Genomic DNA, 62,849 nt, shown 5'->3' with positions numbered 1-62,849 from the left:
AAGGTCTATTTGTGGGGAAAAAAATTATATAAATTTTATTTAGGTGCAGCGTTGCATGACTGTGCAATAGCCAGTTGAAGTAGTGCCAAAAAAATGGCCTGGTCAGGAAGGGGGTAATATTTTTCGGGGGGTCAAATGGATAATCCTATAGCTATATATATATATTTTTTTTTTTTGCTACAAGAATTCCCTTTAGAAAAAAAAGGTGTTGTTTTGGGGGTTGAGGGGAATAATTGGAGGTATATTGGCGAACCCGAACCTGGGCAGGAAATCAGCTGTGTGTTATATAATCTCACCCCCCCCCCCCCCCCGTTTTCTCATTTTTCTCCTAATAAATTCTAAAGATAATAACATAGTAGCAGATTCTATAAATAACTCATCACATGAAGGTTATATTTAGTATCCTCCTTCTATATAATCAGAGGGATAGATATAGCGCAGGTCTGGATGTACCTGTAGGAGAGGTAAGTCCCTGTCCTCGGGGGAGGGTGGGATGGGAGTGCGGTGATGATCGATGTGACATGTGTACACAACCCATGACTGATCTCATTAAAGATTTATAGGAGATCTAATCGAATCTCCCCATATGGAAGAAAAATATATTTAAAAAATATTCTTCCCTAGCCCCTGCGTGGGTGTGTTTTGTTGCCTCTATTTTATACTGTTTAAAATTAATGGAAAACATTGAAATATAAAAAATATTCTTCCCCCAAATATATTGCTTTTTTGTATGTTAAAAAAAATCTGAAGAATATATATAAATATATATATATATATATATATACAGTTGCAAGAAAAAGTATGTGAACCCCTTGGGATTACGTGGAGTTTTTCATGAATTGGGCATAAAATGTGCTCTGAACATCATCTAAGTCACAACAATAGAAGAACACAGTCTGCTGAACATAATACTACACAAACATTAGATGTTGCCATGGTTTATTTGCACATAACATGTAAACATTCACAGTGCAGGGAGGAAAAAGTATGTGAGGCCCTAGCTTAATGACTTCTCCCAGAGCTAATTGGAGCCAGGAGTGAGCCAACCTTGACTCCAATCAGTGTGATGATATTGGATGTGTTGCTGACAGCTGTCCTGCCCTTAAAAAACACACACCTGTTTTGGGTTTACTGGTTTCAAGAAGCACTGTCTGATGTGAACCGTGCCTCACAGAAAAGAGCTCTCAGAAGACCTACCATCAAGAATTGTTGACTTGCATGAAGCTGGAAAGGGTTACAAAAGTATCTCCAAAAGCCTTGATGTTCATGTGTCCACGGTAAGACAGACTGTCTACAAATGGAGAAAGTTTAGCACTGTTGCTACTCTCCCTAGGCGTGGTCGTCCTGTAAAAATGACTGCAAGAGCACAGCGCAGAATGCTGCATGAGGTAAAGAAGAATCCCAGAGTGTCAGCTAAAGACCTACAGAAATCTCTGGCACATGCTAACATTTGTGTTGACACATCTACAATAAGGAAAACATTAAACAAGAATGGAGTACATGGGAGGACACCACGGAGGAAGCCATTGCTGTCCAAAAAGAATATTGCAGCACGTTTGAAGTTTGCAAAAGAGCACCTGGATGTTCCACAGCACTACTGGCAAAATATACTGTGGACAGATGACACCAAGATTGAGTTGTTTGGGAAGAACACACAACACTATGTGTGGAGAAAAAAAGGCACAGCACACCAACATCAAAACCTCATCCCCACTGTAAAACATGGCGGAGGGAGCATCATGGTTTGGGGCTGCTTTGCTGCCTCAGGGCCTGGACGGATTGTTATCATTGATGGGAAAATGAATTCCAGAGTTTATCAAGACATTTTGCAGGAAAACGTATGACCATCTGTCCGCCAACTGAAGCTCCGCAGAGGATGGGTGATGCAACAGGACAATGACCCAAAGCATACAAGTCATTCAACAAAACAATGGCTGCAACAGCACAGAATACGCCTTCTGGAGTGGCCCAGTCAGAGTCCTGACCTCAACCCGATTGAAATGCTGTGGCATGACCTTAAGAGAGCGATTCACACCAGACATCCCAAGAATATTGCTACACTGAAACAGTTTTGTGAAGAGGAGTGGTCCAAAATGACTCCAGATCGTTGTGCGGGTCTGATCTGCAACTACAGGAAACGTTTGGTTGAGGTTATTGCTGCCAAAGGAGGGTCAACCAGTTATTAAGTCCAAAGGTTCACATACTTTTTCCTCCCTGCACTGTGAATGTTTACATGTTATGTGCAATTAAACCATGGCAACATCTAATGTTTGTGTAGTATTATGTTCAGCAGACTGTGCTCTTCTATTGTTGTGACTTAGATGACGTTCAGAGCACATTTTATGCCCAATTCATGCAAAACTCCACGTAATCCCAAGGGGTTCACATACTTTTTCTTGCCACTGTATATATATATATACTGCATGTTGAAATGCGTTTTTATTACAAAATATATGAAAAATATATTTAAAAATGCATTTTAAATATACTGTATGTCTTTAAAAATAAAAATCTACATTTTTGGAATGCATTTACAAATATATGTAAAAATATATGTTAAAAAGAATTTTTTTATATGTTAAAAAAAATCTGAAGCATATATTTAAAAAAAAATACATTTTTAAAAATATATATTTTAAAAATATATTCTTCAGATTTTTTTTAACATATAAAAAAGTCATTTTAACATATATTTTTACATATATTTGTAAATGCATTCCAAAAATGTAGATTTGTATTTTTAAAGACATACGGTATATTTGAATTTTTTTTTTAAATATTTTTTATATATTTTGTAATAAAAACGCATTTCAACGTGCAGTGGACATATATATATTTATTGAAATATATTTTGAAATATATTGATTATGGACAAAATTGTAGCATTTCAAATATATGGCAATAAGAATACATTTTGGAATACGTTTATGAAGAAATTATATTTTTTCATTTTTGTTTAATCGGATATATTTTGTAACAGAAAATATTATTATTATTATCATTATTATTATCTTTATTAAAATACAGAATTTATATAGTGCCAACAGTTTGCTCAGCACTTTACAATATAACGGGAGACAATACAGCAACAATACAGTTCAATACAAGAGGGATAGGAGGGCCTGATCCTTGGAGCTTACAATCTAGGATATATTAGGAAATATTGATATTAGAAATTAGGAAATATTGGTGTTTTTTTCCAAAATTATCAGTCTTTTTTTAATTTATATGATAAAAAACACCATTAGCGATCATATACCACCAAAAGAAAGCTAGTTGTGTGAAAAACATTATATCAATTTTATCTGGGTGCAGAGTTGCATGACCGCTCAATTGCCAGTTGAAGTAGTGCCAAAAAAGTAGTGACATACAGTATATTTGAAATGTTTTTTTTTTAAATATTTTTAATATATTTTGTACTAAAAACGCATTTCAACATGCAGTGTACATATATATATTTATTGAAATATATTTTAAAATATATTGAATACGGCCATTGTAGCATTTCAAATATATGGCAAAATATTTGGGAAGAATATTTTTTAAATACATTTCAAATATATTTTTCTTCCATGTGTGTCACATCATCTTTATTGTGTTAGTGTCAGTTCAAAAGTCATTATCAAGCTTTAGAAACCTGCGAGTTTCATGAAAACACTCCCTGGTGATCCTGACGGGAGAACTTTTTTTTATGCGCTTCCTGTTATAGGGTGACAACACTCTATCCCTGTCTGCCAATTCTGTTTTTGGGTTGTCACCCTGTCACATGGGATTCCAGCGGAGACTATAAACAGCCGTGCTGGTACTCAGGGTTCAGACATGGGATACTCTTGTGAAGCAGGGAGTCTGTACTTCTAGAATGTACCAGTTGTGTTGCCCCTCCCCCAATCCCCACCAAATGCAGATTGTGTACAGCCCCCAAACCCCCCTCCCCCACCCAGAAATGGTTCAGTGTTTTAGATTGCAGCTCCAGCCAGGAAGGCTTTGCCGGATGACACTCTCGAATCTTTCAATGGATGTAGAGGAGGAATCTCCCTAACAGGGACACAGACAGCAATAAACACCTGACAGGGGTTCCAATCCCTCTCCACTCCATCCACAACTAAAAAAAAAATATTGCCTTTTTTTATACTTAAATTTAAAAATATATAAAACGATAATTGTTGATTACACTCTATAGGAAATAGGCAGCAGACTTCCAGAACCAGCCGTTGGTTAAGCAAAGATTCCTCCAGAGTTCCCTACCTCCTGCTTTCCTACGCCAAGCCCCAGCCACGGAGTCTCACTCCTCCTGCTGCACCATGGAAAACTGATTAAGGGCTCATTAACACGAACGTACCTAAGCAGACACCCGTGTGTAGGGATGTTTTGGGCTGCATGGGATGCACAGGTTGAATCTGCAGGCAGGTAGTCGCATTCAATGCTATTTGGACACAGCCGCTGCTCCCAATTCGAAAGCCACGTGGATGCATGTCCCCAAATGCAGACCGTGTACATTTGGGGACACGCACCCGCATGGCGGTCAAATTAGGAACAGCTGCTGCGTCTCAATAGCATGGGATTGGACGGCCTGTATGAGGATGCATGGACCACCTGTGCATTCCATGCAGCCCAAAACAGCCCCACACAGGGGGGTCTTATATAGGTACTGTAATGGAACCGACCCAATCTGCGCTTGAGTACTTCCGTTAGAATACCACTTCCCGTCCGAACACCGACAACAGACACCACAGCCGACCATACAAGACTAGATGCAGGGGCGGACTGAACATTTAGAAACTCGGGCACTGTAGGGGGCCCCATGAGATGTCCCTGGTACCTTTTTCATAGTCTTTTTTGAGTTTGGGCAAGGACACAGGGGCCCCATGATCCCCTATTGCCCGGGGGCCCCATGAGTTGTCAGTCCGCCCCTGACGAGATAACACCAGTCTTGAATTAAACCGAGAAGTAGACTAGTTTATTTTAACACAGATACAAGATATATACATTCAAGGGGACAATCCCTCCTCCCTGCATAATGACACAAGGCGGGGCAATCTACATTTAGTAACAAGAGACACACCAACAGACAATCCCATCAGGAGGAAGGGCTGCTGGAGGCACCCCCCACCAAGCCAATACACATAAACACATACATCCCATAATAGTTTGTTCCCAAGCCAGACACACAATAGAACAATGGGATGCAACCACATAACATCAAACAATCAACAACCCCCCACCCCAATATTAGGACAGATCACCCTGTACCCCTAACAGGCACAGGGTGACTTACACATAAGAGAGATATCGGGAGCTGAGGCAGGGGTCTCCCCACCTCTCCAAAGTGAGCTGTGTTCCATGGGGCCCCCACCCAAAGTGACTCCTGTCACAGGTACATCCAGTGGTGTAGCCTAGATTGTAAGCTCCAAGGAGCAGGGCCCTCGAACCCCTCGTGTATTGTATTGTTACTGTACTGTCTCACGTACTGTCTCCCATTGTAATGTACAGAGCTGTTCAAACTTTTGGCGCTATATAAATACTGTATAATAATAATAATAATAGTGTTGTGTGTTAGTGGCCGGGGAAGAGCAAGCAATTCATGCCCCCTAATAAGAGAAAACGAGAGAAAGAAGAGAAAGTGAGAAGGAAAAAGAGTTGAAGAGGAAAATAGAAAGAGAGAAATATAGAAAAAGAGAGTAATAGAGGGAAAGAGAAATTAAAAAAAGAAAAGGTAAAAGATAGAGAGAGAAAAAAAAAAGAATAAGGCTGGTCATACACTATACAATTTTCTGTTCAATTTCCTTTAGATTTACCTTCAACTGTGTAGTGCAAGGGCCTGCTTAATTGGATACAATTGAAAGTGTTGTCTAGGTTTGACCTCCTATTATATGGTTTTTGGTAAATCTAAAGAAATTCTCAAATGAAAATTGTATAATGTATGGCCAGCTTAAGAGAAAGTGAAAAACAGAACAAGAGCCAGCAGTGCTGTTTGTCAGTGCCCGTGGCAAGGCAAGCAATTTGTGCCCCCTAACAAGATAAAAAGAGAGAAAGAGAAAAAGATAAAGAGAGAAAATGAAAAAAGAGAAATAGAAAAAGGGAGAGAAAATGAAAAAGATAGAAAAAGAGAAAGAGAGAAAATGAAAAACAGAGAAAGAGAAATAGAAAAAGAGAGAGAACATGAAAAAGAGAGAAAGAGTAATAGAGAAAGAGAGAAAACGGAAAAGAGAGAAAAAGAGAAAGCAAGAAAGTGAAAAAGAAAGAGAGAAAATGAAAAAAAGAGAAATAGAAAGAGAGAAAATGAAAAAGAGAAAAAGAGAAAGAGAGAAAATGAAAAAGAGAGAAATAGAAAGAGAGAAAATGAAAAAGAGAGAAAGAGTAGAGAAAAGAGAAAAACAGTTAAAGAGAAAGTGAAAAAGGAAAGAGACAGCAGTGCTTGTTTGTCAGTGCCCATGGGAAGGCAAGCAATTTGTGCTCCCTAACAAAAGAAAAAGAGAAAATGAAAAAGAGAGAAAGAATAAAAGAGAGACTAAGAGTGAGCCTGGGTTCATACAGATGTGGTGCGGAATTTGCAGCAATTTCAGTGTGAATTCCAGACACCGCATCGCAATCGCACCTCGTTCATGCAAACCGATGCGAGTGTGTATGTTAAGTTAACAACACCCCAAAATCGGTCCACAAAACGAAGTGTGATGTGCAGACTCAGATCGCATAGATGTGAATACCCATGTGATCCGATTCTAGTGCAGACACAAAAGGTCATGCACGTTTTTGGTGCGGGTGCGGTGCGATTAGAGCCACACAAAATGTGATTTGCAGAGGAATGCAGTGCGGTTCCTGTGTGAATCACATGCAATGTAAAAAAGAAAAACAGTTAAAGAGAAAGAGATAGAAGGAAAGTGAAAAAGAGAATGAGTTAGAGAAAGAGAAATAGAAACAGAAAAAGTGAAAAAGGAGAGAGAAAGCAGTGTGTCAGTGCCAGAGGAAAAGCAAGACATTTGTGCCCCTAACAAGAGAAAAAGTGTAAAAGAGAGAAAAGGAGAAAGTGTAAAAAGCAGGGGCGGACTCACCATTTGGAAACTACTGCCCGAGGGCCCGGGGTCAGTAGGGGGCCCCATGAGAAGCCCCTGGTACCTTTCATAGGCTTTTTTGAGTTTGGGCAAGGACACAGGGGCCCCAAGATCCCCTATGAGTTGTCAGTCCGCCCCTGGTAAAAAGACAAAGAGAAAGTGTAAAAGAGAAAGCAGTGCTGTGATCACACCCCGCACACCACCCAATGTTCTCCGAGGACCCGGCTGGGATCGGACTGGAGGGGGGGTCCCATGTGAGCTGTGTGCCGCCTCCCCTGCTACACATAGTCGGCTCCCCCTCCCTGCACATGGGCCGGATGGAGCACGGAGCTGCAGAGGAGCCTGAACTGGGATCGGTGGGGTCACGACTGAAAGTGCTGCGGGGAGTCCGGGTAGGGTTGCCTTTAAACCCGACACAAGTTCTGGGGCTGATTAAGGTGGTCATTAAACTCAGATGTTCCACTCTTTTTGAAATTCTGAAGAATTCGTTTTTCACCGTTATTTTGTGTGAACTCGTCATGTTTGAGTTTATCTTTAGATTTGTTTTTACTAATATTGTTTGTTGATAGCAGCGTGACACTTTTTTTTTCATTTATTTTTTTTTTTATGAGGACACACATAACACGTGATTATTCAGCACATTGGCAGCACACAATTCCTTTTGGTTTTATCATTTACACTGACTTGGCACCTCATCTGCAATAAATCAGCCCCAGAACCCGTGTCGTTCATATGTGTTCAGGTGACAACGCGAAGTCCGGGCCTGGCCCAGGGTGTAGAGGGTGGCAGCAGCAGCACAGTTATAACGGATATATGGTGCAACAGTCTGCCTGATTGGATACAAATTGATTGGAAAGTTTAGGCTGGCCCTCATACTACATAGTTTTGGTAAATCCTAAATTGATTGTACAATCAGATTGTAACCTGTATGCTGACACTAATGCCGGCCATAGATGGGTCAAAAATCGGCCCGGAAAAAAAATCAGCTGATTTTCGCACTGTTAGTGGGTTAATTTGTTGGCCATTTTTCAGGGTTATTGCACATTTTTTTTTATCATGTTGGAAAATTTGCGGACGATTTTGACGATTGGTCGATTTTCCCGGCAATGATGGGCAAATCGGTCAATCGTTTTACCGATAAAAAAAAATGCGCATGAGCCATGACCTGCAAGAAGAAGAAGAAAAAAAGAAGCAGAAGAAGAAAAAGAAGAATTCCAGTCCACTATTATATTTTATATGAAAAGTCTTGCGATTGCAACAATGTATCTATTTGTATCCGAATAAAACCATCTATATCCGAAATGGATACAAATGGATACATTGTTGCAACCGCAATACTTTTCATATAAAATAATAGCGGACTGGAATTCTTAGGAACAGAAGTAGTTATTGGGTGAAATGTTGGCCATAGATGGAACGAAAATCGGACGATTTTTTTACCTGTTGGTGATAACGTCGGCCGATCGAACTACCAATTTTTCATTTTTTTTTTAAAAAAACGCCTGGTTTTCGACCCGTCTATGGCCTACTTAATCTGACTGTACAATCTCTATAACAACGCATGTTGTTCCACGCATGTTTGTGCAACACGCATAGCTTAGCCTTATCATATATGTTACAATCTGACCGTACAATCTGTGTACAATGTAATATGAGGACACACCTAATCTATCCAATCCATTTGTACCCCTCTGGATCTAGGGGGGGTGCTGGGGTGAGCTATGCCCCCCTAGATTTTAGTTGTGCCACCCCCCCGCAAAGCCAACGCTATTTGTGTGCACAATTCTCGGAATGGGTAGAGTTTGGTGGCGGTACAGAAGCATGACTTTCAATTTTTTTAACATTTGCATTTCTTTGTTTAGGTGGGCAGTTGGGGGGGGGTGCAGTAAAGCTGTAATCAACCTCCTGCTTTTACCACCCCCTGGGCTCCTATTCTAGGTGGGCAGTTGGGGGGTGCAGTAAAGCTGTGGTCAACTGCCTGCTTTTACCACCCCCTGGGCTCCCATTCTAGGTGGGCAGTTGGGGGGGGGGTGCAGTAAAGCTATGATCAGCCACCTGCTTTTATTGTAGGTAGGCAGTTAGGGGGGTGCAGTAAAGCTGCGATCAACTGCCCGCTTTTACCACCCCCTTAGCTCCCATGTGAATGAGTCCTAAGGTCTTGTTTAGACTAGTGCTTAGGGGGATGTTACAAATGTTAAAAATTATCAGCCCCTCAACTGCTCCCCCTTATAAGCTGTAACGGCAGCAAACAGGGTTGTCTGCATGCGACGGTCGCAATACTTCACTTTATTATCCATAAATGTCCCACATTCAAATGAATGAGGATGCCCTGCATTTGCATGCGATGGTTGCAACTTCATTGTTCAGCAAAACATGGGGTTCAAACAGGTGGCAAGGAGACGTCACATCCTCTCTTTGTGCATTTTTGCCACATATATATATATTTTTTTTTTAGATTTTTTTTCTAATTTTTGTATTTTTTTTTTCTTATAGTTAAAGAGAAAATAAAAGTACAATTTATTTTGTTGCAAGAAAATATGGAACGCTTCACGAATTTGCGTGTCATCCTTGCGCAGGGGCCATGCTAATCTTCTCTGTATCGTTCCAATTTTAGTATATGTCCTGCCGAAGCGAGGACAAGGCCAGGGTGATCCTGAAGGTTATATAAGGCCATCCAGAAATAGAAATATCAGCTTATGGAGAGCCTATGATTAATTTATTGGTCTTAATAAAGATTCAGGGATCAATCTATCCAAACTAATAAAGATTGACATCACATTGGATTCTTCGTACAACACATTCTGATGTTCCATACACAGATCAATATGGAATCTTCAAAGCATCAGATACAAGCAGCACATGCAAATGAGCAAAGCAACTGCAGGGGATTTTGGGAGGAGGGAGGGGTCATCTTTAGGCTGTGTATCTGGTTACATTGTATCTTTTTACATTGTATCGGATTGCAGTGTTATGCCGGCCATAGACAGGTCAAAAATCGGCCGGAAAAAAAATCTGCCGATATTTGCACTATTAGTGGGTTAATTAGAGAAGAAGAAGAAGAAGGAACAAGAAGGAAGAAGAACACATCTAGAAGAGGAAATTTTATTCTGCTAAAGTGAATTGATCATAGGAATGGGAGACACCTGAATCCTTCCTATGAACGGGAAGTCCAGTCTGCTATTATATTTTATATGAAAAAGTCTTGCGGTTGCAACAATGTATCCAAATAAAAACATTGTAATCCAAATAATGTATTTGTATTGCTGTCACATTGTATGGTGTGCTCCCTTGTCTCTGTCTAATGTCGGCCATAGACGGGTCGAACATCGGCCGATTTTGTTAACGTTGGTGGTAACCTCGGCCGATTATTCTTCTTTTAAAAAAAATCGACCGATGTTCGACCCGTCAAACCTTTTTTTTTTTTTTTTTTTAGTCCGTGAACGTGCAAAAAAACTAAAAACCTGTAAGTGTACAAAAAACGTGCCAGTGCAAAACCAACACAAAAAAGTGCACTTAGGGGTGTGCTTTGTCCTACTCCCAAAGGGGTTGGATCTCTACCCTGATCCCCCGGGGCGCGAAGCTCCTGACAGGGACAAGGTTCCCATGTGGTCCACCTAGCCAAAAGGCCTAGCGGACCCCGTTCCTTGTGGCCAGCCGAAGCCAGCCACCAAGTACTTGGTAAGGGGGCTCTCCCAAAGAGAAAACCCCCTAGGGACAGGGGAGGAAGGAACCAAAAGGCCACACATCCTCCCCCTAGACTTCAGGGTAGGCCCAAGGACCCACACCCTACAATCTGTGAGAAGAAAAACACACACATAAGTGAAAAGTGACAAACGTGAGGAGAAAAAATTAAATAAATAAACAGTGACCATGTGCACGTTTCACACATTGGGGTCCCACACCCAAGTGTTACTAGGAGCACCCCTGAGGCGACCACTCAGGGGGCACTGGTTCGCAGACTTTCTGCCTCACTGGCCCCTGGCCAGACAAGGTAGATCCGTTCGAATCAGGAGGTACTGGGCCCCTCTGGCGTTCCTGGGGGGAATTACTCCCGGGTCCCAGCAGCCTGTGGGCACCTCGGTTTCTATTCCAGCCTGTATTAACCATGAGCACCCCCATCCTACCAGCAGGGGTACTATACAACCAATCATCCCCGCAAGCAGGAATGATGGTGGAGCACCCCTACTGGACACTGATAAGAACAGATTTTTTTTTTCCCACTCAGTCTCTGAAAGATCTTAAAACTTCCATCTTAATCTTAATTTTGTCATCATCGTGGAAAAAGAAATACACACAAACTAATCTCTTATTAAATTATTCCAGTATTTAAATTGCCAATAATATTCAGCTTCTCTCTGACCAAAAATTTTTTTAGCTCTCAAGAAATAAACATGTAAGAAACTTAAACCTAGCTTAACACAATCCTCAGCTTCTATAACTTCTTTCCTAAAAAGTAATATATTTCTCACCTTCCATAAGGCTAACTTTACGGAACACACCACAGACCACACTCTTTTAAAATCTTCATCTGGTATTCCCATCCCATAAAGGACTGTTTCATACCCCAGAAGCCTCACTGAACTTATGCCCTTAATTAATTTCCCAGCTATCTTCCAAACTTCCTGAGCGTATGCACAATTCCAAAATATGTGCAGCACGGACTTCTCACCTTGGCAGCCCTCTCTCACGCATTTAGAACTTCTTAGAAGACTTCTTCTATGCTGAAACAGTCTCGTAGGAACAACCTCTTGCACCACACTCCAGGCCACATCTTTTTGATCATTTGCTAGAAAGGGTTCTGAAACTCTCTTCCAAATTTTTTTAGTTGCAGCATAGGAAAAGTTTTTAACTGGGGTCATAACTAACTCCTCTCCTACAGTGTTTTTTAATTTTTTGAAGTTCTTTAAAATGTTGAGATCTACATTTAGTAAATTATATTGCCTGAGGGCTTTCTCTAGAATGACAAAAAACTCCGGAGGTGACCATCTATATGGTTTTCACAAGTCTTGAAGCATCCATTTATATTTCCTAATAAAGAAACCTAATTGATACCTCAAAAAGAAATTAAACCTGGAATCCTCTCCCACCAATCTGGAAACAATATAAGGCAAATATTTTAAACTTAGAAATTGTCTGAAGTCCGGGAAACTCTTGCCTCCTTTCTCTTTGGGTTTGTACAACTCCTCCCTTCTTATCCTTTCCATTTTGGATCCCCAGAAAAAATTGAAACAACTTTTAACAATCCTTTTTAGCATCAAAGGCGAGGGGAAAAAAATCATAGACATGTATAGGACCATAGGAAAAATTATTTGTTTGATCACAAGAACCTTGCCCTCCATACTTAAGGCACGCAATTTCCAGAAATCTAATTTTTTCCTAACTCTCTCCAACAAAGATTCCCAGTTCTTTATATTGCCACAATTCTGTGTGAACAAAATTCCTAAGATCTTCACTTCCGTAACTACAGGTATTTTACATCCTGATTCAATATAAAGGTCCCCGATGGTTAGAATTCCTGATTTTTCTAGGTTTAGTTTAAACCCTGCAACCTCACCAAACCATTCAATGATCCTGATTGCCTGTTTTAGGCTTCTCATATTCCTTAAAATTAATGTTACGTCGTCCATGTAGGCCACTGCTTTAATTTGACCCCCTTCACCACCAGGCACAAAGAAGCCCTCCACTACTTTATCCCTCCTAAACGCACATAAGAGAGGTTCAATAGCACAAATAAACAAAATAGGAGACAAGGGGCAGCCCTGTTTTGCTCCACTTAGTAAATTAATTTTTGAGGATAAGAACCCATTGACAGACACCTGACTGAAACAGCTTCTATAAAGGCTCACAATCTGCTTAATAAACTTATCGGGGCATCCTAATTTTTCTAAGGTTTTAAATAAAAAAACATGACCAACTTGATCATAGGCCTTTTCAAAATCAGGCGAGGCCAAAGCAATCCTCTGGCCCCTATCTTTCGTATCCCAAGTAATGTCACGCACCTAAAGTAAAGAGTCAGTAATCACTCTGCCTGGGACAGCACATGTCTGATCAATATTGATGACAGAACCAATACACAGTTTCATCCTATTTGCCAAAAGTTTAGCGTAGATTTTATAATCGCTATTCAGCAATGTATTCGGTCTCCAATTTTTAATTAGTTCCTTGACCCCTTCTTGAAAAATTAGAGCAATAACCCCGCTGTTCCAGGATTCCAGTATTGTAAAGCTTTCTGCTACCTTCCTAATCACCTCAGTAAAATCTTCCTTTATCAGGTACCAAAAGAAATGTTAAAATTCAACAGGAAATCCGTCTTTCCCTGGTGTTTTTAAACTAGAAAAGCTCTTAATGGTGTCTAGAACTTCCTCTACGCAAAAAGCCTGCTTTAAAGATCCTGCTCAACACTATTCAATGAACTCTCTAAATTTTCTAGAAAGAAATCACATAAACTGTCATCAACTTTTCAACTAGAAAATAAATCTTCATAAAATGCCTCAACTTTCTTTAACATTCCATTTATACTATCCTCCCCTTCTAACCTACTGATGACATGCTTCTTACTAACTACTTTCTTAAAGAAAAATTGAGTGCACTTTTCGTCTTCCTCTAGATCCCTCACCTTTGCATTGAAAATAATTTGCTTCCCTCTCTCATCTAAGATTTTTTTAATCTCCTGCCTGGTTTCCTCAATTTTTTCTTTCATTTGCAGGCCCTCACTTGAAAAGCGGAGCAAAACTTGCAGTCTTGCATTCAAATTCCTATGTAGCTTTCGCCTTTCCTTTGCTTCTTTACTCTTCCGGACAAAAAATTATTTAAAGAAGATCTTTCCTTTATCCCACCATTCCAGAATATCTTCAAAATCTTCTTTTCTTGATTTCCATTCTTTATATACACACTCAAACTCTGTTTTTACCTTCCCTTCTTTCAATAAGGTGTTTAGTTTCCAGTACGGTGATCTCCTCCTTGCACCTTTCCCAATCTCCAGGTCACACTGTACTATTTTATGGTCTGAAAAACAGCAGACCCTTGTCTCAAAGCTTTTAACACTAACAGTCCCAGAATGAAACAGAAAGTCTATCCTGGACTCTGCTCTTCCACTCCTCTGCTCCGCTGGACGCCCATGCGTCTTTCATGTTCACAGCACAAGTCAGGGGCGAACTGACCATTTGGAAACTCGAGCACTGCCCGAGGGCCCGGGGTCAGTAGGGGGCCCCATGAGATGCCCCTGGTACCCTTTTCATAGGCTTTTTTGAGTTTGGGCAAGGACACAGGGGCCCCATGAGTTGTCAGTCCGCCCCTGGCACGGATCATATCTTTCAAAAAAGTAGCAGAACTATCTCTTTTGCTTATCCCATCCAGAGAACAATTAAAGTCCCCACCGATGATTATAGGATCTGTTCCCAGCAAAAAAAGTTGCAAAGCCTCAAACAGCTCTTTTCTTTCCTCCTTTACATTTGATGCATAAACACAAAAAAACTTTTAGATTCCTTTTCTTAGTTTAACCATCAACAGCCTTCCTGGATATATTTCCTCCGTGTCAAGAATATCCCACTCCTCTGACGTCAAAATCGCAACCCGACACATTTATTGTCATTCCCTCCAGAAAACATTGCTTTCCCCTTCCAGAATTTTGTCAGCGAATCATAGTTTAGTCTTTTTTCTAAATTACATTCCTGTAAAAACATTAGGTCACATCTCTGGGTTTCCAGGAAATCATAAAGAGCCGCCCTTCTCCTTGGGCTTCTCAGGCTCCTTGAGTTTAACGATAGTGTTCGAATCATGTCCTTAATCTACATGGGATAGGGCTTGCTCCCCCACCCTCATCAACATCTGATGGAAACTCTGCAATTTTTAAACTGCTCTTTTCGTCCTCACTAGAGGAGATCTCTCCAAAAATATCTGACTCCACTCCTCTACTTTTCTTCTCCTTTGCCCTCACCTCCACCTCGTCTCCATCCTCAGTTCTTTCTTTAGAGCTTCTTTTTAATGATTTTGCATCTACATCCATCAAATCTTGAGCATCAGGAAGTTTTTTTGATTGAAAAGATACTTTTATTGCAGAAGCATCAAAAACAACATGTTACGTGTAATCGGGGTACATCTCACCCTGTACTGCGACGCAGCGCACCACATAGCAATACAGTTCCAAGCATACGATAAATACAGTCAGGCAAATAAATACATTCGCTCAGCGGTATGATGCCTGACGTGATGTGCACGGAGGATGAATCCCCCGGACCACCACGTCATGCATGATGCCGCTTACCCCAAAAACTGTAGCATCCTAATACAATATACATTTCCTAGTCACTATGTCATGCACTATAACGATAACTGAAAAACACGATCAACAATAGGCATCGGGTGTGTGGGGGGGGGGAAGGGGGAGGAAGGGGGAAACACAGGCCCGAAGCTTTATTGAAGGGACAAAGACACGCAAGGGGGAGTAGGGGGAAGGGGGAAATCTTCAGACGTCCTCTTCCTCCTTAAAGTCCATCAAGGAATAGTCTCTGAGCAGACTGAGGGTCAGTCTGCGGCAGTCCTCAATGGACATCCTCTCCCGCTGGAGGGTGAGGCGCTTTCTGGCGCACCATAAAGCGTCCTTAAAACAGCACAGCACCCGCCAGGCGCTGTCAATGTCCTCCAGAGAAAAGGTTCCACAGAACAGTCCATTCAGCACCCCAAAGTGAGTGATGGCTGTCTGTGGCACAAAGTCCTTGAGTTCAGGTTCCAGGGCCCCCAACAGGGCCTGAGCAAATGAGCACTCCCAGAAAACGTGGTAAGACGTTTCCTCATGGATGATGCAGAAGGGGCAGTGTCTGTATCTGCTCAGGTTCCTGGCATGCATAAATGTCCTGAGAGGCAGTCCCCCCTGGATAGCCATCCATGCCAGGTCTTTGTGCCTGTTGGTGAGGATGTTTGAAGAAACATTCCTCCAGACCACCTTGCAGGTGTCTGAAGGCAGGCCTGGAACCGACTCCAAAATGTCGCTTGCTCTGATGAGCTTGTAGATGGTCTTTGGTTTCCACAAGTCAAGCTTGACTCCCTGCAGCCCCTGCTCCCTGATGAACTTGAAGGTATCCAAGTAGTACCAAGGGGTGTCCCAGTTGTAGGGGATAGAACTGTCCCAAGTGTCCCACCCGAAGGACCTCCAGAGAGCTAACAGGAAGAAGCGAGACATTGCGTTCCCGCCAGAGTCCATAATCCTTTTGGGCAAAGTTCTGCGGATGCAGTTGCAGGCAAAGAACACCCTCAGTTGGGTGGCGATGTCGGGCACGCCCTTACCGCCCTTGAGGGGTTCCTTGAACATGACTGCCCGCTTCACTCTGTCCATCTTGGAGCCCCAGATGAAGAGAAACACCGCCCTGGTGATGGCCTTACAGGTGTTGACCCGTGGGGGCCAGGCCTGGGCGAGGTACTGCAACACAGGGAGAATCTCGCTGCGGAGTACCAGTGTCTTCCCTTCGATGGTGAGGTCTCTCAGGCTCCAAAGTCCAAATTTCTGACGCATCTTAGCCAGTCTCTCCTCCCAAGACTTCAGGGCTGCGCCCTCGGCACCAAACCAAACTCCCAGAATTTTCATGAAGTCTGTCTTGATGCCAAAGGGCATGGATGCAGAAGAAGGCAGGAACCACTTTCCAAAGAGCATGACTTCCGACTTCCCGCAGTTGACTTTTGCCCCCGAAGCTTGGCCGAAGTCCTCGCAGGTCTGGACGAGCAGGTCGATGGAGTGCTGGTTGGCACAGAACACCGTCATGCCATGACTTTGGCGAGGATCTTGTAGTCCACGTTCAGGAGAGAGATGGGACGCCAATTTTTCAAGTCACATCTCTCCCCCTTACGCTTGTACAGGATCATGATCATCCCCTCCCTCAACGAAGGAGGCATCTTGCCCTCCACCACCATCTCCTCGTACAGCTCGAGCAGGTCTGGTCCAACAGATCACGCCTCCCACCATTGCTTGGTTCCATCAATAATGATGGTTTTGGACCATACCATTTTAACTTAGGGAGAGCATTGTATCTAATTAGCATATTTGCTCTCTCCCTTTCCTTGTCTTCCTGATCTAGTACTTGGTGGTCAGCTGCTGTTGTAAGTTCAAGGAGAGTTGGGACAAGTCAGCCCCCAGAGGGGCACAGAGCGGCCATAGTGTCGGTGTATTGGAAACTGCTATAGGGAAGGGATTGGGAGGGATTCGATTAAAGGCACTACTTTAGTAACCGGTGCTGCTCAGACCAAGTCAGAACCACACCGATACGACCACTGCAATTGTGGACAATAGGGTACGACTTAGCATGCGATTTTCAAGTTGCATGGCATGCAAATCGCATGTCAGTTTGCATCCAGTGTAACTGGGGAATCGCTTCTCGGCCTTTTGGCTAAGATCAAGTGTAGTATCTGTTCTTATCAGTGTCCAGTGGGGGTGCTACTGACCATTCTGGTAAGAGGATGGTTGGTGTATAGTACCCTCACTGGTATGATGGGGGTCCGGAAGGCTAGTACCGGAGGGACAGAAACCAGGGAGCGCCATGATTCGTTCTGGGGCCTTGGGAGTAATTCCTCTGGGGAGACCGGAAAGACCCAGTACCTCCTGGTTTGAGCATGCTACCTTGGTCTGGCCTGGGGTCGGGGACGCAAAAAGTCCGCAAACTCAGTGCCCCCTGGGGAAGACGCTCTCAGGGGTGTCACTAGTAACACTTGGGTGTGGGACCCCACGGTGTGAAGATGACACATGGCCACTGTTTTTCACCTCTTTTTGCACAGCGCCCTAAGGACCAGGTCTTTTGGCTAAGTCCAGGGCAATTTTTGCTACAGGCCTCAGGGCCTGGTCTGTGCACTATTAGGCACGGTACCACTTTTTTATTTTATTCTATTTATTTAAACCACTCCCACGTTTTGTCACTTTTTGCTTTCTTATGTGTGTGTTTTTCACGGATGGAGGGTGTGGGTCCTCGGGCCTTACCTGAAGTCTAGGGGGAGGATGTGTGGCCATACGGTTCCTTCCTCCCCTGATCCCTAGGGGGTTTTCTCTTCGGGAGAACCCCCTTGCCTAGTACTGGATGTCCGGCTTCGGCTGGGCATAAGGAACGGTGGTCCACCAGGCCTTTTGGCCAGGAGGACCAAATGGGAACCTTGTCCCTGTCAGGAGCTTCGTGCCCCGGGGGATCGGGTGAACGGTCCAACCCTTTCGGGGGTAGGACAAACACACCCCTAAGTGCACGTTTTTCGTGTGTGTGTTTTTGCACTTGCACTTTTTTGCGGACACTTACGGGTTTTTACGTTATAGTTGCACGTTTGCGGACTTAAAAAAAAAAAAAAAAAAAACTGGGGAACTTAAAGCCAAGTGTGCATGAGACCTACACAAGGCGTTACTCTACTTTCTCTCCTAATAAATTCTAAAGATAATAACATAGTAGCAGATTCTATAAATAACTCATCACATGAAGGTTATATTTAGTATCCTCCTTCTATATAATCAGAGGGATGGATATAGCGCAGGTCTGGATGTACCTGTAGGAGAGGTAAGTCCGTGTCGTCGGGGGAGGGTGGGATGGGAGTGCGGTGATGATCGATGTGACATGTGATGACCTCCTCTGTACACGACCCAAGACCGATCTCATCAGTGAGTAATGCAGGTTCACACCTATGCAGTTTGAGATTGATCCGTTTCTGCAGTGTGTTTTTGCCGTGTTTTTGGATGCATTTTGCGTTTTTTTTTCTTGTTGCTAGGCAGATATAAAAAGCAAAATGCAGCAAAAACGCACTACATGCTTTTTTGCAGCATTTCCTTTGAAGTGTATAGAACCAAAAACGCAACTTTTTGCGTAAAAAAAAAATCCCCGACCCTTTCCAAAAATCTCACTGCGTGCAAAAGTGGAGATGTGAACCTGTCCTATAGGAAATCATGTTAAATGGGCTGTAGTGCGTTTCTGCAAAACGCAGCGGAAAATGCTTAGGTGTGACCCTAGGGCAGTGTTTCTCAACTCCAGTCCTCACGGACCCCCAACAGGTCATGTTTTCAGGATTTCCCTCAGATGAAACAGCTGTGGTAATTACTAAGGCAGTGAAACTGATCAAATCACCTGTGCAAAATAATGGAAATCCTGAAAACATGACCTGTTGGGGGTCCATGAGGACTGGAATTGAGAAACACTACCCTAGGGTAAGGCTTAGATCACATATATGCATTTTTCATTTGATGTTTGCTCCGGTGCATTTTTCTACATGCGTTTATAATGCTTTCTACTGTGTTTTGTGCAGCTTTTTTTTGTGAAAGTGGAATTTTTTTTGTTGCTGGGTAGAATAACAATTCAAAACGCAAAACGCGGCAAAACCATGCATTCCAACAGCTTCTCCATTGAACTCTATTGTAGCCAAAACACCCCCCCCCCCTCGTCACATCGGGTGCAATTTTGCAATTTTGCATGACAGGCGACTTGCAAATTGTAGGCCCAGTCACACCCCAGGGGCGTACTGACCATTTGGAAACTCGGGCACTGACCGGTCAGTAAGGGGCCCCATGAGATGCTCCTGGTTCCTTTTTCATAGGCTTTTTTGAGTTTGGGCAAGGACACAGGGGCCCCATGATCCCCTATTGCCCGGGGGCCCTATGAATTGTCAGTCTGCCCGTCACACCCTATTGTCCGCTGTTAGAGTGGTCATATCAGTGCAGTTCCGACTTGGTCAGAGGCGTACCGATTTCTAAAGTAGTCCATGCACTACTTTTCGTGCGATTTGCGTAGACATATGTGTCAGATATCTTGCAAATCACAAGGAAATCAGCATGTCACCCGATTTTGAAATTGTAAGTTACACAATTTCAAAATCAGCTTTGATGTCACGGGGGGGCTTAGTGTTCGGTCATACCGGTGCAATTTCAGGTGTGATTTGGGATTTAAAATTGCACCTGAAATTGCATCTGCTGCAATTTAAAATTGCGTGATTTGTGTGCAATTTCAGGTGCAATTTCTGAAGACTTTATTGCTACTTGTAAAGATTTTTAATGATTTCTTGCAATTTGCTGTGCGATTTCCATTTTATTCTCTGTATGTGAAATCACAACAAAACTGCCAAAAAAGTAATCCAAAAACTACTTTAGAAATCGCACTTCAGAAAGCCGCACATGTTAAGACACTGACATTTACATTTGTTAGATGCGACTTCAGGTGCAATTTCAATTCCCAAATAGCACCAGTATGATCAAACACTAAGCCCCTGTTCACATCAAGCCCGATTTTGAAATCGTGCGAATTACAGTGAAGTCGCACGATTTCAAAGTTGAATGACATGCCGATTTCAGGTGCGATTTGCAAGACATCTGATACAGATATCTATGCAAATCGCACCAAAGTAGTTGATGTACTACTTTTGAAATTGGGGCAGCTCTGACAAGTCAGAACCGCACAGATATGACCGCTCCAATTGCGGAAAATAGGGTGCAACTTGGTGTATGATTCATAAGTCGCATGGCATGCAAATCGCATGCTAAATCGCACCGGATGTGACTGGGGTGTAAAAGTCAAAAACAGCATTTTTGCTGCAAAAGAGTTCAGTGGAGAAGCTGCTGAAATGCATAGTAGTGTGTTTTTGCTGTGTTTTACATTTTTATTCTGTCTGGCAGTGAAAAAAAGAGCTGCACAAAATGTAAAAAGTGGTAAAAATGTGTCAAAAACGCATAAAAAATGCATGTAGAAAAACGCATATGTTAAGACAGACATTCACATTCATTAGATGTGATTTCAGGTGCAATTTCAATTCCCAAATCGCACCGGTATGACCGGGTACTTATAGGAAATCTGATCTAATCCAATCGGGGAAATCTCATATCATCTTTATCATGTTAGTGTCAATTCAAATGTCATTATCAATCTTTATAAATCGTATCTGATAGCTTTCACGTAAACACTCACTGGTGATCCTGCCATGAAAGCACTTCCTGTTATAGGGTGATGTAACGGAACCGGTACCCGACCGCACTTGGGTATATTCCGTTATACCGCAGCTTCCCCTGTCCGAACAACATCCACGGACTACACCCTTGAAATCCCTCAGGAAACAGACAGCACCCAGCTCTTCTTAATACAGGAAGCCAACAACTTTTATTGTACACAAACAACATGTTTTATACAGAGGATGGGAAAGACAACCAGGGACAGGAAACACATCATCAGCCCGCCCCATCAGTGGGAGGCTGCAGGAAACACCTCATCACCCCTCCCCATCCAACCAAGACACAGAACAATGGGATGAAGCACATGGCATAGGACATTGACCAACCCCCACACCAATACACAAACAGTAAATCCCATAATAGTTGGCTGGCCAGCAAGGCACAGCACAATGGGGGGTAGCACATGGCAAACAGACAATGGACAGCCATGTGGCCTAGACAAAGGACAACACACAAATGCACAATACTGGGACATTCACATGTACACCCTGTACCCTTAAACAGGCACAGGGTGGGTTAAACATAATGATTTGGGGAGATGATACAGAGGTCCCCCCACCCCCAAAAGTCACTCCCGTCACAGGTGGCAACTGTCTATCCCTGTCTGCCAGTTCTGTTCCTGGGTTGTCACCCTGTCACATGTGACTCCAGTGGAGACTATAACCACTTGAAAACCGCAATACGTTTATAAATGTTGCGGTTTTCAAGTGGTTTAGTCACGTGTCACACCGCTGTGATTTGTGTGTGATTTCAGGTGCGATTTCAACTCTAAAATCGCACCTGAAATCGCACGGTATGACCGGGCACTAACTTGTTAATTTTCGTTATTATTAGCTACAAAAGTACAAATTTTGCAAAAACAAAGTGGGTCCTGAAGAAGCCCCTTTTGTTGGGTGAAGCGCGTTGATCCGTATATGTACTTCGTTCTTTCTAATCAAGCTCTTTTTTTCTCATTTGGGGTCCTTATGAGGATATAATTTATATGTAATGTTGCTATGATTTTTTTAATTTATGCTTTTTTCATATATTAACTTGTTGATTATATTATTAGCTACAAAAGTACAAATGTTGCAAAAACAAAGTGGATCCTGAAGAAGCCCCTTTCTTGGTCGAAATGCGTTGCTCCATATGCACTTCATTCATTCTAATCAAGCTCTTTTTTTCTCACTTGGGTCCTTATGGGGATATAATTTATATCTAATGTTATGATTTCTTAATTTCAGTTTTTTGCGTGTATTAACTTGTTGATTATATTGTTTATTAGCTACAAAAGTACAAGTGTTGCAAAAATGAAACGGGTCCTGAAGAAGCCCCTTTCTTGGGCGAAACGTGTTGCTCTGTATGCACTTCGTTCTTTCTAATCAATCTCTTTTTTTCTCACTTGGGGTCCTTATGGGGATATAATTTATATCTAATTTTGTTATGATTTCTTAATGTATTCTTTTTGCATCTATTAACTCGTTGATTATATTGTTTATTAGCTACAAAAGTACAAATGTTGCAAAAACGTCCTGAAGAAGACCCTTTCTTGGGCAAAATACGTCGCTCCATATGCACTTCGTTCCTTCTAATCAAGCATATATATTTGTTGTTCATTTGTAGCCTGTACTATATGTTTTTATTCCAGGGTTTACAAGGATAAATCATTTTTTAAAATTTGTATTAAATAAACAAAACATTTTATATATATTTCATTTTGCTGTGTTTTTTCCAACCCAGGGGGGAGGTGAGGTTATTCATGGATATTACTGCTGTGCATATAAAGCACAGCGCTGAGCTGGTTGGTATATATATATATACACACTATTATATATATATATTTTTTAATTTTTTTTTAATTGAAACAAAAAAAAAGTACAACTTATTTTGTTGCAAGAAAATATGGAACGCTTCACGAATTTGCGTGTCATCCTTGCGCAGGGGCCATGCTAATCTTCTCTGTATCGTTCCAATTTTAGTATATGTCCTGCCGAAGCGAGGACAAGACCAGGGTGATCCTGAAGGGTATATAAGGACCTTCAGAAAGAGAAGTATCAGCTCACGGTCAGCTTGGTAACAATGTATTGTTGCTAATAAAGATGTGGGAATCAATGTATTGGCGGAGATAAAGATTCAGGAAAATGAATGTCAGATTAGCTTCTGCTTACAACATGTTCTGATGTTCCATACACGGATCAACATCGAAAATTCCATGCATCAGGTACAAGCAGCACATGCAAACGAGCCCAGCAGCGGCAGGGGATTCTGGGAGGAGGGAGGGGCAATCTCCAGGCTGTGTCTCTAGTAACATGTTACATTGTATCCAGTTACTAGTGACAGAGCTGAACAGCCCCGGGTTTGGTTTGCAGTCGACCGTTCCAACCTAACCGTGAACTTCGAACTCAATGCAAGTCTATGGGACTTGAACTTGGAAATTAAAAAGTGCCCAATCTGAAGGTTTATATGTAAGTTATTGGCCATAAAAGGGGTTCCTGGGACTGCCCAGAGGGCAAGTACCTTTTTAAAGTAGCAGTTATATTTCATTGCTTAAAGTAAAAAAAAAAAGTGGTGTGATGCCAGTCCTCTGATGGGGGGGGAACTTCTGATGTAATGGAGGATGTTTGATATAATGAGGGGACCTCTGATGTGATTGGGAGACTTTGATGTGATGGGGGGACCTCTGATGTGCTGAAGGAACCTCTGTTGTGATGGGGGAACCTCTGATGTGATGGGGGGACCTCTGATGTGATGAAGGACCTCTGATGTGATGGGAAACCTCTGAAGTGATTGGGAGACTCTAATGTGATGGGGGGACCTCTGATGTGATGGGGGACTTCTGATGTGATGGGGAACCTCTGATGTGATGGGGGAACCTCTGATGTGTTGGGGGACCTCTGATGTGATTGGGAGACTCTAATATGATGGGGGGACCTCTGATGTGATTGGGAGACTCTGATGTGATGGGGGAACCTCTGATGTGATGGGGGGACCTCTGATGTGATGGGGGAACCTCTGATGTGATGGGGGGACCACTGATGTGATGGGGGGGACCTCTGATGTGATGGGGAACCTCTGATGTGATTGGGAGACTCTGATGTGATGCAGGGACTTCTGATGTGATTTAGAGACTCTGATGTGATGGGGACCTCTGATGTGATTGGGAGACTCTAATGTGATGGGGGGACCTCTGATGTGATGGGGGACTTCTGATGTGATGGGGAACCTCTGATGTGATGGGGGAACCTCTGATGTGTTGGGGGACCTCTGATGTGATTGGGAGACTCTAATGTGATGGGGGGACCTCTGATGTGATTGGGAGACTCTGATGTGATGGGGGAACCTCTGATGTGATGGGGGGACCTCTGATGTGATGGGGGAACCTCTGATGTGATGGGGGGACCACTGATGTGATGGGGGGGACCTCTGATGTGATGGGGAACCTCTGATGTGATTGGGAGACTCTGATGTGATGCAGGGACTTCTGATGTGATTTAGAGACTCTGATGTGATGGGGACCTCTGATGTGATTGGGAGACTCTGATGAGATGGTGGTACCTCTGATGTGATGGGGGACCTCTGATGTGATTGGGGGACTTCTGATGTGATTGGAGGAACCTCTGATGTGAGGGGGGGAGTATTGATGTGATTGGGAGACTCTGATGTGATGGGAGACTCTGATGTGATGGGGGATTTATCATGTGATGGGAGACTCTGATGTGATGGGGGATCTCTGATGTGATGGGAGACTCTGATGTGAAGGAGGACCTCTGATGTGACGGGAGACTCTGATGTGAAGGGGGAGCTCTGATGTGATGGGAGACTCTGATGTGAAGGTGGGACTCTGATGTGAAGGGGGACCTCGGATGTGATGGGAGACTCTGATGTGATGGGGGATCTATGATTTGATGGGAGACTCTGATGTGATGGGAAACGTCTGATGTGATTGGGAAACTCTAATGTGATGGGGGGACCTCTGATGTGATGAGGGAACCTCTGATGTGTTCGGGGACCTCTGATGTGATTGGGAGACTCTGATGTGATGGGGGGACCTCTGATGTGATGGGGATACTCTGATGTGATGGGGGACCTCTGATGTGATGGGGGACCTCTGATGTGATGAGTGACCTCTGATGTGATGGGAGACTCTAATGTGATGGGGGATCTCTGATGTGATGGGGGACCTCTGATGTGAAGGGGAACCTCTGATGTGATGGAGGAACCTCTGATGTGATGGGGAGACCCTAATGTGATGGGGGGACCTCTGATGTGATTGGGAGACTCTGATGTGATGGGGGAACCTCTGATGTGATGGGGGGACCTTTGATGTGATTGGGAGACTCTGATGTGATGGGGGGACCTCTGATGTGATTGGGGGGACCTCTGATGTGATTGGGAGACTCTGATGTGATGGGGGGACCTCTGATGTGATGGGGGGACCTCTGATGTGATGGGGGAACCTCTGATGTGATGGGGGGACCTCCGATGTGATTTGGACACTCTGATGCGATGGGGGGACCACTGATGTGATGGGGGGGGGACCTCTGATGTGATGGGGAACCTCTGATGTGATTGGGAGACTCTGATGTGATGGGGGACCTCTGATGTGATTGGGAGACTCTGATGAGATGGTGGTACCTCTGATGTGATGGAGGACCTCTGATGTGATTGGGGGACTTCTGATGTGATTGGAGGAACCTCTGATGTGAGGGGGGAGTTTTGATGTGATTGGGAGACTCTGATGTGAAGGGGGACCTCTGATGTTATGGGGGAGTTTTGATGTGATTGGGAGACTCTGATGTGATGGGAGACTCTGATGTGATGGGGGATCTCTGATGTGATGGGAGACTCTGATGTGAAGGAGGACCTCTGATGTGACGGGAGACTCTGATGTGAAGGGGGAACTCTGATGTGAAGGTGGGACTCTGATGTGAAGGTGGACCTCGGATGTGATGGGAGACTCTGATGTGATGGGGGATCTATGATTTGATGGGAGACTCTGATGTGAAGGGGGAGCTCTGATTTGATGGGAGACTCTGATGTGAAGGTGGGACTCTGATGTGAAGGGGGACCTCGGATGTGATGGGAAACGTCTGATGTGATTGGGAGACTCTAATGTGATGGGGAACCTCTGATGTGATGGGGAACCTCTGATGTGATGGGGGACCTCTGATGTGATGGGGGGGACCTCTGATGTGATGGGGGGGACCCTAATGTGATTGGGGGGACCTCTGATGTGATTGGGAGACTCTGATGTGATGGGGGGACCTCTGATGTGATTGGGAGAATCTGATGTGATGGGGGGACCACTGATGTGATTGGGAGAATCTGATGTGATGGGGGGACCACTGATGTGATTGGGAGACTCTAATGTGATGGGGAACCTCTGATGTGATGGGGAACCTCTGATGTGATGGGGGACCTCTGATGTGATGGGGGGGACCTCTGATGTGATGGGGGGGACCCTAATGTGATTGGGGGGACCTCTGATGTGATTGGGAGACTCTGATGTGATGGGGGGACCTCTGATGTGATTGGGAGAATCTGATGTGATGGGGGGACCTCTGATGTGATTGGGAGAATCTGATGTGATGGGGGGACCTCTGATGTGATTGGGAGAATCTGATGTGATGCAGGGACCTCTGTTGTGATTGGGAGACTCTGATGTGATGGGGGACCTCTGATGTGATTGGGAGACTCTGATGTGATGGGGGACCTCTGATGTGATTGGGAGACTCTGAGGTGGTGGGGGACCTCTGATGTGATTGGGAGACTCTGACGTGATGGGGAACCTCTGATGTGATTGGGAGACTCTGATGAGATGGTGGTACCTCTGATGTGATGGGGGACCTCTGATGTGATTGGGGGACTTCTGATGTGATTGGAGGAACCTCTGATGTGAAGGGGGGGGGATTTTGATGTGATTGAGAGACTCTGATGTGAAGGGGGACCTCCGATGTTATGGGGGAGTTTTGATGTGATGGGGGGAGTTTTGATGTGATTAGGAGACTCTGATGTGATGGGGGAGTTTTGATGTGATGGGGGGAGTTTTGATGTGATTAGGAGACTCTGATGTGATGGGAGACTCTGATGTGATGGGGGATCTCTGATGTGATGGGAGACTCTGATGTGAAGGGGGACCTCTGATGTGATGGGAGACTCTGATGTGAAGGGGGAGCTCTGATGTGAAGGTGGGACTCTGATGTTATAGGGAGACTCTGATGTGATGGGGGGGGACTCTGATGGTATAGGGAGACTCTGATGTGATGGGGGACCTCTGATGTGAAGGGGGACCTCTGATGTGATGGGAGACTCTGATGTGATGGGAGACTCTGATGTGATGTGATACCTCTGATGTAATGGAGGAACCTCTAATGTGATGGGAGACTCTGATGTGATGGGGGACCTCTGATGTGATGGGAGACTCTGATGTGATGGGAGACTCTGATGTGATGTGATACCTCTGATGTGATTGGGAGACTCTGATGTGATGGGGGGACCTCTGATATGATGGGGAACCTCTGATCTGATGGGGGACCTCTGATGTGATGAGTGACCTCTGATGTGATGGGAGACTCTAATGTGATGGGGGATCTCTGATGTGATGGGGGACCTCTGATGTGATGGGGGGGACCCCTGATGTGATTGGGAGACTCTGATGTGATAGGGGAACCTCTGATGTGATGGGGGGACCTCTGATGTGATGGGGAGACCCTAATGTGATTGGGGGGACCTCTGATGTGATTGGGAGACTCTGATGTGATGGGGGAACCTCTGATGTGATGGGGGGACCTCTGATGTGATGGGGGGACCTCTGATGTGATTGGGAGACCACTGATGTGATTGGGGGGGACCTCTGATGTGATTGGGAGACTCTGATGTGATGAGGGACCTCTGATGTGATTGGGAGACTATGATGTGATGGGGGACCTCTGATGTGATTGGGAGACTCTGAGGTGGTGGGGGACATCTGATGTGATTGGGAGACTCTGACGTGATGGGGAACCTCTGATGTGATTGGGATACTCTGATGTGATGGGGGACCTCTGATGTGATTGGGAGACTCTGACGTGATGGGGAACCTCTGATGTGATTGGGAGACTCTGATGAGATGGTGGTACCTCTGATGTGATGGGGGAACTCTGATGTGATTGGGGGACTTCTGATGTGATTGGAGGAACCTCTGATGTGAAGGGGGGGGGGATTTTGATGTGATTGAGAGACTCTGATGTGAAGGGGGACCTCCGATGTTATGGGGGAGTTTTGATGTGATGGGGGGAGTTTTGATGTGATTAGTAGACTCTGATGTGATGGGAGACTCTGATGTGATGGGGGATCTCTGATGTGATGGGAGACTCTGATGTGAAGGGGGACCTCTGATGTGATGGGAGACTCTGATGTGAAGGGGGAGCTCTGATGTGAAGGTGGGACTCTGATGTTATAGGGAGACTCTGATGTGATGGGGGGGGGACTCTGATGGTATAGGGAGACTCTGATGTGATGGGGGACCTCTGATGTGAAGGGGGACCTCTGATGTGATGGGAGACTCTGATGTGATGTGATACCTCTGATGTAATGGAGGAACCTCTAATGTGATGGGAGACTCTGATGTGATGGGGGACCTCTGATGTGATGGGAGACTCTGATGTGATGTGATACCTCTGATGTGATTGGGAGACTCTGATGTGATGGGGGGACCTCTGATGTGATGGGGAACCTCTGATGTGATGGGGGACCTCTGATGTGATGAGTGACCTCTGATGTGATGGGAGACTCTAATGTGATGGGGGATCTCTGATGTGATGGGGGACCTCTGATGTGATGGGGAGACCCTAATGTGATTGGGGGGACCCTAATGTGATTGGGGGGACCTCTGATGTGATTGGGAGACTCTGATGTGATGGGGGAACCTCTGATGTGGTGGGGGGACCTCTGATGTGATGGGGAGACCCTAATGTGATTGGGGGGACCTCTGATGTGATGGGGGAACCTCTGATGTGATGGGGGGACCTTTGCTGTGATTGGGAGAATCTGATGTGATGCAGGGACCTCTGTTGTGATTGGGAGACTCTGATGTGATGAGGGACCTCTGATGTGATTGGGAGACTATGATGTGATGGGGGACCTCTGATGTGATTGGGAGACTCTGAGGTGGTGGGGGACCTCTGATGTGATTGGGAGACTCTGACGTGATGGGGAACCTCTGATGTGATTGGGATACTCTGATGTGATGGGGGACCTCTGATGTGATGAGTGACCTCTGATGTGATGGGAGACTCTAATGTGATGGGGGATCTCTGATGTGATGGGGGATCTCTGATGTGATGGAGGAACCTCTGATGTGATGGAGGAACCTCTGATGTAATGGGGGGACCTCTGATGTGATGAGGGAACCTCTGATGTGATGGGGGGACCTTTGATGTGATTGGGAGACTCTGATGTGATGGGGGGACCTCTGATGTGATTGGGGGGGGACCTCTGATGTGATTGGGAGAATCTGATGTGATGCAGGGACCTCTGATGTGATTGAGAGACTCTGATGTGATGCAGGTACCTCTGTTGTGATTGGAAGACTCTGATGTGATGGGGGACCTCTGATGTGATTGGGGGGGGACCTCTGATGTGATTGGGAGAATCTGATGTGATGCAGGGACCTCTGATGTGATTGAGAGACTCTGATGTGATGCAGGGACCTCTGTTGTGATTGGAAGACTCTGATGTGATGGGGGACCTCTGATGTGATTGGGAGAATCTGATGTGATGCAGGGACCTCTGATGTGATTGGGAGACTCTGATGTGATGCAGGGACCTCTGTTGTGATTGGGAGACTCTAATGTGATGGGGGACCTCTGATGTGATTGGGAGACTCTGACGTGATGGGGAACCTCTGATGTGATTGGGAGACTCTGATGAGATGGTGGTACCTCTGATGTGATGGGGGAACCTATGATGTGATGGGGGACCTCTGATGTGATTGGGAGACTCTGAGGTGGTGGGGGACCTCTGATGTGATTGGGAGACTCTGACGTGATGGGGAACCTCTGATGTGATTTGGACACTCTGATGCGATGGGGGGACCACTGATGTGATGGGGGGGGGACCTCTGATGTGATGGGGAACCTCTGATGTGATTGGGAGACTCTGATGTGATGGGGGACCTCTGATGTGATTGGGAGACTCTGATGAGATGGTGGTACCTCTGATGTGATTGGGGGACTTCTGATGTGATTGGAGGAACCTCTGATGTGAGGGGGGAGTTTTGATGTGATTGGGAGACTCTGATGTGAAGGGGGACCTCTGATGTTATGGGGGAGTTTTGATGTGATGGGGGGAGTTTTGATGTGATTGGGAGACTCTGATGTGATGGGAGACTCTAATGTGATGGGGGATCTCTGATGTGATGGGAGACTCTGATGTGAAGGAGGACCTCTGATGTGACGGGAGACTCTGATGTGAAGGGGGAGCTCTGATTTGATGGGAGACTCTGATGTGATGGGGGAGCTCTGATTTGATGGGAGACTCTGATGTGAAGGGGGAGCTCTGATTTGATGGGAGACTCTGATGTGAAGGTGGGACTCTGATGTGAAGGGGGACCTCGGATGTGATGGGAAACGTCTGATGTGATTGGGAGACTCTAATGTGATGGGGAACCTCTGATGTGTTCGGGGACCTCTGATGTGATGGGAGACTCTAATGTGATGGGGGACCTCTGATGTGATGGGGAACCTCTGATGTGATAAGTGACCTCTGATGTGATGGGAGACTCTAATGTGATGGGGGACCTCTGATGTGATGGGGAACCTCTGATGTGATGGGGAGACCCTAATGTGATTGGGGGGACCTCTGATGTGATTGGGAGACTCTGATGTGATGGGGGGACCTCTGATGTGATTGGGAGAATCTGATGTGATGGGGGGACCACTGATGTGATTGGGAGAATCTGATGTGATGCAGGGACCTCTGATGTGATTGGGAGACTCTGATGTGGTGCAGGGACCTCTGTTGTGATTGGGAGACTCTGATGTGATGGGGGACCTCTGATGTGATTGGGAGACTCTGATGTGATGGGGGACCTCTGATGTGATTGGGAGACTCTGAGGTGGTGGGGGACCTCTGATGTGATTGGGAGACTCTGACGTGATGGGGAACCTCTGATGTGATTGGGAGACTCTGATGAGATGGGGGACCTCTGATGTGATTGGGGGACTTCTGATGTGATTGGAGGAACCTCTGATGTGAAGGGGGGGGGGGATTTTTATGTGATTGAGAGACTCTGATGTGAAGGGGGAGCTCCGATGTTATGGGGGAGTTTTGATGTGATGGGGGAAGTTTTGATGTGATTAGGAGACTCTGATGTGATGGGGGAGTTTTGATGTGATTGGGAGACTCTGATGTGATGGGAGTCTCTGGTGTGAAGGGGGACCTCGGATGTGATGGGAGACTCTGATGTGATGGGAGACTCTGATGTGAAGGGGGACCTCTGATGTGACGGGAGACTCTGATGTGAAGGTGGGACTCTGATGTTATAGGGAGACTCTGATGTTATAGGGAGACTCTGATGTGATTGGGAGACTCTGATGTGATGGGGGGGGACTCTGATGGTATAGGGAGACTCTGATGTGATGGGGGACCTCTGATGTGAAGGGGGACCTCTGATGTGATGGGAGACTCTGATGTGATGGGAGACTCTGATGTGATGTGATACCTCTGATGTAATGGAGGAACCTCTAATGTGATGGGAGACTCTGATGTGAAGGGGGACCTCTGATGTGATGGGAGACTCTGATGTGATGGGAGACTCTGATGTGATGTGATACCTCTGATGTAATGGAGGAACCTCTAATGTGATGGGAGACTCTGATGTGATGGGGGACCTCTGATGTGATGGGAGACTCTGATGTGATGGGAGACTCTGATGTGATACTTCTGATGTGATTGGGAGACTCTGATGTGATGGGGGGACCTCTGATGTGATGGGGAACCTCTGATGTGATGGGAGACTCTGATGTGATGTGATACCTCTGATGTGATTGGGAGACTCTAATGTGATGGGGGATCTCTGATGTGATGGGGGACCTCTGATGTGATGGGGGACCTCTGATGTGATGGGGAGACCCTAATGTGATTGGGGGGACCTCTGATGTGATTGGGAGACTCTGATGTGATGGGGGAACCTCTGATGTGATGGGGAGACTCTGATGTGATGGGGGAACCTCTGATGTGATGGGGGGACCTCTGATGTGATTGGGAGACTCTGATGTGATGGGGGGGGACCTCTGATGTGATTGGGAGAATCTGATGTGATGCAGGGACCTCTGTTGTGATTGGGAGACTCTGATGTGATGAGGGACCTCTGATGTGATTGGGAGACTATGATGTGATGGGGGACCTCTGATGTGATTGGGAGACTCTGACGTGATGGGGAACCTCTGATGTGATTGGGATACTCTGATGTGATGGGGGACCTCTGATGTGATTGGGGGACTTCTGATGTGATTGGAGGAACCTCTGATGTGAAGGGGGGGGGGATTTTGATATGATTGGGAGACTCTGATGTGAAGGGGGACCTCCGATGGTATGGGGGAGTTTTGATGTGATGGGGGAGTTTAGATGTGATTGGGAGACTCTGATGTGAAGGGGGACCTCGGATGTGATGGGAGACTCTGATGTGATGGGGGATCTATGATGTGATTTTAGACTCTGATGTGATGGGGGATCTCTGATGTGATGGGTGACTCTGATGTGAAGGGGGACCTCTGATGTGATGGGAGACTCTGATGTGAAGGGGGAGCTCTGATGTGATGGGAGACTTTGATGTGAAGGTGGGACTCTGATGTGATGGGAGATTCTGATGTGAAGGGGGACCTCTGATGTGAAGGTGGGACTCTGATGTTATAGGGAGACTCTGATGTGATTGGGAGACTCTAATGTGATGGGGGGAGGACTCTGATGGTATAGGGAGACTCTGATGTGATGGGGGACCTCTGATGTGAAGGGGGACCTCTGATGTGATGGGAGACTCTGATGTGATGGGAGACTCTGATGTGATGGGAGACGCTGATTTGATGGGAGACTCTGATGTGATGTGATACCTCTGATGTAATGGAGGAACCTCTGATGTGATGGGAGACTCTGATGTGATAGGGGACCTCTGATGTATTGGGAGACTCTGATGTGATGTGGGGACCTCTGATGTGTTGGGGGACCTCTGATGTGATGGGGGACTCTGATGAGATGGTGGTACCTCTGATGTGATGGGGGACCTCTGATGTGATTGGGGGACTTCTGATGTGATTGGAGGAACCTCTGATGTGAAGGGGGACCTCCGATGTTATGGGGGAGTTTTGATGTGATGGGGGGAGTTTTGATGTGATTAGGAGACTCTGATGTGATGGGAGACTCTGATGTGATGGGGGATCTCTGATGTGATGGGAGACTCTGATGTGAAGGGGGACCTCTGATGTGATGGGAGACTCTGATGTGAAGGGGGAGCTCTGATGTGAAGGTGGGACTCTGATGTGATTGGGGGATTGGAGTTTTGATGTGATTGGGAGACTCTGATGTGATGGGGGATCTATGATGTGATGTTAGACTCTGATGTGATGGGTGACTCTGATGTGATGGGTGACTCTGATGTGAAGGGGGACCTCTGATGTGACGGGAGACTCTGATGTGAAGGGGGAGCTCTGATGTGATGGGAGACTTTGATGTGAAGGTGGGACTCTGATGTGATGGGAGATTCTGATGTGAAGGGGGACCTCTGATGTGAAGGTGGGACTCTGATGTTATAGGGACACTCTGATGTGATTGGGAGACTCTAATGTGATGGGGGGAGTACTCTGATGGTATAGGGAGACTCTGATGTGATGGGGGACCTCTGATGTGAAGGGGGACCTCTGATGTGATGGGAGACTCTGATGTGATGGGAGACTCTGATGTGATGGGAGACTCTGATGTGATGGGAGACTCTGATTTGATGGGAGACTCTGATGTGATGTGATACCTCTGATGTAATGGAGGAACCTCTGATGTGATGGGAGACTCTGATGTGATAGGGGACCTCTGATGTATTGGGAGACTCTGATGTGATGTGGGGACCTCTGATGTGATGGGGGACCTCTGATGTGATGGGGGACCTCTGATGTGATTGGGAGACTCTGATGTGATGGGGGACTCTGATGTGATTGGGGGATTGGAGTTTTGATGTGATTGGGAGACTCTGATGTGAAGGGGGACCTCTGATGTTATGGGGGAGTTTTGATGTGATGGGGGGAGTTTTGATGTGATTGGGAGACTCTGATGTGATGGGAGATCTCTGATGTGATGGGAGACTCTGATGTGAAGGGGGACCTCGAATGTGATGGGAGACTCTGATGTGAAGGGGGATACTCTGATGTGAAGGGGGAGCTCTGATGTGATGGGAGACTCTGATGTGAAGGTGGGACTCTGATGTGTTGGGAGATTCTGATGTGAAGGGGGACCTCTGATGTGATTGGGAAACTCTGATGTGATGGGGGACTCTGATGTGATGGGGGGACTCTGATGTGAAGGGGGACCTCTGATGTGAAGCTGGGACTCTGATGTGATTGGGAAACTCTGATGTGATGGGGGACTCTGATGTTATAGGGAGACTCTCATTTGATGGGGGACCTCTGATGTGAAGGGTGACCTCTGATGTGATGGGAGACTCTGATGTGATGTGGGGACCTCTGATGTGATGGGGGACCTCTGATGTGATGGGGGACCTCTGATGTGATGGGGGACCTCTGATGTGATTGGGAGACTCTGATGTGATGGGGGACTCTGATGTGATTGGGGGATTGGAGTTTTGATGTGATTGGGAGACTCTGATGTGAAGGGGGACCTCTGATGTTATGGGGGAGTTTTGATGTGATGGGGGGAGTTTTGATGTGATTGGGAGACTCTGATGTGATGGGAGATCTCTGATGTGATGGGAGACTCTGATGTGAAGGGGGACCTCGAATGTGATGGGAGACTCTGATGTGAAGGGGGATACTCTGATGTGAAGGGGGAGCTCTGATGTGATGGGAGACTCTGATGTGAAGGTGGGACTCTGATGTGTTGGGAGATTCTGATGTGAAGGGGGACCTCTGATGTGAAGGTGGGACTCTGATGTGATTGGGAAACTCTGATGTGATGGGGGACTCTGATGTGATGGGGGGACTCTGATGTGAAGGGGGACCTCTGATGTGAAGGTGGGACTCTGATGTGATTGGGAAACTCTGATGTGATGGGGGACTCTGATGTGAAGGGTGACCTCTGATGTGATGGGAGACTCTGATGTGATAGGGGACCTCTGATGTGATGGGAGACTCTGATGTGATAGGGGACCTCTGATGTGATGGGAGACTCTGATGTGATAGGGGTCCTCTGATGTGATAGGAGACTCTGATGTGATGGGGGACTCTGATGTTATAGGGAGACTCTCATTTGATGGGGGACCTCTGATGTGAAGGGGGACCTCTGATGTGAAGGGGGACCTCTGATGTGATGGGAGACTCTGATGTGATAGGGGACCTCTGATGTGATGGGAGACTCTGATGTGATGGGAGACTCTGATGTGATGTGGGGACCTCTGATGTGATGGGAGACTATGAGGTGGTGGGGGACCTCTGATGTGATTGGGAGACTCTGATGTGAAGGGGGAGCTCTGATGTGATGGGAGACTCTGATGTGAAGGGGGACCTCGGATGTGATGGGAGACTCTGATGTGATGGGGGATCTATGATTTGATGGGAGATTCTGATGTGATGGGAAACGTCTGATGTGATTGGGAGACTCTAATGTGATGGGGGTACCTCTGATGTGATGGGGAACCTCTGATGTGATGGGAGAACCTCTGATGTGTTTGGGGACCTCTGATGTGATTGGGAGACTCTGATGTGATGGGGGGACCTCTGATGTGATGTGGAACCTCTGATGTGATGTGGAACCTCTGATGTGATGAGTGACCTCTGATGTGATTGGGAGACTCTGATGTGATGGGGGAACCTCTGATGTGATGGGGGGACCCTTGATGTGATGGGGGAACCTCTGATGTGATTGGGGGACCTCTGATGTGATTGGGAGACTCTGATGTGATGCAGGGACCCCTGTTGTGATTGGGAGACTCTGATGTGATGGGGGACCTCTGATGTGATTGGGAGACTCTGATGTGATGCAGAGACCTCTGTTGTGATTGGGAGACTCTGATGTGATGTGGGGACCTCTGATGTGATGGGGGACCTCTGATGTGATTGGGAGACTCTGATGTGATGGGGGACCTCTGATGTGATGGGGGACCTCTGATGTGATTGGGAGACTCTGATGTGATGGGGGACCTCTGATGTGATTGGGAATCTATGATGTGATGGGAGACTCTGATGTGATTGGGGGATTGGAGTTTTGATGTGATTGGGAGACTCTGATGTGATGGGAGACTCTGATGTGATGGGGGATCTATGATGTGATGGGAGACTCTGATGTGATGGGGGATCTCTGATGTGATGGGAGACTCTGATGTGAAGGGGGACCTCGAATGTGATGGGAGACTCTGATGTGAAGGGGGATACTCTGATGTGAAGGGGGAGCTCTGATGTGATGGGAGACTCTGATGTGAAGGGGGACCTCTGATGTGAAGGTGGGACTCTGATGTGATTGGGAAACTCTGATGTGATGGGGGACTCTGATGTGATGGGGGGACTCTGATGTTATAGGGAGACTCTCATTTGATGGGGGACCTCTGATGTGAAGGGTGACCTCTGATGTGATGGGAGACTCTGATGTGATAGGGGACCTCTGATGTGATGGGAGACTCTGATGTGATAGGGGACCTCTGATGTGATGGGAGACTCTGATGTGATAGGGGTCCTCTGATGTGATAGGAGACTCTGATGTGATGGGGGACTCTGATGTTATAGGGAGACTCTCATTTGATGGGGGACCTCTGATGTGAAGGGGGACCTCTAATGTGAAGGGGGACCTCTGATGTGATGGGAGACTCTGATGTGATAGGGGACCTCTGATGTGATGGGAGACTCTGATGTGATGGGAGACTCTGATGTGATGTGGGGACCTCTGATGTGATGGGAGACTATGAGGTGGTGGGGGACCTCTGATGTGATTGGGAGACTCTGATGTGAAGGGGGACCTCGGATGTGATGGGAGACTCTGATGTGATGGGGGATCTATGATTTGATGGGAGACTCTGATGTGATGGGAAACGTCTGATGTGATTGGGAGACTCTAATGTGATGGGGGTACCTCTGATGTGATGGGGAACCTCTGATGTGATGGGAGAACCTCTGATGTGTTTGGGGACCTCTGATGTGATTGGGAGACTCTGATGTGATGGGGGGACCTCTGATGTGATGTGGAACCTCTGATGTGATGTGGAACCTCTGATGTGATGGGGGACCTCTGATGTGATGGGGGGACCCTTGATGTGATGGGGGAACCTCTGATGTGATTGGGAGACTCTGATGTGATTGGGAGACTCTGATGTGATGGGGGACCTCTGATGTGATTGGGAGACTCTGATGTGATGCAGAGACCTCTGTTGTGATTGGGAGACTCTGATGTGATGGGGGACCTCTGATGTGATTGGGAGACTCTGACGTGATGGGGAACCTCTGATGTGATTGGGAGACTCTGATGAGATGGTGGTACCTCTGATGTGATGGGGGACCTCTGATGTGATTGGGGGACTTCTGATGTGATTGGAGGAACCTCTGATGTGAAGGGGGGGGGGATTTTGATGTGATTGAGAGACTCTGATGTGAAGGGGGACCTCCGATGTTATGGGGGAGTTTTGATGTGATTAGGAGACTCTGATGTGATGAGGGAGTTTTGATGTGATTGGGAGACTCTGATGTGATGGGAGACTCTGATGTGAAGGGGGACCTTGGATGTGATGGGAGACTCTGATGTGATGGGGGATCTCTGATGTGATGGGAGACTCTGATGTGAAGGGGGACCTCTGATGTGACGGGAGACTCTGATGTGAAGGGGGAGCTCTGATGTGAAGGTGGGACTCTGATGTTATAGGGAGACTCTGATGTGATTAAGAGACTCTGATGTGATGGGGGGGGACTCTGATGGTATAGGGAGACTCTGATTTGATGGGGGACCTCTGATGTGAAGGGGGACCTCTGATGTGATGGGAGACTCTGATGTGATGGGAGACTCTGATGTGATACCTCTGATGTAATGGAGGAACCTCTAATGTGATGGGAGACTCTGATGTGATGGGGGACCTCTGATGTGATGGGAGACTCTGATGTGATGGGAGTCTCTGATGTGATGTGATACCTCTGATGTGATTGGGAGACTCTGATGTGATGGGGGGACCTCTGATGTGATGGGGAACCTCTGATGTGATGGGAGGCTCTGATGTGATGTGATACCTCTGATGTGATTGGGAGACTCTAATGTGATGGGGGATCTCTGATGTGATGGGGGACCTCTGATGTGATGGGGGACCTCTGATGTGATGGGGAGACCCTAATGTGATTGGGGGGACCTCTGATGTGATTGGGAGACTCTGATGTGATGGGGGAACCTCTGATGTGATGGGGGGGACCTCTGATGTGATGGGGAGACCCTAATGTGATTGGGGGGACCTCTGATGGGATTGGGAGACTCTGATGTGATGGGGGAACCTCTGATGTGATGGGGGGACCTCTGATGTGATTGGGAGACTCTGATGTGATGGGGGGACCACTGATGTGATTGGGGGGGACCTCTGATGTGATTGGGAGAATCTGATGTGATGCAGGGACCTCTGTTGTGATTGGGAGACTCTGATGTGATGAGGGACCTCTGATGGGATTGGGAGACTATGATGTGATGGGGGACCTCTGATGTGATTGGGAGACTCTGACGTGATGGGGAACCTCTGATGTGATTGGGATACTCTGATGTGATGGGGGACCTCTGATGTGATTGGGGGACTTCTGATGTGATTGGAGGAACCTCTGATGTGAAGGGGAGGGGGATTTTGATATGATTGGGAGACTCTGATGTGAAGGGGGACCTCCAATGTTATGGGGGAGTTTTGATGTGATGGGGGAGTTTAGATGTGATTGGGAGACTCTGATGTGAAGGGGGACCTCGGATGTGATGGGAGACTCTGATGTGATGGGGGATCTATGATGTGATGTTAGACTCTGATGTGATGGGGGATCTCTGATGTGATGGGTGACTCTGATGTGAAGGGGGACCTCTGATGTGACGGGAGACTCTGATGTGAAGGGGGAGCTCTGATGTGATGGGAGACTTTGATGTGAAGGTGGGACTCTGATGTGATGGGAGATTCTGATGTGAAGGGGGACATCTGATGTGAAGGTGGGACTCTGATGTTATAGGGAGACTCTGATGTGATTGGGAGACTCTAATGTGATGGGGGGAGGACTCTGATGGTATAGGGAGACTCTGATGTGATGGGGGACCTCTGATGTGAAGGGGGACCTCTGATGTGATGGGAGACTCTGATGTGATGGGAGACTCTGATGTGATGGGAGACTCTGATTTGATGGGAGACTCTGATGTGATGTGATACCTGTGATGTAATGGAGGAACCTCTTAGGTGTTGGGAGACTCTGATGTGATAGGGGACCTCTGATGTATTGGGAGACTCTGATGTGATGTGGGGACCTCTGATGTGATGGGGGACCTCTGATGTGATTGGGAGACTCTGATGTGATGGGGGACCTCTGATGTGATGGGAGACTCTGATGAGATGGGGAATCTATGATGTGATGGGAGACTCTGATGTGATTGGGGGATTGGAGTTTTGATGTGATTGGGAGACTCTGATGTGATGGGGGATCTATGATGTGATGTTAGACTCTGATGTGATGGGGATCTCTGATGTGATGGGTGAATCTGATGTGAAGGGGGACCTCTGATGTGACGGGAGACTCTGATGTGAAGGGGGAGCTCTGATGTGAAGGTGGGACTCTCATGTTATAGGGAGACTCTGATGTGATTGGGAGACTCTAATGTGATGGGGGGAGGACTCTGATGGTATAGGGAGACTCTGATGTGATGGGGGACCTCTGATGTGAAGGGGGACCTCTGATGTGATGGGAGACTCTGATGTGATGGGAGACTCTGATGTGATGGGAGACTCTGATTTGATGGGAGACTCTGATGTGATGTGATACCTCTGATGTAATGGAGGAACCTCTGATGTGATGGGGGACCTCTGATGTGATGGGGGACCTCTGATGTGATTGGGAGACTCTGATGTGATGGGGGACCTCTGATGTGATGGGAGACTCTGATGAGATGGGGAATCTATGATGTGATGGGAGACTCTGATGTGATTGGGGGATTGGAGTTTTGATGTGATTGGGAGACTCTGATGTGATGGGAGACTCTGATGTGATGGGGGATCTATGATGTGATGGGAGACTCTGATGTGATGGGGGATCTCTGATGTGATGGGAGACTCTGATGTGAAGGGGGACCTCGAATGTGATGGGAGACTCTGATGTGAAGGGGGATACTCTGATGTGAAGGGGGAGCTCTGATGTGATGGGAGACTCTGATGTGAAGGTGGGACTCTGATGTGTTGGGAGATTCTGATGTGAAGGGGGACCTCTGATGTGAAGGTGGGTCTCTGATGTGATTGGGAAACTCTGATGTGATGGGGGACTCTGATGTGATGGGGGGACTCTGATGTGATGGGGGACCTCTGATGTGATGGAGGAACCTCTGATGTGATGGGGAGACCCTAATGTGATTGGGGGGACCTCTGATGTGATTGGGAGACTCTGATGTGATGGGGGAACCTCTGATGTGATGGGGGGGACCTCTGATGTGATGGGGAGACCCTAATGTGATTGGGGGGACCTCTGATGGGATTGGGAGACTCTGATGTGATGGGGGAACCTCTGATGTGATGGGGGGACCTCTGATGTGATTGGGAGACTCTGATGTGATGGGGGGACCACTGATGTGATTGGGGGGGACCTCTGATGTGATTGGGAGAATCTGATGTGATGCAGGGACCTCTGTTGTGATTGGGAGACTCTGATGTGATGGGGGACCTCTGATGTGATTGGGAGACTCTGACGTGATGGGGAACCTCTGATGTGATTGGGATACTCTGATGTGATGGGGGACCTCTGATGTGATTTGGGGACTTCTGATGTGATTGGAGGAACCTCTGATGTGAAGGGGGGGGATTTTGATATGATTGGGAGACTCTGATGTGAAGGGGGACCTCCGATGTTATGGGGGAGTTTTGATGTGATGGGGGAGTTTAGATGTGATTGGGAGACTCTGATGTGAAGGGGGACCTCTGATGTGACGGGAGACTCTGATGTGAAGGGGGAGCTCTGATGTGATGGGAGACTTTGATGTGAAGGTGGGACTCTGATGTGATGGGAGATTCTGATGTGAAGGGGGACCTCTGATGTGAAGGTGGGACTCTGATGTTATAGGGAGACTCTGATGTGATTGGGAGACTCTAATGTGATGGGGGGAGGACTCTGATGGTATAGGGAGACTCTGATGTGATGGGGGACCTCTGATGTGAAGGGGGACCTCTGATGTGATGGGAGACTCTGATGTGATGGGAGACTCTGATGTGATGGGAGACTCTGATGTGATGTGATACCTCTGATGTAATGGAGGAACCTCTGATGTGATGGGAGACTCTGATGTGATAGGGGACCTCTGATGTATTGGGAGACTCTGATGTGATGTGGGGACCTCTGATGTGATGGGGGACCTCTGATGTGATGGGGGACCTCTGATGTGATTGGGAGACTCTGATGTGATGGGGGACCTCTGATGTGATGGGAGACTCTGATGAGATGGGGAATCTATGATGTGATGGGAGACTCTGATGTGATTGGGGGATTGGAGTTTTGATGTGATTGGGAGACTCTGATGTGATGGGAGACTCTGATGTGATGGGGGATCTATGATGTGATGGGGGATCTCTGATGTGATGGGAGACTCTGATGTGAAGGGGGACCTCGAATGTGATGGGAGACTCTGATGTGAAGGGGGATACTCTGATGTGAAGGGGGAGCTCTGATGTGATGGGAGACTCTGATGTGAAGGTGGGACTCTGATGTGTTGGGAGATTCTGATGTGAAGGGGGACCTCTGATGTGAAGGTGGGTCTCTGATGTGATTGGGAAACTCTGATGTGATGGGGGACTCTGATGTGATGGGGGGACTCTGATGTTATAGGGAGACTCTCATTTGATGGGGGACCTCTGATGTGAAGGGTGACCTCTGATGTGATGGGAGACTCTGATGTGATAGGGGACCTCTGATGTGATGGGAGACTCTGATGTGATTGGGGACCTCTGATGTGATGGGAGACTCTGATGTGATAGGGGTCCTCTGATGTGATGGGAGACTCTGATGTGATGGGGGACTCTGATGTTATAGGTAGACTCTCATTTGATGGGGGACCTCTGATGTGAAGGGGGACCTCTGATGTGAAGGGGGAACTCTGATGTGATGGGAGACTCTGATGTGATGGGAGACTCTGATGTGATGTGGGGACCTCTGATGTGATGGGAGACTATGAGGTGGTGGGGGACCTCTGATGTGATTGGGAGACTCTGATGTGAAGGGGGAGCTCTGATGTGATGGGAGACTCTGATGTGAAGGGGGACCTCGGATGTGATGGGAGACTCTGATGTGATGGGGGATCTATGATTTGATGGGAGACTCTGATGTGATGGGAAACGTCTGATGTGATTGGGAGACTCTAATGTGATGGGGGTACCTCTGATGTGATGGGGAACCTCTGATGTGATGGGAGAACCTCTGATGTGTTTGGGAGACTCTGATGTGATGGGGGGACCTCTGATGTGATGTGGAACCTCTGATGTGATTGGGAGACTCTGATGTGATGGGGGAACCTCTGATGTGATGGGGGGACCTCTGATGTGATGGGGGGACCTCTGATGTGATGGGGGAACCTCTGATGTGATGGGGGGACCTCTGATGTGATTGGGAGACTCTGATGTGATTGGGAGACTCTGATGTGATGCAGGGACCCCTGTTGTGATTGGGAGACTCTGATGTGATGGGGGACCTCTGATGTGATTGGGAGAATCTGATGTGATGCAGGGACCTCTGATGTGATTGGGAGACTCTGATGTGATGCAGGGACCTCTGTTGTGATTGGGAGACTCTGATGTGATGGGGGACCTCTGATGTGATTGGGAGACTCTGACGTGATGGGGAATCTCTGATGTGATTGGGAGACTCTGATGAGATGGTGGTACCTCTGATGTGGTGGGGGACCTCTGATGTGATTGGGGGACTTCTGATGTGATTGGAGGAACCTCTGATGTGAGGGGGGGGGGGGGATTTTGATGTGATTGGGAGACTCTGATGTGAAGGGGGACCTCTGATGTTATGGGGGAGTTTTGATGTGATTAGGAGACTCTGATGTGATGGGGGAGTTTTGATGTGATTGGGAGACTCTGATGTGAAGGGGGACCTCGGATGTGATGGGAGACTCTGATGTGATGGGGGATCTATGATGTGATGGGGGATCTCTGATGTGATGGGAGACTCTGATGTGACGGGAGACTCTGATGTGAAGGGGGAGCTCTGATGTGATGGGAGACTCTGATGTGAAGGTGGGACTCTGATGTGATGGGAGATTCTGATGTGAAGGGGGACCTCTGATGTGAAGGTGGGACTCTGATGTTATAGGGAGACTCTGATGTGATTGGGAGACTCTGATGTGATGGGGGGGACTCTGATGATATAGGGAAACTCTGATGTGATGGGGGACCTCTGATGTGAAGGGGGACCTCTAGTGTGATGGGAGACTCTGATGTGATGGGAGACTCTGATGTGATGGGGGACCTCTGATGTGATGGGAGACTCTGATGTGATGGGAGACTCTGATGTGATACCTCTGATGTAATGGAGGAACCTCTGATGTGATGGGAGACTCTGATGTGATAGGGGACCTCTGATGTGATGGGAGACTCTGATGTGATGTGGGGAACTCTGATGTGATGGGGGACCTCCTGATGTGTTGTGGGACCTCTGATGTGATTGGGAGACTCTGATGTGATGTGGGTAACTCTGATGTGATGGGGGACCTCTGATGTGATGGGGGACCTCTGATGTGATGGGGGAACTTCTGATGTGATTGGGGGACCTTTGATGTGATTGGGAGATTCTGATGTGATGGGGAGACCTCTGATGTGATTGGGAGACTCTGATGTGATGCGGGGACCTCTGATGTGATTGGGAGACTCTGAGGTGATGGGGGACCTCTGATGTGATGGGAGTCTCTGATGAGATGGGGAATCTATGATGTGATGGGAGACTCTGATGTGATTGGGGGATTGGAGGAACCTCTGATGTGAGGGGGGGGTGGGAGTTTTGATGTGATTGGGAGACTCTGATGTGATGGGAGACTCTGATGTGATGGGGGATCTCTGATGTGATGTGAGACTCTGATGTGATGGGGGACCTCGGATGTGATGGGAGACTCTGATGTGATGGGGGATCTATGATGTGATGGGAGACTCTGATGTGATGGGGGATCTCTGATGTGATGGGAGACTCTGATGTGAAGGGGGACCTCGAATGTGATGGGAGACTCTGATTTGAAGGGGGACCTCTGATGTGACGGGAGACTCTGATGTGAAGGGGGAGCTCTGATGTGATGGGAGACTCTGATGTGAAGGTGGGACTCTGATGTGATGGAGATTCTGATGTGAAGGGGGACCTCTGATGTGAAGGTGGGACTCTGATGTGATTGGGAAACTGATGTGATGGGGGACTCTGATGTTATAGGGAGACTCTGATGTAGGACCTCTGATGTGAAGGGGGACCTCTGATGTGATGGGAGACTCTGATGTGATGGGAGACTCTGATGTGATAGGGGACCTCTGATGTGATGGGAGACTCTGATGTGATAGGGGACCTCTTATGTGATGGGAGACTCTGATGTCATGTGCGGACCTCTGATGTGATGGGAGACTCTGATGTGATGGGAGACGTCTGATGTGATGGGAGACTCTGATGTGATCGGGTACCTCTGATGTGAAGGTGGGACTCTGATGTTATAGGGAGACTCTGATGTGATGGGGGACTCTGATGTGAAGGGGGAGTCTGATGTTATAGGGAGACTCTGAAGTTTTTGGGAGACTCTGATGTGAAGGGGGGGGGGGACTCTGATGTTATAGGGAGACACTGATGTGATGGGGGACTCTGATGTGAAGGGGGGACTTCGATGTGAAGGGGGGACTCTGATGTGAATGGAGACTCTGATGTGATAGGTACACTAATGCGACATTAAAGTTCCAAACACCCGGCAGTGCAGAGCGCAGATGTGGAGTCATCACCCTCCATGGACTCCGCCCCCGTTGTGATGAGTCAGAAGCTCCTGTACCGAACAACCGCAGCTTCTACTTCATCCGAGCCCCGGGAGGGCGGGGCTGCTTAGAGCGCTGTAAAGCCAGGTGCCGGAAACCAGAAGCTCTCACACTATTATATATATTATGTAATATTTTTATTTTAATTTTTATTTCTATATTTTTTTTTTTTGTTTAATAGTTAAATAGAAAGAAAAGAGCGCAAAGTACAATTTATTTTATTGCAAGAAAATATGGAACGCTTCACGAATTTGCGTGTCATCCTTGCGCAGGGGCCATGCTAATCTTCTCTGTATCGTTCCAATTTTAGTATATGTCCTGCCGAAGCGAGGACGAACCACTGGAGGCGCTGAACGGTATATAACCCCTCTACACCTGGACATCACCACATTATGGAGAAATTCAATTATATACTTTCATTTCCATATTGCAAATGAATTCCATTCACTTCTCTTTTCCTGGGAATTAATGTCTGTAAAGTAAAAAGTTGAGTTTAGTAAGGGAAATAAGCAGCATAAAGCATTTTGTGAGGCACAGCACCGCATGTAAATTACAGCCCTGCAAAGAGGTATTGTGGGAAAACAAACCACACCCCTCCAAGCTGCAAGAAGTCTTCACAGAGATCACATAGATACTAAATATCACTACAGACTTGTAAGTAGCAGAGTGGCGCAGCGGAAGCGTGCTGGGCCCATAACCCAGAGGTCGATGGATCGAAACCATCCTCTGCTATGTGGTTTTTTTTTTCCCTCTTGAGATTATTATAGATTCTATTTCTTTCATTATTATTTTTATTTATATTTTTAACTTACTTTTATTTTTTAAGTGATTACTGCAACACTTGCTTTTTTTTTAAGTGATCACTGCAACCTCCCTATCATGAGAGTATATATATTTGTATTCATACCAATAATTGGGTATTGTCCGTGATCCGTTATTACAGATTCTTTTTCTTTTATTATTATTTATTATTATTTTTCTTTATAATTTTAACTTACTTTTATTTTTTTTAAGTGATCACTGCAACCTCCCTATCATGAGAGGATAGATATTTGTATTCATACCAATAATTGGGTTTTGTCTGTGATCCTTTATTAAGGATTCTTTTCCTTTCATTATTTTTTTTTATTTATATTTTTAACTTTCTTTTATTTTATGTTTTTTTAAGTGATTACTGCAACCTCCCTATCATGAGAGTATATATATTTGTATTCATACCAATAATTGGGTTTTGTCCGTGATCCCTTTTTTTTTTAATGTGCACTAACATCCAAATTTTCAGGACAAGCTTTCCGGGTGTACCTCCTTCTTCACGGTTCAAGCGGTGCTGCTTGGACCTTAGAGAAGGGGGTACACCTCCAAAGCTTCACCTGAAAATAACCAGCCAACACCACAACCGTGTTCGCTGCGACCATGTTCATTCTACCCCTTCCACCCATTGCCAGGAGTGTGTATAAAACCCCCCACCTGCCCCCTGCTGTATGACATACTACGGTGGCAATGAAAAGGTTCAAACAGAAATTGGTGGTTGTTTCAGGGGACAGTGTATTGGGAAGCACCTCTAGGGTTAATATGTGGTTACACCCCTTTAGCACCTGATGGATAAATGCATGCACTAGATGTTGGGATTTGAGCGCAGGTATCTCTTGTTTGTTGTATTGTTGGGTCAGTAGCCAGATCTGAACCTTGTAGCTCTCCCCATTGTGTCTTTTCCCCTATGTTAGCATTGTGTCCACAGTAGCATTTGCGTAGGCAGCGCAGAGTAGGACTGGCCATAGAGGGATTACTTTGACGCAGTTGGCCATAGAGGGATTACTTTGACGCAGTTGGCCATAGAGGGATTACTTTGACGCAGTTGGCCATAGAGGGATTACTTTGACGCAGTTGGCCATAGAGGGATTACTTTGACGCAGTTGGCCATAGAGGGATTACTTTGACGCAGTTGGCCATAGAGGGATTACTTTGACGCAGTTGGCCATAGAGGGATTACTTTGACGCAGTTGGCCATAGAGGGATTACTTTGACGCAGTTGGCCAGCTTAAGCATGTATTGCAATATGTGTGAACTAAATATCCCTATTTATTGCATAATCTGCTTGAAAGGGTATATACCAGTGTGCAGAGGGTCCTTCAGAATTTCTAGTATATTGGGAAGCACCTCTGATGTAAAAGTGGAAAACCTCTCATGTGATGGGAGATTCTGATGTGATGGAGGAACCTCTGATGTGATGGATGAACCTCTGATGTGATGGGGGACCTCTGATGTGATGGAGGAACCTCTGATGTGATGGGGGACCTCTGATGTAATAGTGGAAAACCTCTGATGTGATGAATGAACCTCTGATGTGATGAATGAACCTCTGATGTCATGGGGGGACCTCTGATACGAAAGTGTGCTCCTGATGTGATGGAGGGACCTCTGATGTCATGGAGGAACCTCTGATGTGATGGCGATATCTCTGATGTGATGGAAGATTTCTGATGTGATGTGATGGGGGGACCTCTGATACAAAAGTGTGCTCCTGATGTGATGGAGGGACCTCTGATGTGATGGATGGATCTCTGATGTAATGAAGGAACCTCTGATGTCATGGGGGGACCTCTGATACAAAAGTGTGCTCCTGATGTGATGGAGGAACCTCTGATGTGATGGAGGGACCTCTGATGTGATGGAGGGACCTCTGATGTGATGGAGGGACCTCTGATGTGATGGAGGGACCTCTGATGTGATGGATGAATCTCTGATGTGATGGAGGAACCTCTGATGTGATGGAGGGACCTCTGATGTGATGGAGGGACCTCTGATGTGATGGATGAACCCCTGATGTGATGGATGAACCTCTGATGTAATGGAGGAACCTCTGATGTCATGGGGGGACCTCTGATACGAAAGTGTGCTCCTGATGTGATGGAGGGACCTCTGATGTAATAGTGGAAAACCTCTGATGTGATGGAGGAACCTCTGATGTGATGGAGGAACCTCTGATGTGATGGAGGAACCTCTGATGTGATGGAGGGACCTCTAATGTGATGGAGGAACCTCTGATGTGATGGAGGATGTGATGAATGAACCTCTGATGTGATGGAGGGACCTCTAATGTGATGGAGGGACCTATGATGTGATGAAGGAACCTCTGATGTGCTGAAGGAACCTCTGATGTGCTGGAGGAACTTCTGATGTGATGAATGAACCTCTGATGTGATGGAGGAACCTCTGATGTGATGAATGAACCTCTGATGTGATGGAGGAACCTCTGATGTCATGGGGGGACCTCTGATACGAAAGTGTGCTCCTGATGTGATGGAGGGACCTCTGATGTCATGGAGGAACCTCTGATGTGATGGCGATATCTCTGATGTGATGGAAGATTTCTGATGTGATGGGGGGACCTCTGATACGAAAGTGTGCTCCTGATGTGATGGAGGGACCTCTGATGTGATGGAGGGATCTCTGATGTAATGAAGGAACCTCTGATGTCATGGGGGGACCTCTGATATGAAAGTGTGCTCCTGATGTGATGGAGGGACCTCTGATGTGATGGAGGAACCTCTGATGTGATGGAGGAACCTCTGATGTGATGGAGGGACCTCTGATGTGATGGAGGGACCTCTGATGTGATGGAGGGACCTCTGATGTGATGGTGGAACTTCTGATGTGATGGAGGGACCTCTGATGTGATGGAGGGACCTCTGATGTGATGGAGTGACCTCTGATGTGATGGAGGGACCTCTGATGTGATGGAGGGACCTCTGATGTGATGGAGGGACCTCTGATGTGATGGAGGGACCTCTGATGTGATGGAGGGACCTCTGATGTGATGGATGAATCTTTGATGTGATGGATGAATCTTTGAGGTGATGGAGGAACCTCTGATGTGATGGATTAACCTCTGATGTGATAGAGGGACCTCTGATGTGATGGAGGGACCTCTGATGTGATGGTGGAACTTCTGATGTGATGGAGGGACCTCTGATGTGATGGAGGGACCTCTGATGTGATGGAGGGACCTCTGATGTGATGGAGGGACCTCTGATGTGATGGAGGGACCTCTGATGTGATGGATGAATCTTTGATGTGATGGATGAATCTTTGATGTGATGGAGGAACCTCTGATGTGATGGATTAACCTCTGATGTGATAGAGGGACCTCTGATGTGATGGAGGAACCTCTGATGTGATGGAGGAACCTCTGATGTCATTGGGGGACCTCTGATACGAAAGTGTGCTCCTGATGTGATGGAGGGACCTCTGATGTAATAGTGGGGGACCTCTGATGTGATGGAGGGACCTCTGATGTGATGGAGGGACCTCTGATGTGATGGAGGGACCTCTGATGTGATGGAGGGACCTCTGATGTGATGAATGAACCTCTGATGTAATGGAGGGATCTCTGATGTAATAGCGGAACCTCTGATGTCATGGGGGGACCTCTGATACGAAAGTGTGCTCCTGATGTGATGGAGGGATCTCTGATGTGATGGAGGGATCTCTGATGTAATGAAGGAACCTCTAATGTGATGGCGGTATCTCTGATGTGATGGAAGATTTCTGATGTGATGTCATGGGGGGACCTCTGATACGAAAGTGTGCTCCTGATGCAATGGAGGGACCTCTGATGTGATGGAGGAACATCTGATGTGATGGAGGAACATCTGATGTGATGGAGGAACCTCTGATGTGATGGAGGAACCTCTGATGTGATGGAGGAACCTCTGATGTGATGAATGAACCTCTGATGTGATGGAGGAACTGTCAGGGCAGGGGTCGAGGAACGGACAGGCAGGCCTAACAATGTAACGCACTGGCTGACGACAACCACTACCCACAGACCGAAGTCCCTCAGGGCGCGGAGTCTAAGTCCCAGGCTGCCCTTCACCAGGGCCCCTGATGGTGGGGATGGACTTGACGCAGCCAGGAACCAGGTCGCGGCCCCCGAGACACCTCAGCTGCGGTAATGGCCGCCGCCAATGGCGTGTAGCTGGTGGAAGAGACAAAAGAGTAGTCAGACAAGCCGGGTCAACGCCAACAGGACAAAACAGTACAGGACAGCAGACGAGAATCACAGGTCACGAGCCGGGTTCAGCAACAGAGGGTCAGATCAAGGGAGAATACAAAGAATAGTCAAGTCACAAGCCGAATCAGATACCAGGAGAGTCACGAGAGTCAGAACAGAGTAATAGCAACACAAAGACACAAGACACAAGTGCAAAGAGCATGTGCGGGCCACAGGCTTATATGTCATCAGCCACACCCCTCTGGGGGATGGACCACAGAGACCTGAAGGCATAAAAGGATTCCCATCATGCACAGCAGAATCCAAGATGGACGCCAGCACATGGAGTAACATAACCTCAGGGAAAAGGTAGGACCTTGACAGTACCTCCTCCTCAAGGGCCCCTCCCCCTCCGCGGCTCAACAAAAGGTTTCTGAGGAAAGCGGGTATGAAAAGCGTGGAGGAGGGCAGGGGCATGGACATCCGCGGAAGGAACCCAGGAACGCTCCTCGGGACCATAACCGCGCCAATGAACCAGGAACTGTAATCGACCTCGCACCAATCGAGAGTCCAGGATCCGGCTCACCTCATACTCCTCATGACCGTCAACCCGGACAGGACGGGGCCGAGGCAGAGAGGTAGTGAAGCGATTGCAGATCAGAGGTTTCAACAGGGAAACATGAAAGATATTGGAGATCCGCATCCCAGACGGAAGGGCAAGGGCATAGGCCACCGGATTCACTTTGCGGAGAATGCGGAAAGGACCGACAAAATGGGGAGCTAGTTTGGGTGTGGGCACCCGAAGATTGAGGTTGCGAGTAGACAGCCACACACGATCGCCGACCTGGTATGAAGGAGCGGGCAACCGTCTGCGATCAGCCTGGAACTTCTGGCGCTGAGCTGAGTCCCTCAAGGCCCTCTGGATCTGCCCCCATGAAGAACGCAGGGCAGCAAGATGGTTCTCCACAGCCGGAATGTCCTGTGGTGAGAACCTCTCAGGTAATACCGCGGGTTGGAACCCATAGTTGGCCATGAAAGGAGACATCCCGGAGGAGGAGTTGACCGCCGAGTTCCTGGCAAACTCTGCCCAAGGCAGGAGATCGGCCCAATCGTCCTGATGGTCTGAAATATAACACCGAAGGAATTGTTCTAAGGCCTGATTGGACCGCTCCGCAGCCCCATTGGACTGCGGGTGGTAGGCTGAAGAAAAGGAGAGACTAATACCCAACTGGGAGCAGAAGGCGCGCCAGAATCTGGACATGAACTGACTCCCGCAGTCCGAGACAATCACCTTAGGCAACCCATGCAGGCGAAAAATCTCCCTGGAAAAGACCGTGGCCAGTTCTTGCGCTGTGGGTAATTTCCTGAGTGGAATGCAATGGCACATCTTGGAAAACCGATCGACGATCATGAGGATGACCGTATGACCCCGAGACACCGGGAGGTCTACAATAAAGTCCATACCTAGATGTTACCAAGGACGCTCCCCATTGGGAATGGGTTGCAGAACACCCAAAGGGAGATGCCGTGGAGACTTATTCTGGGCACAGATTGAACATGCCGCTACATAAGAGGCAATGTCGGCACGGAGGGTTGGCCACCAGAATAAGCGAGAGACGACCCAACACAGCTGGTTCTTCCCCGGATGCCCGGCAATTTTGGCGTTATGGTAGGTACGCAGCAGGCGGGTGCGCAATCCCTCGGGTACGAAACATCTACCCTCCCGGGAGGAGCATCAGTTTGAGCCACCAAAATCTGCTCCCCAAGAGGAGAGGTCAGACTGGTGCGAATGGCAGCCAGGATCTGATCTGGAGGAATAACTGAGATTGGCTCAGAGTCTTCCCTGGACAACTCAGAGTATTGCCGTGATAACGCATCAGCCCTGACATTCTTGGAACCAGGCAAATATGAAACCACATAGTTGAAGCGTGACAAGAACAGAGCCCATCTGGCCTGGCGGGGTGTCAATCTCTTGGCCTCCGAAAGATAAGTCAGGTTCTTGTGATCGGTAAGAATGAGGACTGGAACCGCGGAACCCTCGAGCAGGTGCCTCCACTCCTTGAGAGCCAGGATGATGACCAACAACTCCCGATCTCCAGTCTGGTAGTTGCACTCTGCAGAGGAAAGCTTCCTGGAGTAGAACCCGCAGGGAAGTAGGGGTCCATCGGGCGACCGACGCTGAGACAGGAGAGCCCCTACTCCCGTCTCGGAAGCATCAACCTCGAGGACGAAGGGCAACCCAGGATTGGGATGTGAAAGAATCGGAGCCGAAGCAAAGGCGGCTTTCAGAGCCTCGAAAGCTATGATGGCCTCGGATGGCCACTCGTGAGGGTTACTCCCCTTCCTGGTTAGGTCAGAGAGAGGCTTTGCCAATGTGGAGATGTTCCTGATGAACTTCCGATAGTAGTTGGCAAAACCCAGAAAGCGCTGAATGGGCCGAAGACCATTGGGACGAGGCCACTGCAGAACCGCAGCAACCTTCTGAGGGTCCATGGAAAATCCCTCCGCGGAAATTATGTAGCCCAAAAAGGCAACTTGGGATCGATGGAACTCGCACTTCTCGAGTTTACAAAAGAGTCCGTTCTCACGCAATCGTTGCAGCACCTGCTTGACATCCTGGACATGAGACTCCATGGAGGTAGAGTAAACCAAGATGTCATCCAGGTAAACCACTACGCACTGCTGCAACAAATCACGAAGGACATCGTTTATGAATTCCTGAAAAACCGCGGGCGCATTACACAATCCGAACGGCATCACCAGGTATTCGTAGTGCCCGGTTCTGGTGTTAAACGCGGTCTTCCACTCATCCCCCTGTCTGATCCGTACGAGGTTGTACGCCGCCCTAAGGTCGAGTTTGGTAAAGACTGTTGCTCCCTTAAGGCGGTCGAACAACTCAGAAATCAAAGGAATCAGATATGCATTTTTAATGGTAATCCGATTGAGACCCCTATAATCGATGCAGGGCCTCAATTCCCCACCTTTCTTCTTTACGAAAAAAAAACCTGCTCCTGCTGGAGAAGTAGACTTACGAATGTGCCCCCGGGAAAGCACATCCACAACGTACTTCTCCATGGCCTTATTCTCCGCAACCGAGAGAGGGTACACCCTGCCACGCGGAGGAGTGGCCCCGGGTTGCAAGGATATGGCGCAGTCGTAAGGACGATGCGGCGGTAAGGTACCAGCGCGTACCTTATCAAACACGTCCCGGTACTCCCCATAGTCGGTGGGCAACGCAGAGTCCGAGGAGGCACACAATACCTTAACCGGCCCCCGGATGCACCCGGCCCCACACTGTGGAGACCATGAGAGAATCTCGGCTGTTTGCCAATTGAAGGTTGGATTGTGCCTCTGGAGCCAGGGATACCCCAAAACCACCGAATAGTGTGGGGAAGAAATCACCTGAAAACAGGCCAACTCCCTGTGAACAGCCCCAATGGCTACCTCTATCGGCAGAGTCTCGTGGGTAACCTGCGGCGGCTGCAGGGGCCTGCCATCTATGGCTTCGAGAACCAATGGGGTAGCGTGAGCCTGCAGGGGAATGGAGTGCTGTGCAGCAAACGAGCTGTCCAAGAACAACCCACCGGCCCCAGAGTCTACCAACGCCTGGGCCGTCACCGAGCCCTCCGTCCAAGAAAGGACCACGGTGATCAGTGGCTTATCCTTGCGGAACGCCAGGGACGAGGAAACTCCACCCAAGATCTGTCCCCGACAAGATCTCAGGTGCGAGCGTTTCCCGGACGGACCGGACAAGACCGCCGAAAGTGCCCACCGAGGCCACAGTACAGGCAGCGACCCTCCCGACGCCGAGCGGCCCGCTCCCCCTCGGAAAGGCGAGCAAACCCCAGCTGCATGGGTTCCCCACCAGACAAGCTATCCCCAGGAGGCGTGGGAGGAGAGGGAGGAACGGGTGGGACAGAAAACGCAGGTGCCAGTCGATTGGAAGGCCTCCGCAGGCGTTCCCTGAGTGAAGGCCTCTCCCTGAGCCTGGTATCAATCAGGATCAGGAAAGAGATGAGCTCCTCCAACACCACAGGCAGTTCCTTAGCTGCAATCTCGTCCTTCAATGTGTCAGAAAGACCATGGGAAAACGCAGCCACCAGAGCCTCATTGTTCCAACCGACCTCTGCCGCCAGGGTACGAAACTCTATAGCGTACTCGGCCACGGTCCGTGAACCCTGATGCATGGTCATGAGCAGCTTGGCAGCCGAGGCGGAGCAAGCCGGTACGTCGAATACCCTACGGAAGGCATCGACAAAACCGGAAAAATCTTGAATCACCGGGTCGTTCCTCTCCCATAAGGGATTTGCCCAGGCCAAGGCCTTGTCTGAGAGTAGGGAAATTAGGAACCCCACCTTTGACCTCTCAGACGGAAAGGCGTGGGGTATTAATTCAAAATAAATACCCACCTGGTTGAGGAACCCACGACACTGACTAGGCTCACCCCCAAAGCGCTGTGGAAGAGGGGCTGAACCAGTCATACCTCTGGGCGCCACTGATGCAGCCGTCGAGGTGGTGGACGCAATAGGCAGAGAAGCTGCGGGAGAGACCACCGGAGTGACTACCGGCCTAATAGCACCAGGATCAAGGTGTGCAGTGCGTGCAAGCAGAGTTTGCAACGCCTGAGCGAATTGATCCAACAGGTGATCCTGTTGATCGAGTCTGGCGACTAGCATTGGGAGCGAAGGTGTGCCTGCACCGTCAGGGTTCATGGCACCTGTGTAATGTCAGGGCAGGAGCCGAGGAACGGACAGGCAGGCCTAACAATGTAACGCACTGGCTGACGACAACCACTACCCACAGACCGAAGTCCCTCAGGGCGCGGAGTCTAAGTCCCAGGCTGCCCTTCACCAGGGCCCCCGATGGTGGGGATGGACTTGACGCAGCCAGGAACCAGGTCGCGGCCCCCGAGACACCTCAGCTGCGGTAATGGCCGCCGCCAATGGCGTGTAGCTGGTGGAAGAGACAAAAGAGTAGTCAGACAAGCCGGGTCAACACCAACAGGACAAAACAGTACAGGACAGCCGGGTTCAGCAACAGAGGGTCAGATCAAGGGAGAATACAAAGAATAGTCAAGTCACAAGCCGAATCAGATACCAGGAGAGTCACGAGAGTCAGAACAGAGTAATAGCAACACCAAGACACAAGACACAAGTGCAAAGAGCATGTGCGGGCCACAGGCTTATATGTCATCAGCCACACCCCTCTGGGGGATGGACCACAGAGACCTGAAGGCATAAAAGGATTCCCATCATGCACAGCAGAATCCAAGATGGACGCCAGCACATGGAGTAACATAACCTCAGGGAAAAGGTAGGACCTTGACAGGAACCTCTGATGTGATGGAGGAACCTCTGATGTGATGGAGGGACCTCTGATGTGATGGAGGGACCTCTGATGTGATGGAGGGACCTCTGATGTGATGGAGGGACCTCTGATGTGATGGAGGGACCTCTGATGTGATGGAGGGACCTCTGATGTGATGGATTGACCTCTGATGTGATGGATTGACCTCTGATGTGATGGATTGACCTCTGATGTGATGGATTGACCTCTGATGTGATGGATTAACCTCTGATGTGATGGATTAACCTCTGATGTGATGGATGAACCTCTGATGTGATAGAGGGACCACTGATGTGATGGAGGAACCTCTGATGTGATGGAGGGACCTCTGATGTGATGGAGGGACCTCTGATGTGATGGAGGAACCTCTGATGTGATGGAGGGACCTCTAATGTGATGGAAGTCCTCTGATGTGATGGGGGGACCTCTGATGTAAAAGTGTTCTTCTGATGTGATGGAGGACATCTTATGTGAAGGAGAAGCTGATGTGAAGAGGGACCTCTAATGTGATGGAAGACCTCTGATGTGATGGAGGAACCTTGCACAGGTGTCAAACTGGCGGCCCTCCAGCTGTTGCCAAACTACAAGTCCCATGAGACATTGCAAGATTGACAGTTACAAGCATGACTCCCAAAGGCAGAGGCATGATGGGACTTGAGGTTTGGCATCAGCTGGAGGGCCACCAGTTTGACACCCCTGCGAATGTGACGGGGGACCTCTGATGTGATGGAGGAACCTCTGATGTGATGGTGGTCCTCTGATGTGATGGTGGTCCTCTGATGTGATGGAGGAATCTCTGATGTGATGGAGAAACCTCTGATGTGATGGAGGAATCTCTGATGTGATGGAGGAATCTCTGATGTGATGGAGAAACCTCTGATGTGATGGAGGAACTTCTGATGTGATGGGGGTCCACTAATGTGATGGAGGAAGCTCTGATGTGATGGGGGTCCTCTGATGTGATGAAGGAACTTCTGATATGATGGGGGTCCTCTGATGTGATGGAGGAACTTCTGATGTGATGGAGGAACTTCTGATGTGATGGAGGAACCTCTGATGTGATGGTGGTCCTCTGATGTGATGGTGGTCCTCTGATGTGATGGAGGATCCTCTGATGTGATGGAGGATCCTCTCATGTGATGGATGAACTTCTGATATGATGGGGGACCTCTGATGGGGGACCACCATGCATTCGCAAGACCTTCTATATCACACTGCACATGCACTGGTTCATTTACACCACATTGCGCATGCGTCATACCACATCTACAAATCCAAATCTAAACCACATTGTGCATGTGCAAAGCCATCTACTTCACACTGCGCATGCACTGGGCAATCTGCACCATACTACACATGCACTGGGCCATCTACATCACAATGTGCATGTGCAAAGTCATCTACACTGCGCATGCCGTAGGCCATCTACAACCTACTGCACATGCACTGGTTCAAAGGGGTGGACTGACCATTTGGAAACTCGGGCACTGCCTGAGGGCCTGGGGTCAGTAGGGGGCCCCATGAGATGCCCCTGGTACCTTTTTCATAGCCTTTTTTGAGTTTGGGCAAGGACACAGGGGCCCCATGATCCCCTATTGCCCGGGGGCCCCATTGGTTGTCAGTCCGCCCCTGCTGGTCCATCTAAACCACATTGCACATGCGTCACACCACATCTACAAATCCAAATGTAAATCTACACCACACTGTGCATGCGCAAAGCCATCTACATCACACTGCGCATGCACTGGGCAATCTGCACCATACTACATATGCACTGGGCCATCTACACCACACTGCGCATGCACTGGGCCATCTACACCACACTGCGCATGCGCTGCAGGGTGTCATCAGGGGGCCATCTGCAAAAATCAGGAAAAGACAGGAGGCCCCCGATGATGTAAGAAGAGAGGACGGCAGCGCGGGACGTGGTGTGCAAAGGATGACACCAAAAGGCACAGAATTTTGCTGTTTATGTGAGGACAACCCAGCAGACAAGAAAAAAATGTCCGGAGGAGTGAAGTTCCTCTTTAAACACTGAAGGACAGTTCACACCCGATGTGGATCAAGAATGCTCGAAATTGTGTCTTTTTCCACACCGTGCGAAAATGTGCTACCTTCTGCAAATGCGTGTGGATGCCATTGGTTCCTAAAGGCACCCCACACATCTGGCAAACGTGTGTGCGTTCACGACAGCTGAGAATGCTTACCGTGCCCTTTGCTGCGGTGCAATTTTAAAAACCTCTTTGTGCATGTTTCATGCGTGCGTAGCGCAGCCCATCGCAATTAAAGGGCTGCTCGAAATGCGCTGCGCACAAATGCACATAAAAACGCATGCACTTGGACGCATCTTAAGGTGTGAAGGATTCCTTGTCATTTTTCCGCATTCCCTTCCCATTGCTTTTTTTTTGTTTCACCGAATTAAAGAGCTGTGGGGGAGGGGTGCAGTTTGGCACCCCCATCTTCGCTCCCAGTGCAGCTTGTCCCAAGACTGGCCGTATACAAGAGCTCCGCGAAAACGTAGAACTCTGACAATCTACCTTGCCATGTGACTTGTGCTAAATAGTATTTTTTGGTATAGCCATGGCAATAGTACACAATACGAGTGCAAAAGCTTCAGTATTCCACCATAAGGTGCAAGAAAATATGGAACGCTTCACGAATTTGCGTGTCATCCTTGCGCAGGGGCCATGCTAATCTTCTCTGTATCGTTCCAATTTTAGTATATGTCCTGCCGAAGCGAGGACGAACCACTGGAGGCTCTGAACGGTATATAACCCCTCTAAGAAATGAAAGTGTCACATTAAGGAGAGGAGGGGAGTAAAAGAAAAAAAATATTCAAAATGTAAAAAATGTATCTACACCTTCCTAAATAGTCCTTTGATGTATCTTCCTGTTCAGCAAGAATGTATTCGGCTTAAATATTACATTTTATAAAAAGAATATTGAGCATTTCAAAGGAATAGTCAAAGTATGCAAATCAATGGAGCAGTCAGGAGGCATTGTGGGAGCGCAGACCCCGCCCACCAGGCAATAGGAAGTCTTTGTAACTGCAGCAGCTTTCGGGATTGTTAGAGATGGCTGATGAACTTCTTCTATTGTATGTGTGAGTGTCAGCGGTACTCCCAGCCCTGGAGTATTAGCCGAGTGTCAGCGGTACTCCCAGCCCTGGAGTATTAGCAGTGTCAGCGGTACTCCCAGCCCTGGAGTATTAGCAGAGTCAGCGGTACTCCCAGCCCTGGAGTATTAGCAGAGTCAGCGGTACTCCCAGCCCTGGAGTATTAGCAGAGTCAGCGGTACTCCCAGCCCTGCAGTATTAGCAGAATGTCAGCGGTACTCCCAGCCCGGGAGTATTAGCAGAATGTCAGCGGTACTCCCAGCCCTGGAGTATTAGCAGTGTCAGCGGTACTCCCAGCCCTGGAGTATTAGCAGAATGTCAGCGGTACTCCCAGCCCTGGAGTATTAGCAGAATGTCAGCGGTACTCCCAGCCCTGGAGTATTAGCAGTGTCAGCGGTACTCCCAGCCCTGGAGTATTAGCAGATTGTCAGCGGTACTCCCAGCCCTGGAGTATTAGCAGAATGTCAGCGGTACTCCCAGCCCTGAAGTATTAGCCGAGTGTCAGCGGTACTCCCAGCCCTGGAGTATTAGCCGAGTGTCAGCGGTACTCCCAGCCCTGGAGTATTAGCCGAGTGTCAGCGGTACTCCCAGCCCTGGAGTATTAGCAGAGTAAGCGGTACTCCCAGCCCTGAAGTATTAGCATTGTCAGCGCTACTCCCAGCCTTGAAGTATTAGCAGATTTAGCGGTACTCCCAGCCCTGGAGTATTAGCAGAGTCAGCGGTACTCCCAGCACTGGAGTATTAGTAGAGTGTCAGCGGTACTCCCAGCCCTGGAGTATTAGCAGTGTCAGCTGTACTTCCAGCCCTGGAGTATTAGCAGAGTCAGCGGTACTCCCAGCCCTGGAGTATTAGCAGTATCAGCGGTACTCCCAGCCCTGGAGTATTAGCAGTGTCAGCATACTCCCAGCCATGGAGTATTAGCGGAGTCAGCGGTACTCCCAGCCCTGGACTATTAGCACAGAATCAGCGGTACTCCCAGCCCTGGAGTATTAGCCGAGTGTCAGCGGTACTCTCAGCCCTGAAGTATTAGCAGAGTCAGCGGCACTCCCAGCCCTGGAGTATTAGCAGAGTGTCAGTGGTACTCCCAGCCCTGGAGTATTAGCAGAGTGTCAGTGGTACTCCCAGCCCTGGAGTATTAGCAGTGTAAGCGGTACTCCCAGCCCTGGAGTATTAGCAGAGTCAGCGGTACTCCCAGCCCTGGAGTATTAGCAGTGTCAGCATACTCCCAGCCCTGGAGTATTAGCAGAGTCAGCATACTCCCAGCCCTGGAGTATTAGCAGAGTCAGCGGTACTCCCAGCCTTGAAGTATTAGCAGTGTCATCGGTACTCCCAGCCCTGGAGTATTAGCCGTGTCAGCGGTACTCCCAGCCCTGGACTATTAGCACAGTATCAGCGGTACTCCCAGCCCTGGAGTATTAGCCGAGTGTCAGCGGTACTCTCAGCCCTGAAGTATTAGCAGAGTCAGCGGCACTCCCAGCCCTGGAGTATTAGCAGAGTGTCAGCGGTACTCCCAGCCCTGGAGTATTAGCAGAGTGTCAGCGGTACTCCCTGCCCTGGAGTATTAGCCGAGTATCAGCGGTACTCCCAGCCCTGGAGTATTAGCAGAGTGTCAGCGGTACTCCCAGCCCTGGAGTATTAGCACAGTATCAGCGGTACTCCCAGCCCTGGAGTATTAGCAGTGTCAGCCGTACTGCTTACCCTGGAGTATTAGCAAAGTCAGCGGTACTCCTAGCCCTGGAGTATTGGCAGTGTCAGCGGTACTCCTAACCCTGGAGTATTGGCAGTGTCAGCGGTACTCCCAGCCCTGGAGTATTAGCAATGTCAGCGGTACTCCCAGCCCTGGAGTATTAGCAATGTCAGCGGTACTCCTAACCCTGGAGTATTAGCAGAGTGTCAGTGGTACTCCCAGCCCTGGAGTATTAACATTGTCAGCGGTACTCCCAGCCCTGGAGTATTAGCAGTGTTAGCAATACTCCCAGCCCTGGAGTATTAGCAGAGTCAGCGGTACTCCCAGCCCTGGAGTATTAACAGTGTCAGTGGTACTCCCAGCCTTGGAGTATTAGCAGAGTCAGCGGTACTGCCAGCCCTGGAGCCTTTTGTGAGTTTGGGCAAAGACACAGGGCCCCATAATCCCTTATTGTTCAGGGGCCTCATGAGTTGTCAGTCCGCCCCTGCTGGTACATCTACACCACATTGCACATGCGTCATACCAGATCTACAAATCCAAATGTAAATCTACACCACACTGCGCATGCATTGGGCCATCTACACCACACTGCGCATGCGCTGCACGGTGTCATCAGGGGGCCATCTGCAAAAACCAGGAAAAGACAGGAGGCCCCCGATGATGTAAGAAGAGAGGATGGCGGCGCGGGACGTGGTGTGCAAAGGATGACACCAAAAGGCGCAGAATTTTGCTGTTTATGTGAGGACAACCCAGCAGACAAGAAAAAAATGTCCGGAGGAGTGAAGTTCCTCTTTAAACACTGAAGGACAGTTCACACCCGGTGTGGATCAAGAATGCTCGAAATTGTGTCTTTTTTCCGCACCGTGCGAAAATGTGCTACCTTCTGCAAACGCGTGTGGATGCCATTGGTTCCTAAAGGCACCCCACACATCTGGCAAACGTGTGTGCGTTCACGACAGCTGAGAATGCTTACCGTGCCCTTTGCTGCGGTGCAATTTTAAAAACCTCTTTGTGCATGTTTCATGTGTGCGTAGCGCAGCCCATCGCAATTAAAGGGCTGCTCGAAATGCGCTGTGCACAAATGCGCATAAAAACGCATGCACTTAGACGCATCTTAAGGTGTCCTTGTCATTTTTCCGCATTCCCTTCGCTTTTTTTTTTGTTTTGCTGAATTAAGGAGCTGTGGGGGAGGGCTGCAGTTTGGCACCCCCATCTTCGCCCCCAGTGCAGCTTGTCCCAAGACTGGCCGTATACAAGAGCTCCGCGAAAACGTAGAACTCTGACAATCTACCTTGCCATGTGACTTGTGCTAAATTGTATTTTTTGGTATAGCCATGGCAATAGTACACAATACGAGTGCAAAAGCTTCAGTATTCCACCATAAGGTGCAAGAAAATATGGAACGCTTCACGAATTTGCGTGTCATCCTTGCGCAGGGGCCATGCTAATCTTCTCTGTATCGTTCCAATTTTAGTATATGTCCTGCCGAAGCGAGGACGAACCACTGGAGGCTCTGAACGGTATATAACCCCTCTAAGAAATGAAAGTGTCACATTAAGGAGAGGAGGGGAGTAAGAAAAAATTATTGAAAATGTAAAAAATGTATCTACACCTTCCTAAATAGTCCTTTGATGTATCTTCCTGTTCAGCAAGAATGTATTCGGCTTAAATATTACATTTTATACAAAGAATATTGAGCATTTCAAAGGAATAGTCAAAGTATGCAAATCAATGGAGCAGTCAGGAGGCATTGTGGGAGCGCAGACCCCGCCCACCAGGCAAAAGGAAGTCTTTGAAACTGCAGCAGCTTTCGGGATTGTTAGAGATGGCTGATGAACTTCTTCTATTGTATGTGTGAGTGTCAGCGGTACTCCCAGCCCTGGAGTATTAGCCGAGTGTCAGCGGTACTCCCAGCCCTGGAGTATTAGCCGAGTGTCAGCGGTACTCCCAGCCCTGGAGTATTAGCAGAATGTCAGCGGTACTCCCAGCCCTGGAGTATTAGCAGAGTGTCAGCGGTACTCCCAGCCATGGAGTATTAGCAGAATGTCAGCGATACTCCCAGCCCTGGAGTATTAGCAGAGTCAGCGGTACTCCCAGCCCTGGAATATCAGCAGAGTCAGCGGTACTCCCAGCCCCAGAGTATTATCAGAGTCAGCGGTACTCCCAGCCCTGGAGTATTAGCAGAGTCAGCGGTACTCCCAGCCCTGGAGTATTAGCAGAGTCAGCGGAACTCCCAGCCCTGGAGTATTAGCAGAGTCAGCGGTACTCCCAGCCCTGGAGTATTAGCAGAGTCAGCGGTACTCCCAGCCCTGGACTATTAGCAGAGTGTCAGCGGCACTCCCAGCCCTGGAGTATT

General features: G+C 47.8%; 5 non-coding genes and 1 pseudogene across 5 annotated transcripts; 1 reads left to right on the top strand and 5 right to left on the bottom strand.

Annotated features, from left to right (window-relative positions):
• Positions 1 to 9,580: 9,580 nt before the first annotated feature.
• On the bottom strand, positions 9,581 to 9,687 carry LOC149440749 (U6 spliceosomal RNA). Its single transcript, XR_016307511.1, has one exon. It is a non-coding gene; the product is annotated as a U6 spliceosomal RNA (small nuclear RNA).
• Positions 9,688 to 17,405: 7,718 nt separating this feature from the next.
• On the top strand, positions 17,406 to 17,518 carry LOC149440748 (U2 spliceosomal RNA; annotated as a pseudogene).
• A 5,354-nt stretch (positions 17,519 to 22,872) lies between these two features.
• On the bottom strand, positions 22,873 to 22,979 carry LOC149440747 (U6 spliceosomal RNA). Its single transcript, XR_016307510.1, has one exon. It is a non-coding gene; the product is annotated as a U6 spliceosomal RNA (small nuclear RNA).
• A 22,600-nt stretch (positions 22,980 to 45,579) lies between these two features.
• On the bottom strand, positions 45,580 to 45,686 carry LOC149440746 (U6 spliceosomal RNA). Its single transcript, XR_016307518.1, has one exon. It is a non-coding gene; the product is annotated as a U6 spliceosomal RNA (small nuclear RNA).
• A 12,642-nt stretch (positions 45,687 to 58,328) lies between these two features.
• Positions 58,329 to 58,435, bottom strand: LOC149440745 (U6 spliceosomal RNA). The gene has a single exon (XR_016307517.1). It is a non-coding gene; the product is annotated as a U6 spliceosomal RNA (small nuclear RNA).
• A 3,449-nt stretch (positions 58,436 to 61,884) lies between these two features.
• Positions 61,885 to 61,991, bottom strand: LOC149440744 (U6 spliceosomal RNA). The gene has a single exon (XR_016307516.1). It is a non-coding gene; the product is annotated as a U6 spliceosomal RNA (small nuclear RNA).
• Positions 61,992 to 62,849: the final 858 nt, after the last annotated feature.

The sequence above is a fragment of the Staurois parvus genome, unplaced genomic scaffold, assembly GCF_062004578.1.
Source record: "Staurois parvus isolate SC_StPar_1 unplaced genomic scaffold, SC_StPar_1.0 ptg001055l, whole genome shotgun sequence".
Taxonomy (NCBI): Eukaryota; Metazoa; Chordata; class Amphibia; order Anura; family Ranidae; genus Staurois; species Staurois parvus.
This window is presented reverse-complemented; position numbering and strand designations above follow the sequence as displayed.